Source organism: Schistocerca americana, chromosome 2 (assembly GCF_021461395.2).
Source record: "Schistocerca americana isolate TAMUIC-IGC-003095 chromosome 2, iqSchAmer2.1, whole genome shotgun sequence".
In the NCBI taxonomy this organism is placed as follows: Eukaryota; Metazoa; Arthropoda; class Insecta; order Orthoptera; family Acrididae; genus Schistocerca; species Schistocerca americana.
This window is the reverse complement of record NC_060120.1, coordinates 522,582,998-522,655,086: the sequence shown is the minus strand read 5'-3', so window position 1 is coordinate 522,655,086 and position 72,089 is coordinate 522,582,998. Positions and strand designations below refer to the sequence as shown.

Genomic DNA, 72,089 nt, shown 5'->3' with positions numbered 1-72,089 from the left:
TACTCAGCAATCTAAATTCGTGCAGACGACATTGGCATACCCAGTTACGGCTAACTAAAGCAAAACTTTATTTATTCCCATTCTTTTAATTTATATCGTTGTTGCACTCAGTAATCACTCGAGTGTTAACGATCAGGTAGTAACTCACTACGATCTATCACCAAACATTGATATTCGAATTAGGTGCCTTGTTTCCATTTACTATGGAACAGTAGGTACACCTGTCACAAAAAATATTTTTCTAGTTCAGGGACAATATGAATAGTACATGCTGCTACAAAACAACAAAATAACGCCATCTCATTTGATTACTCATTACTTTATTACATTCTGTGGATGATTCGAAATAGCAAACATCTTATGTAGACATGATGTGTTTCAAAGTAGTCAAGATGGACAAGTGCTCATGCCCATTAAGGTGTGCATTTCATAGTCCATGTGCAAAGGAATTTTTTCTTGTTTCCTTCCATACAAGCATCTCTCAAAATTGTGGCAGTGACCAATTCTTCTCCGAGTGTGTAAATAGATTTTCAAGCGAATTGCTGTCTCAGAAATCATGTAAAAAGAAGGTAGAAAAAAAATGTGTATCGTGAAAGAAAATTTATATATTCTGCCAATACTTACCAGCTACAAAGAACAGAGCAGCCTTCATTGCACTCGATAAGAAATACTACTGCTGCCGGTCTTAGATTTTCGTTTATATATGTTTAAACACCCAATCGCATCATCGAATGTTATCGTACCGTTCCTTTCTGATTTTCCGTTCCGGGAACTGTGGTGCAGCAACAAGCAGCAGATTGACTTTCCTTGTTTTTGGCAAGCTGCATTATCGTTCGCTCTGCCTTATTTATTACCGACGCCATTTCAACAACCGGGATAAAAAAGACGGGTTATCATACTGCACCGTTCACTTCCTTCTCATTCGACGTAGCCGCGCGGGGTAACCGCGCTGTCTGAGTCTCCTTGTCACGGTCCCTGCGGATCCCCCCGTCGGAGGTACGAGTTCTCCCTCGGGCATGGGTGTATGTGTTGTCCATAGCGTAAGTTAGTTTAAGTACCGTGTAGGCTTAAAGACAGATGACCTCAGTAGTTTGGTCCCATAAGACGTTACCACAAATTTCCTAGTTTCATTCGATGTCATTGGAAGAAGGCGGGTATTTGTAACTTCTCTCTCAATTCGGTGTCATTGTAGTAAAACCGAGAAAACAAAAAGACGTGTTTCCACGTAAGTTAAGTGCCACAGAGCATCAACACAGCTGAGTTGATATGTCACACACGTCTTGTGGGCAGTCCCCGTTAAATGTGGATTGAGAAGAGAAAGCTCTAGTAAAAAAGTTAATTCCTAAATCAGCTCATAACGCTTTTTTTAAAATTAGTACAAGACAGTTTACGCACAGGCTCTAAATGAAGATTCTTTTTCTATCAACGAAGCCTCTGATAATGCAGCAAGGCTCAAATCCTGAAGAAATGAAATGTATAGATGCCACCGATCGTTCATGCTACGTACTTTGCGATCCAAACAGCTTTCCATTTTGAAGATGAGAGCCCTGTGCCTAGAGGATAGTACACCTACGAAATAAGTGCGGTGCGGTTATAAATATATGCACTGAAGCGCCAAAGAAACTGACGTAGGCATGCGTGTTAAAACACTGAGATATCTTAGGAGGGAGAATGCTGCGTTGCGGACAGCAACGCCTGTATAAGACAACAAGTGTCTAATGCAGTTGTTAGATCGGTTACTACTGTTGAAATGGCAGGTTATCAAGATGTAAATGAATTTTAAAGCGGTGTTATATAGCCGGCGCTTATGCGGTGGGCCACTGCATCTCCGAGGTAGCGATGAAGTGAGTATTATCCCGTGCAACCATTTCACGATCGTACAGTGAATTTCAGGAATCCGATAAAACATCAAATCACCAACATCGCGACGGCTGGGGAACTGGGACAACAATGACTGAAGAGAATGGTTTCAGGGTGACAGAACTGCAACACCTCAGCAAATTGATGCAGATTTCAGTGTAGGGCCATGAACAAGAGTCAGTGTGAGAGTGATTCAATGAAACTTCATCGACTTGGGCTTTCGAAGCCAAAGACCCATTCGCGTACACTTATGACTAAACGGCTCAAAGCTTTGCGCTTCGCCTGGGACCGTCACCACCGACAGTGGAAGGCTTATGAGTGGAAATATGTTGCCTGGTCGGACGAGTCTCGTTTTACATTTTATGGAGTGGATGGACGTGTACGGGTACGGAGAAAATCTCATGAATCAATGGAACCAGTATGACAGCAGCGGACGTTCAAATTGATGGAGGCTCTGTAATGGTGTGGGACGCGGGCAGTTGGAGTGATATGGGAGGCGTGATACGTCTAGAAACGACTCTGACGGGTACCACGTACGTAAGCATACTGTCAGATCACCTGCATCCATTCATTGTGCATTCCGATGGACTTCGGCAATTCTTTGGCTCTCCACTGTAATATATATATGACTAGATGAAATCTGTGAGCGCTCTGTCAGAGGGGCATGTTAGATTCTTTTACACACTCATTTTGCCTGTAACGGGTATGAAACAGACGCTTTCTGGCGACACTAAGGGTCGCTTGAAAGTAGAGACGAGTAATACTTTTTTCGGCTGATTCCAAGTAAACAATCAAAAGCGTAATTGCAAATATCAGCATAAAAGTCGGAGCAAATGCTCCTCACGACTCTTCGGAGATCAGTTGTATACACATTTTAAGTGGTGAATCGATAGAGCGTTCCCATATTTAATCAAGTGCGACATTCGTTTTAACGAAATGTGTTAACAGGTCAGTGAAACCCGAGCTCCGAGGTAAACGCCCTCTCACCCCAAACCACTGACATTTCGATTTCAGTGGTATGAATCGAGAGCTAATAGGAGGTCAGGAAGTATGTCTTTTATGTTTTCTGATGAAAGTTGGTTGTGCATCACTGACAATGATGGCCGCTGAGGGCCTGCAACCAATTTGTGTGAATGCTATACACCCTGGACCTATACCGGGAGTCATGGTCATGGGTGCGATTTCGTATGTTGGCAGGAGCACTCTCGCGGTTATTCCAAGCAGCCTGAATCAAAATTTGTATGCCGATCTGTTGATTCGCCCTGTTGTCTTGCTATTACTGAATAGCATCCCATGGGTGATTTCCAACAGAATAACGCTAGCCTACACAGCACTATTGCAATATAACATGCTCTACAGAGTGTCGACATGTTGCCTTGGCCTGGTCCACCACCAGATCCGTCTCCAGTCGAGCACCATGAGACGACAACTCCGGATTCATTCACAGCCAGTATTAACCGTCTCTGTACAAACGAACCAAGAGCATAATGCATACACGCTTGCGTATTCACATTCAACATTCTGGCTGTTACACCGGTTTCTAACGTATCAGCAATGGCTTATTTCGCGCTTACGTTAACCTGTGATCGTACGAAGACAGTCACTTGCGTACGTTGTCTAGTCAAATGTATTCCAGAATTTTTAATACTCTACGTCAATAATTTCTGGTGTCGCGACTTTTTTCGTCAGTGTATATTAGATGCTACTCAAATAGTAGATCAGTACTTTGTATATAGTTTGGATAAGCACGGATTTTGTTGATTGCTTATATAGAGGTCTTTCCCATTTCATTCATCTATGGAGTGTAGGTGGATTATTGGTCGTATGTATCTCAGCCAGCAGGCATGACCTTCATTTTATGCTCAAAGTATCTACGCCGATATATAAAGGGATGACAGACATTCACAGACTATATTGTATCCGTGCATAGGAATGACTAGGTTTACACGGAAGATCTGGCGTCATTGACAGAACATTTGCCAGTGGAGACTCGTGGATGAGGTTTTTGGAATTCACTGACTATTTACACCACCTTTCATTTATGTAGTCTATGGATTAGACGTCGTCTGGTAGGACGACCTGATATGAATTCTGCTGGCTTGTGCGGTATTTTAGTACACATTGTACAAGATTTCTGTGAGCAATCAAAAGCATACACAACAATGGACCAATAATTAAAACTCCAGAAATGAGCCAACGAGACAGACCCGCTTCAAATTCGTACAGGTTCTACTATTGACATATTTATAGCACATCAGAGACTCATATTATAGCCCATCAAGTGTGTAGTCTAGAATTGCGTTTTGTGAACTGCATTCCCAAGAGGGATCACAACCCTTTCGTGAAAAAATGATATGCAAACATCGCGACCTGAGCCCTTGCAATACTACCGTTACCTCTGGCAAGCTTCCGTTTGCTCGACAGCCGGGTGTTGTTGTAAGGTTGTTACTTTGATTTGCTATGACAGGGGTACAGATATTCAATAATAGCGGGTTAAAAGCTGTGAGCTGTCTGGGGAAGTTAATCTTGCATTACTAAGCAACTGTTTCACCAGGTATCTAGTCTAGGTTTACCAAATTCCCAAACAGACTAACATTAATTATAATCTTTTAATAGTCATACAACAACCGGTAATATATATGTATATATATAAAAGAGAATTTAAATAAAAAGAAAGAAATCAGTTTATATTTGGAAATTTATTTTAAGATTGATCATTGAAATTTCAGCATATTAAACGTGAGTTATAACTGAGCTGGTGCCTTGTTTAGGACTGTGAAAATGTGAGTTTGTTATCTTATGGAACACATCAAATATAGAGCCAAGATTGGGAGTCTGCATACAACACTGCATTCATAAAACAACACACAAAGAACATTGAAACATATGCAACAGAAAATTAACCACTACCAACAGATTCAAATTTTCACCCAAAGAAATTGCGTTTGTAGCACAATCCTGTCCGTCATGTAATTACCACACGCTGGTATACTAAATTCATATTAACTCTTTGTGAAATCTTCGCGAAAAGAATAGCTGAGGGGTACTTTGACGATTACACCACATGCTTCACGTGGTCAACTTGGTTTACACAAAGAGTGTAACTCCACAATAATTTTGATAATTAAAATAAATTAGATCGAAAAGCAATTTACAAAAGAAAAACCTCGAACTGGTTACTAACGTCTTACTATCAACCTGATGGGTCAAACAGTTATATAAGCACGTGGTACTGGTCTCGCAAAGTACACCCCACGTGGGTTGAACATAAAGAAAAGTTGCTATATTGAAAAATATTGTCGAGACGAGACGTTATAATCACACAAGCATTCGCATTTAAGATTGATCTTAGTTAGAGTTACTGATCAACACGTGGTTCCACTTTACGCACAAAGTAGTGACAAAGCAACTACCGGAAAATAATCTGAACTTCACACGAGAATTACACTGCGCAGCAATTTAAGATAACATTAGATATTTTAGAGCTAAACCTGAAATAAAGGTGATTAAATTTTCAGTTAGGCTGAACTTAAGAAATCCATTGTCCTACGGACTTAGCAGACACGCGCTTAGCCGGAGATCTTACCACTTCAGACGCACGCCACGGACGGACTGCTTGGTCTCTTCCTGAGGGGTGGCTCACAAATACAAACGGAAGTGGCCAGAGGGGCAGCTTCCTATACCAACATGACAACGGACGGACAGGACCATACTAAGAATAGACACCTCTCTGCTTTAAGAAAGCGTAGCTACCTGTTTCGACGTTGGTCCTACTGTTCTCTAGCAGACAGGCTTGTCTGCTACCCTCAAGCATGCAACTAGAAATACATTTGCTCATTCATCCTCTCACACAGAAGGAAAGGGGGATGACAGTATCTTATCATGTACAGTATATAAAAGAAAGCGGATGTAGGTTCCGTGTGAGACTGTGTGACATGAATTACATATGAACTCTGTTTTAAAGTGTAGTAGTGTGACAGATCGTTCTTGTTTATGCGTAAATGTAACACGTTTCACTACTCAGTCTCCTCCCAGATAGTCAGAAACGCCACAGTAAATTTAGAAGAGGTATTTATGCCGTAAATGGCAACAGATTTAAGAAATTAAACATGAAAGAAATCCAACAGAGACCTTTCATTGTATGCCACACATTTAGCAGACATCTATTTAACCGAATGGATAGCAAAGTAAATACAAACCTATACAAAAAGTCGATTTAAATATGTCGATGAGGTAGGTGAATGTTGAAGCGAAACATTCGTTGGTGAGCAACTGTGTGGAACTTGTCCATTTCAGTTGCATAACACACACCCAGGTAATTGGGCTCTGCCTATGTGTACTCCGTGTTTTCATATGTATTCTTGGAAACAATGTGGGTCTCGATTTCTCAATCAGCAACACTCCCAGCAGAATGTGAACACCTCAGTGAGTAGAAACATTCAACACAATCGTAAAGTTACACTATACAGTTCTCCTTACCAAGCTTCTCTTAGAGATGGCAACAGGACATGTCCTATAATTCATATAATGTTAACAGCAATAACACGCGAAAATTATCTTTTCTTGCACCGTTCTATAGAAGCAAAGATTTTGAAGGTCTTCTTATCGTTTATTACACCGTTCTATACAAACAAAGATTTTGAGGATCTTCCTAGTGTACTTAATTAAATTTGTTAACTGACCAAGAGCTGGTCTCTAGCTTAGCGGGAGCAAATCAACTGGCAATGAACTTTGAAAGTATTCTGTTAATCGCTACTGGCATTAAAACGTATTTCAAAAAAATGTTTTGTGACGTTTTACATCTTCAGGCAAACTTCATTTGACAGATAGAAACGTGTTTGTTTCCAAACTCCTCTAGAAAGTTTTAATTAGCGTACTGTTTCACAACACAAAGCTGTTAGAAATGCGGAACATCTAGTATCTCTGTCCATGAACAACCAGGAATGCCTAAGAGAAGAAAATCCAAAAATTTAAAGTAAATTATTCTGTAACGTAGAATATGCGTAACATAACAACTCGCCTCCAACACGTCATAAGCATCGACCTTCATTAGATCTGCAATGGCCACAAATGCTTCAAATCAAGCAAAGAGGGTTACCTTGCCACGAACACATATCTGTACAAATACAAACGTCAGGTTGCATCTGTTAAAAATCCGGGTAAAACTCTACACTAAGGCAGGGAACTGCGAGATTCGTGAGTCCACGGCTACAGCTCTACCAATCCCCTTCCTATCCCACCAACTATTCCCCTCAACCCTCCCCAACACCATCGTCACAATACCTGATGATGGTCGAAGTAGAGAGGATATAAAATGTAGACTGGCAATGGCAAGGAAAGCGTTTCTTAAGAAGAGAAATTTGTTAACACCGAGTATAGATTTAAGTGTCAGGAAGTCGTTTCTGAAAGTATTTTATGGAGTGCAGCCATGTACGGAAGTGAAACATTTCGATAAATAGTTTGCACAGTAAGAGAATAGAAGCTTTCGAAATGTGGTGCTACAGAAGAACGCTGAAGATTAGATGGGTACATCACATAACTAATGAGGAGGTATTGAACAGAATTGGGGAGAAGAGGAGTTTGTGGCACAAATTGACAAGAAGAAGGGACTGATTGGTAGGACATGTCCTGTGGCATCAAGGGATCACCAATTTAGCATTGGGGACAGCGTAGAGGGTAAAAATCGTAGAGGGAGACTAAGAGATGAATACACTAAGCAGATTCAGAAGGATGTAGGTTGCAGTAAGTACTGGGAGATGAAGGAGCTTGCACAGGATAGAGTAGCATTGAGAGCTGCATCAAACCAGTTTCAGAGCTGAAGACCACAACAACAACGTTGGGTTGGACGTCGTCTGGTAGGACGACCTGATATGAACAAGTGCTCATGCCTATTAAGGCGTGCATTTCATAATCCATGTGCAAAGGAATTTTATTATTGTTTCCTTCCATATAACCATCTCTCAAATATGTGGCAATGACCAATTCTTTTCCCCATTTCCTCCACTTGGGAAATTCCGCAGACTTCCTGTACACCCCTTCACATACCCCTCTTGTCTCCAATCAGGATATTAGTGGGAAAAATACTCACTTTGTACTGAGAGAGGGATGTAAGATAGCGTGTTTATTTGTTTGCTTTATTTTGGGGGTGTTGGGTTGTCCTCCACAATCCTCAGCCCCTCAACCCCATCCTCACATATTCCAATCATTTGTGTATCCGGAACCTCAGATATGAATGCAACACCCCCTTCCACCACCACATGTGAATAGGCGGTATATTGGATGGAGTGGAGGGTACTGTCTTTACTTTTGGTGGGAAATGTGTTCAGTTAAGATGTTGGTGATGGACAGAGTGGATTTTAATACGTGTATTACCAGTAAGCATACAACTGAGGACTGCATTCTTAAGTCTTCTACGGAACGGATGGAAGGAACTGATAATGAATGAATATAGTGGGAATACCTTTCAAGAGGATATAGGATGATAGACTGAGAATGTATTTCGCAACTCATAAAGAATACTGACTGTGCTGGAACTGCTCGTGTTTTTTAAAATGGCCGGTCAGTTCACAGTGTTTAAGACAGATTTGTCCTTTTCCACTACCACAGACTGAATGAAGCTCGGGTGCTCACCTTGGAGTATGGGCTCAACTGGGGACGCTTGAAACGGATTTTCTCTCAATTTCGTGTGAATATACGTTCACTTTGCTGTGGACTCTAATCCACAAAACTAGTCGAAATTGGCGGAGAAGTCAGAATAATTATCTCCAAACGATCTAAAAATGTATATCGCCTAGGGAAGTTGTATACAGACCCATACATACGTGGTAAGATCGGACAGGACATCAAAAAGCCACTAAAGTGTAGGAGAGTAGCTTCCTACCGATCTACAATTGTATAGCTACTCAGAAACTTGTACACAGACACATGCTAAGAAGGGATAGAATAGCTGACTATCATTGAAGTGTAAGAACGCCAATACATACTACCACTACTCTTAAAAATAGTTCATTTCTCAAATTACTTACAGAAATTGTAAGAAAAAAACCGTCACTTGTGAACAATATGTCATAGTGCAACATATACGCTAATTGTTTAGTAAAATCGTTGCAATAACACAGCTACTATAATAACTGAGCGTAAAATATGTCGCCAGGACAGAGACGGTTTAGCTGCACATGTGTTCACCCGGAAGTGTTCATACAATCCAACCACCTTAGAAAAAAATTTTATCTCCTTCCTTACCTCCCCTCTCCCATCAACTACTCCTCCGATAGCTAGATGTAATGGTTTTCAAGCCTGTGCTACAATTTCCCTGTTGCTGAAGGTACACGAAGATGTTGCAGTGAGACTCTTTATAAATACGTAATGTGTGAATACCCAAGCACAATCCAACACTCTCATTTCGCACGTCAATCGACCGCAAAGCACCAAGTGCTAAATATATTCATGATGTTGTAAGGATTGACATTTGAGAATTGAAGCGCAGTACACACACCACACATACGAGCTTCTGTCGCTGCACAATCAGCATACTTGCTAGATCGCTATTCAGCTATCCAGAGGTCTCTGTGAGCACAGCCGAGAGGATTTGACACCAAAATTGCACCCAACAGCCGACTAGCTGGATTCTCTCCTTGTACCCGTCTGTTGCACGACATTAAGCACAACTTCCGATCGCATAATACGTGAAGACGACTTTGGTCCTCTGGCCATGGCACACTGCATGACAAGCAGGTGTGTCATGCAGTTACACCCTGGGACAGACCCTCCAGGAGATGCTCTTTTCAAGGAACACTATGGAGAACTGATATTTGAAGATGACTACTAAATGATTCTACTTGTACCAACACATATTTCACGTAACGACCACAAGGACCAGCTACAAGATACTAACGCTCCCATAGAGGTTTATAGCAGTCTTTTTCTCTCTCGCTGTTTTTGCAAGTGGGATCGGAAAGGAAATGCCTAGTAGTGATACAAGCACATCATCTGCCAAGGCTTGCGAAGTATACCGATATAGATGTAAATTTAGCCTACTTATAAAGATGTCGGTCCCACCATTTATAGACAGACAAACCTCATGTTGCCCGTTATTTGTCAAGGAAGCAAAAGAACTTCTCCTGCTGATTGTCTCTCTATAAAAACCTTTGGGTTATAATATTCATAACAATACAGAAACATAGCACCTTAATTTCTTTGCTATCTAATGATTGTCTATACATATTCCCTGCACTTGTCCTACACTGCTTTTTCACAGTTCTACGATTACTGTGCTAGAGATACGAAAGTATAAGGGTGTCAGAATCATTTATGACAGCATAGTGTTCCGTGAGAGAAATGTCACTTTTCTTCAATTTGTGCATAACTCCATAATACGAATCTATCAGTAACACAGAGCTTCCATTAAACTGTTGCACGAAAACTACAGTATCACACATCATACACTGATCAGCCAGAACATTATGACCACCTAGTTAATAGCCGACTTTATCATGGATAACAATTGTTACGTTTCATGGCATGAAAGCAGTAAGGCGTTTGTAGGTAAATGGATAGAGTTGGCACAACTTCTGCCCATACAAGTCACCTAATTCCTGCAAATTCGGGTGATGGGGGCAATGAGCTCTGACGCCTTGTTCAGTCACGTCCAAGACTTGTAAGATTGGTTTCAGACCTGGCACGTCGGTGGGCCGGCACTTCAACTTGATCTCGCCACAGCGTTCCTGAAACCACTCCATCACACTCCTAGCATTGTGACATGGCGTTTTATCTTGTTGAAGTGTGCCAATGCAGTTGTAAAACATGATCGTCATGAAGGACTGTACACGGTCAGCAACCCGTGTGGTTACTCCTAGGCCATCATGGTGCCTTGCACGAGCTCCACTGAACCCATGGATGCCCACGTGAATGTTTCCCAGCATAATGGAGCCGACACGGCTGGGCTCCAGCCCACAGTACAAATGTCAACGAGTTGGTACTCTCGAAGACGACTGATTCGTGTACTTCCATCAACATGATGAAGGTTATCGGGATTCATCAGACCAAGCAACCCTCTGCCACTGCACCAGCGTCAAGTGCCGATGGTCACATGCCCATTTCAGTCGTAGACGCTGATGTAGTGGTGTTAACTCTGGAACATGCATGAGTTGTTGGCTGCAGAGGTCCACAGTTAGGAGCTTGTGTACAAGATCGCCAATCTAGGAGATCTCGTGTTCCTTTAACTTTAGCATGCTTTTTTCGTTGTTTCTGCAACACGGTTCTAATTCGTTTTATGTACCAAGCGTTATCAGCACCGTCCTTTGTTAAATTAATTGGCACGAATTTTTAAATTTCTCTCGAACTATTTCTTTGAATTCAAGACACATCTGGTCTACACTTACAATGTTAATTTGGAACAAGTGAAGATCGACTCTGAGGAAGGCATTGAAAAAAGGTGACATATTTGTCACGAGACACTGTGCTGTCAATGAAAACTCTGTCACCATTACACTGTCATATTTCTGGCGTAGTAACCATAGAAACATAATAAAGGAGATTAGGCCACGTACAGGGTGACATTTGTAGGTACTCATTCGATATCGATGAATTGTAGGTGCTATGTGTCTGAATTCCTTTGTGCAGTCCACATATAATTTACATGGCTGTGACTATCATCCTATAAGACAGTGCAGTAGTTTTCTAGTTGTGGTAGCTTTCTACATAGTCAGTGATGGGCAGAGGACTAGACAGTCTGCTGAAATGGTTCAAATGGCTCTGAGCAATATGGGACTTAACTTCTGAGGTCTTCAGTCTCCTAGAACTTGGAATAACTCTTACTCGTTTACTCGTTGAAATCAGGTGGATTCAAACGTTATATATCAAAGACAAGAAGAAACTTGAGCTCTATACCGCGAGAAAACTGGAGGTTCACATAACGTTTTCATTGAGAGACGATCTGCAGCAGGTGTTCTGTCTTTTGTATTCTTGATAAATAGGAGACAATATATTTCCATTGGTTTCTATTGATCTGACGAAGACTTAGGCAATACTTCCTTAATAGGTTTTACAAACACAGCAGGATGATTTTTTCATGGGTTGTGATAACCTCGAACTGTCGCTGCTTCAATAGACATTCTTCTAACAAAACGGCAACTCCCACAATGTATGGAACACAGTTATGTGACACATTTATTTCACCACTTTGCATTCTTTCAGACAGCGCCAGACTAATATAGTCACCACTCTCCCTACTAACTGATGGCGGCATGTCATGAACCATTTCTTTGACAATACTAGCTTATATCACTAATTTGAGAAGTGGTATTGAAAAGCCATTCAGGCAACTCTTTACTTAAAATACCTTTGATTTCATTTAACTTTGACGTGAGTGGTTCATCTGAAGTTCCTCTCTCAGACAACAGATCAGAAGAGGACCTTTGCCCAACAAGCTGTAATTCTTAATATAGTTTTTCATTCATCTGAGTGCCTATATGCAAAATCAACTTTTAAAAGTACTGTGAATAATTTTTCCCTCTGCATGTGAAACTGTTTCTTTAACTTATAACTTTCCCTCTACTGTTCTAACTGTTTCTTTAACATAACGTCTTTTCCAGAAGTGAACTTATCGGATTTTCCATTTACCTCCTGAACATATCCTTTTATATAACTTATTCCACCTATTAATTTTCGTATGGCCTTGGTATTGCCATGGTATTCAAAAATCGTTTTCACCAGTGCCTTTAAACTTCGACATATTGCCGTAAATGGGTACTGAGTATGGCTAGCCAATTTGTTCTCTCTCAGCCTTTGACTCCAATTCACGCCCCTGACGAGACAATATTTTTGCCGGTCGCATCAACGAATTCACTACCTTCAGGGTATGATTCTACGTGATTATGTTTTTCAGATTAAATTTTTATTTTTTTTTCTATTTTTACCATAATACGGACATGGCTATAATTACATGGGCAAATTACATATATTAGTGTAATAACAGCACACAAGCGATGTTAATTAAAAATGGGCACCTTTCACTAAGAATTTCAAACAATGTAACAGCACTGTACCATGTTGCACATTCGCTACACATAGTCAGCTAACTTGCACAACATAACTATGTAACAGTGGCAATTAATTCACAAATAACTCAAATAATGCAAGATTGATTGAAAATGGGCTGTCAATGATTAATTATATAATTAATTATATGCATAAATTAAGTAAATAAGTAATGTTGTCCTTACCTCGAACGTTTTGACGTAAAGAAAAACACATAATTTCAAAAAATTATAACATCTTTTTCTTCGACTTCAGTCCGTTTCCGCCAATATTTTAGAGTTTTCGTTCAGTACAAGAAACAGAGAAAAACTAGTTTTAATAACGTAATGGCAATAAAAATTCGTAAGACGGTCGACAGTGTAATATATCACCTCTCTTCCCCCCCCCCCCCCGCCCCCCCTGGGTTTTGTTATTTTAAGATTGTTCGTTAGACCTAAATGTTTTTAAGAATAGCATACATCACACTGCGAAGAAGAAAAGAGAAAATGCAATTATAAAATTTAGGAAGATGAGTTGATTCTTTCACTTTTTTCTTACTGTCTAATAGATCCTGTAAGATATTGCGAGTTTGATTTCATTTTCATGAACAATTAGCAGCAGACCAAGAAGTAGTCGTTGGAATGAAAAGAGTTTGATGACAACATATCGTCTTGGTGTTAACTAACAAAGTAAACTGATAGTTTTTGTAATAATAACGAAACTTCGTTTACAAACATTGATTGCAGTTTCAACTTACTATGTTGAGTTCAGAATACGATAGAGCGCTTACTGGGTCCGATCGTCATGTTACTAAACAGGCTGCTTCAATCTGAACAGAATGCAGGACTATGCACTATACTGCAAAGTAAATAGGAAATAAATCAAGTAGAATTACTGTGTCACAGTATAACTCAAGTTACAGGAATGACACAACCCTCTGGCAGCAAGGAAGAAAGAAACCACTATAAACTATTACTTTAGCAAAACAAAATATCAGAATGTTTTTCTCAGGCAAAGTGTGTACAAAGATGACGTTTATCATCACCGATTTCCCTGTTAGGTTAAATAATTTGCTGCAGATGCTAACAGAAAAAAAATCAAGGGACAAACCCTCACAAGAGCTTACTACCGAAATTAACTGACGACATTGGAGGACATTCTCAAGACAAAACTTCGCAGGGTGGATTTACATAGGTACCTTCTTTTAGTTAATACTCCTCTGGTAAAATCCTGATATGGTAAGCAGTGTCATGTTTCTCTTCGTTCGGATGAAGAAACCGTTTTGCTGCAGGCATTTCCAGAGACACGAAGAGAGGATTTTCGAGGTGTTATCGTTTCATGAACAGCCAAAATGCAGACTTCTGCAACCATACATCCTAGGGCACACTGTGTCGCAGATGTAGAAGACGAACACAAAGTTCGAAATCGCAGCATAACTTGTGCTCTTCTTGTAGCGAAGGATTGTCGCGCTGTCTTGGGAGCCTTGTCACGGTCCATGCGGCTCCACCCGTCGGAGGTTCGAGTCCTCCATCAGACATGGGTGTGTGTGTTGCCCATAGCGTAATTTAGTTTAAGTTAGTAGTGTGTGGGCTTAGGGACCGATGACCTCAGCAGTTTGGTCCAATAAGACCTTACAACAAATTGCCAATTTTCGACTTTGTAACTGATAACTGTACTATCGTAGTTGCTGTATCCTGCGTGGAAACCAATAAATATCAGGACAGTTCAATTGCTGTAATATAGGCTATATGCTATTTGTAAGAGTATATGTGGATGCTTTGTTACAGTAAGAAAATATTCCTGTCTCTGTGCCAATACAAACAGAAAGAAGCATGCTAGAAAATGAATGGACAACAGAAGTAGCGTTATATAGTAAGAAATGATATCAAGTGTCAGTTTACATTTCACACATTTTAGATACAGTACATATTCATTCCAAAGACGAATTACAAGTTCTGTTAGCATCCTGTCACAAATCCCACTATAATATTCGATGTTGCACACAACGACACATGTATTTTCACCGTTCCCAACTGGTGGACTGCGTGTCTGAGTGAGACAGTGTTGTCTCCTGGATAGTTAGCCTTGCGGGTCTTTTCGTAAAGTAGGTCAGTGACTTTGTGTTGTGTTAAGATGCCAAATGGTTGTACAAACATCAAGTACAATTGATATCAGGGTCTCCTCAACATTCGGAAACGGTGTAAGGATCACGAGAGTCTATTTTAATGTTTTGAGCTGCAAGGCTTTGTAGCCGTGAATTTCAAAACAGTTTGAGAACTTTACAACGAATTTTTCTTTCTCAAATGTTACGCTCGTGGCTTTGTGAATTCAGTGGTCTACAGTGCACGGTACAGAATCAGTCTTTTACCCATTGGAATATTTCTGCGTTTGTGTACATCACATGCCCATTCAATGAGCACAATTACGTTTTCGGTGCGGCTGTAAGGTTATATAATAAAATATTTTCAAATCAATGGAATTTCCTTGCTTTTATGTTCCAGTGTTAACCATTTTACACCGAGCTGTTCTTTGTTACTGGTAGCAATTCATTCCACTTTGATTCAGAAATGATGTTCATGTCGCTGAGTTCTTTCTACGATCCACAAGACGCTAATTGTACTGTAAGCAATCATCTCTGTTCTTCTCAGCACACCAGGGCACAATATAAGTCAGTTGTTGTTAATGTAGGTGAGGCACCGCTTTATGTTTTCATATAAAGTCTTGTGTTGTAAACTACGATAACAATCTGAATAAAACCTGCCTCGTGCACAAAGCTGAGCTATAGCCGCAGTTATATACATGTACTTCAAGTAAATTCAGGTGTTTATTGCAACTTGTCGGTTCTGTGCATATCAATTAATTCGTTACCGTGTCCATTATAAACGCGTTGCGCAAAGTGAGTCCCTCTCGTATCAGGTCATGTTTAATTGATGATTAATTGAGGCCACGCTAGCACATAAATTCGTGGGTCTAAACTTTCTATAAGTGTTTTAGAAGACGAAACTTATACTGTTTAGCAAGTCATCGACTTATCTCTCATATGAGATAATCAAACAAGCCCTAGGCAATGAACATTTTGCCCAGACTGTATTTTCCATAAATGAGAATGAAAATAACTCCAATACTTTGCTTCTGACCGACCGGGTGTTCAGAGGGTTTGCATTTTTCACTACTGGACAACGCTTTGGTACACTTTGTCGTCTCGTGATATTTGTTCTAAGTCAACTCTGCTCCACTGTGTGTTGGATGTCTTACAAACTGCCCACACTACATTGCAGAGAATAAAAACCAAAGGAAAAAAACTACCCTTCCTGGGAGTGAATGAGGCTTTCTTTTTAAAATATGTCTTCCGTCGTTTTAGATCACTAAGGCCTAGGGGTAGAGATTTTCGCTAGAAATCAAAGTATCTTTGGTTCTGGTTTCGAACCCAGTCAGCGAGTAAAATTTTGATGAAAATCATTAGCAGAGATGGCCACAGATTTCCAGTGTAAAAGTCAGCCTAGTTCTGCCAACAGCATTATAAAAAGTGGGCGGAGAAGAAAAGTGAGATCTGGGCAACCTCTTGTGTTTTGGGTGGAAGCTGTCCCTAAAAGGCTGAAGAATCAGCGATGAACAACGGCATAAGAATGGAGAAGCCAATAGAAACCACTACGTTATGTACGTCCACAAACACGTCGCCTGTAATTCAAAGAGTGTCATGATAATCTCTCCATCGGCAAGATATTCTAGAGCACTCGCTTATGAGTCGGAGCGTGGAATATCAGAAGTTTGAACATTGTGAATAGGAAGCCTAATTCTAGTTACAGTGAGGATAAGTGAAGAGAATTGCAAACACAAGAACAGTGTCATTTCAGCGGCAGCAGAAAATGTTATCAAGGTAATAGGTTTCATCATGAACAGAAAGGACTATTCTCATCAGAGTCAGTAGTAATTCACTGTCAACAAAAATATTTCAAGTATATAAGACGACATCGCAAGAAGAAGAAGGAGAGACAGTAAAAGTATATGAGGGCTTTGAACAGGTAATCCAGTATGTAAAGGGAAATTAAAATGTAATAGTCATGGAGGGCAGCACCGCTGTAGTAGGTAAGGAAAGACAAGAAAGAGTTAAAGGAGAAACTGGGTGTGGTAGTAGGAACGTGTCAAGTGAAAGCCCGTCTGACTTCTGTAATCAATATCAGTTTGTAATAGCTAATACCCCGCTCAAGAATCACAAGTGGATTGACTCTAGTTGAATTACTCATGGTACGTTGAGAAGCTCCAGAAATCAGGTATTAGATTCGAAGTGTACACAGGAGCAGATATACATTCAGGCCGTAATTTAATAATGGTGGATAGCGCATTGTACTTTGAGTGTATTGGTCGCAGAAATCGAGGTTGAAACAAGTGGGCTACTGAAGTACCGGTAGTGAGGAATGGTGTGGGTTTGGAGTCAGTGAGCAATGTATAGTTCTAAAATTGGCAAACGCGGAAGTAGCACCAACATAGATACAGACAAGGGAACTGTAAAGAGACCGTAGGTAAGACAAAAAAAACTTCTTCTGATCAACGGAACAACAAAGTACATAAATGATCTGGGAATGGCCACACTGTAGCAAAATTACTGATTTAGCAATTAAAGAAATGGCAAGTGCGGGGGAACTGCGGAGAAATGTCTGCAAGAAATATGTGGAGAAATTGGAAAAGAAAATGTCGTCAGAAGGACAGCTGTCACATTCAAAAAAGTCATAACACCCCTTGTTGTAATTAAATACAATACCAGTAACAATAACATGAAATGGAAATTCTAACTTAAACACAGAGAGAAGTGCAGGTAGGTCGAAAGACTACATTTATCCCTCGAGCAGGTGCGCCAGTGTATAAAGTGTGCCAAGAACAAATAATATTGTTTTGTATGACCCATTGTTGTTTTATAATTGAGAGCCAATACTTCTTCCTTCATTATTGCTTCACGTAACACAGTGATAAACTATGTTGTCCTACAACCAAGTGAGGAGTATTAATATAAAATAACAGCGAGCTAGGCGCGAAAAAAATTACGGTCCGTGCAAGGAAATGTGCCAGATACACAGCTAACATCACAATACAATAATGAGACAATTTTCTATTAGATAGTAACTGATTAGGCGTTTGGCTGAGATCTGATGCAATAGCATTGTTTAATGCTCAGATTGGTTTATTAATGTGGGGTAATACATGTACACAGCAACACAATTATAAAATGATAGTTCCTTTTAGTATCGTTATGCTTAACAGCGATTTATCTCATATGTTTGTTTTATCTTTGTTCAGTGAACTAAAATTAAAAAGTGTTTCTGTTCATACTTGTTAACCTGAATAACATAAAACAGATATTCTACACATGTGTACAAAGTTAGCCAAGCACCCCTTTGTCTAATGAAATACAGCATGCCAGCATGAGGGTTAAGGCCAGTAATTCGAGGCAGGATTGTCTGGTGTCATAAAAGAAGAGAGGGTAGTCGAAATGGGAGACGAAAACAAAGTTACTTGCTAGACTAATGAACTAAAGAACGGAGATAAAAATTGAGGAACTGTTAGACGACAACCAGTTTGGGTGTAGGGAAGGTAATGGCACCATTAGAAACGATATAAGGAAAGGGTGCGTTCTTTCTCTCCTACTGTTCAGTCTATACATCAAAGATACAATGACAGAAATAGAAGCAAAGTTCAATAGGAGGATTGAAATTTAAGACGAAAGGAAATCAATGCCAATACTCACTAATTTTATTGCTATCATGAGTGAAAGAGCAGGAAATTCACAAGATCAGTTGAATGGAATGCACAGTCTACTGCGTGTAGAATATGGATTGAGAGTAAACCGACGAAAGACTAAAGTAATAAGGAGTGGTAGAAATGAGATTTGCGACAATCTTCACATCAAAATTGCAGACTACAATGGAAACAACCTGAATTAAGTCTGCTATGTGGAAGGATATAACAAACGACAGATAAAGCAAGGAGGACACAAAATTGAATAGTACAGGTAAGGAGGGCATTCCTGTCCAAAAGAAGTCTACCAGTACGATACAGTGGCATTACTTGGAGAAAAAATTTTTAAAAAATGTATGTCTGGATAACAGCAGTTTATGGAAGTGAATCATGGAAGTTGAGGGAACCGAAAAAGAATCATTTGAGACCTGGTGCTGTAGAAGCATATAGAAAATTAGGTGGGCTGGTAAGATAACGAATGAGGATGTTCTACCCAGAATCAGCAAGGAAAGGAATGTGTGGAGGACGCTGACATGATGGACGATACGAGGTCTGCTATTACATCAGGAAATAAATTCCACAGATCTAAATACAGAGGGTAAAACCTTTAGGGGAAGACAGAAATTGTAAAATACACAAAATCTAATTGAGAACTTTGTGTGCAAGTAGTACTCCTCAATAAAGATTTTGGCATGGGCTATAGAAGGTGTGCATCAAACCGGTTCTAGGGTTGATGACCACAAAAATATGTGTTTCGGTAACCGCTGTACAATACATGAAAAGGGGTAGTTCCAACTGTTATCGTGTCTGTGGTTTCCTATTACAAGCTAGGGAGAAATGAGAATATTCCCTTATAGGCATCGCCTGTTTTATTTTGCCGTTATGGATTCTACACAGCTTATATGATGGGGGCCAGACGTACTTCATTGTCTACGTTAGATATTAGAACAAAAAATTATAAATCAGTTACGTGGAGTAGTTAGAAACCATATTATGACATTGGCCTGCCTACTGCCAAGTACACCATGTTGTGCTTAAGACAATTTTATGGAGCAGGATCAGGACATCGCTATGAGTTAACCAACAGCAGTTTATGAGTATACCACTGAGATCCTCAAGCGTCCTGGGTATCTGCATATCCTCGGTATAGACTGCCAGGAAATCAAAGACATCCGTTCGTATTTTATACGACAGGCTTCACATGCGCATTCCATTTCATATATAGAAATTATGGTACAAAAACAAGACTAAGATGCCTGAGCCTAGACTTTATAATATGATAGGGCATATTTTTTACCATTACGTTTCCCTTCAGGTATTTGTAATTAAGCCGAGATGCCACCAATTGCACAATGTCAGTTGTTGTTTATATCGATCTGAAGTTAGTTGTTGTTTATATCGATCTGAAGTTGTTTATACTATTGGTCGGCACAGACAACTGAACACTCAACAGACGCTATGAGAGGGTTCTCCACATTGTCTAAAACATGGTTTATTAATTTTGCATTCAGACCTCAGTCTTTCAAGTGTTTTGAAGTTTTCCATAGCTTCATCGCCTCTGACGCTTGTCGCTCGAATCTACCAGACTTTATTAACATTCTACATCATTATTCTTCATATATACACGTTTACTACTCAACATAGTCGCCCTAAAGACGAACACAGTTCTCGCAACGAGAAACCAGTATGCTAATACTATCACTGTAGAATGTCTGACATTGTCGACGTTAGTACTACCTTGCCTGCACCACTTCATTGCTATCAAAGTGAAGTCCTCAAAGGTGTTCCTTCGCCTATGGAAGCAGATGATAGCAGGCTGGGACAAAGTCGGAATTGAATGTATGATGATGGATGACGATGAACCCGAGGCGTCTGCTTGTTGCGGACGCCGCTACGTTCGTTTCTGGTCTGGCTCTGTCACGCTGAAGGGGAGGGTGCTCTGCGTGTGGACGAACACTTCGAATTCGTGATTTTAGTTTTCTGAGTTTTTTCTCAGGCACCGACGAGGTTACGTCAGACAACGCCATGTTACACTTCACAATTCGATGTCTTTTACCGGCAGTTTGAGTGATCGATCCGGAAAAGTCGACTAAATGCGTGATATGTATTTCTTCAGCCGATGTAGACAATAGAATAAAGAATTGTGAAGAATTTCTTTTCAGCAAGCCCTCGTAGCAGAAAATTATTCTGCATCTAGGGAACGGTTACCATTCTGAAATGTTCCGCACTACTCGCGATGAATTTCGTAAATTCATTTTTTTTATCATTTACATCGCCATATTCAATAAAGTCTTAGCATTTTGTCTACTTTGCATGGGTTTCTTGTCTGCTTGATATACCGACTATATCACAACCACCAATAGTCTGCGTTATATTTTTTTCGGTTTTTATTTCCAATAACATTACTGCCCACGTGGTTCAGAACTACCTGAGCATGCGTTTAAGCAGTCTATATCTCCTGATATTCATGGGCTATCAGATGTGTATTTCTATATTCTAAGCCTGTAATTAAGGTCTACTTCATTTTTGTCAGCTTTCAGTTAAGTGTCACTGAAATTACTTACAATTTGTTCATATACAGTTACAGTTGTCATAAAATGCCTTCCAAGAGACAGCCAACTGAAGATTGTGATGCAGCTGTGATTGCTTCCGTATTTGTCCAATGGCATTTATTTATATAACAGCTGAAGAGTTCACATAAATCCCTTATAAATACAACAGCATTAAGTTTTCGTTAATTTCATAAACAGTCATTTAAGTATAGTACTTACATATATGTGAAACCTAAAGAGAGAAATGTAAACTGGACCGCGGTCCCTGCCAAGGAGGGGGGATGTGGACAACAGCAGGGGAGGGTCCTGGTGAAGATACAACGACTCTTTGTTAGATTTTTACTAATTCATAGAGCGCAGACGTTCTTATATATATACCCTCCATTTTCTGGCACGATACAGCGTCCCCTACAAATATTACGGCATCGTAACTGCAGGTGTATACGTCTTTAGTTTGCGAGGCGACTTCAGATGGCAGGATGTGGCCGCGTTGCTACCACGGGTGGCAACCAGGGATTCTGTGACGCTGCAGATGGCGTCGTTCCAGTGGCACGGCGATGGCGTTGCCCAGAGTGCAGGTCTGGCCATCGGTGAGGAGCAGGAGCAGTCGGATGGCCGGCCAGAGAAGACGCCATTTTTTCTGGCTTTTAACTATTTCATGTGTTATCCAGGAAAGGCAAGGACAAGCCACTGTGTCAGTCATAAGTCTCCGCAGTGTCCATCGCTGTCATCGTTCCAGTTAAAGTGTTAAGGCAGGAACAGGGTATTTGGATGGTCCATGGTTAGCATGAATGGATGTTGTGTATTTTGTATAATTAATACGCAGTTATACTTTGCCACTATTTATGTAAAGCTACAGACTAGGAAATGTGTTCTACAATTGATATATAACAGTTGAGGACATGAAAGAACAGTTTTATTGTGTCAGAATAAAACTATTAAAAGTCCAACAGAAAGATACAACGGGCTAAACCATGTTAAAAAAATAATTCTTCCACTCAGTTTGTAGCCTGGTTGTAAAGCTGATTTATTGCATATCTTGAAGCAATCAGAAAGTATCACAAAACAAGATATGTTGATTCCACCGGTTTTTCTTGCTAGTGAAAGAGGTAAGTTCTACACTCTTGGAATTTACTTCTTTCTGTGAAAATTGTTGATGTCTTCAGTCAACAGCTCAGCCATCTCGTCTTCACTCAATCCTAGATGAGTCAGCTCCTCCAGGATGAGCCGACACACTTGCAATACTCCTAGTTCTTGGGACAGTCGGACAGGACTGGTTTACACAGACTCTTTGGTTTCACCACGTAAACTACAATAAATAGAAGAAATATATTTTAATAGAGTTAGAAACTATGAATAGAAATATATACCATTATACATTTACTACTGATAACACAATGATAAGTCATCAACTATTTACATGGCATGAATTTCATTTTTCGCTCTCTTATGGTGCCATAACAGTGAGATTGTGGAAGACCTCTAGGTACCAAACAGGCAACACAGTACTGTCAAAATAAACCCCACAGCACGAATATCTATTGCCTATTAAAATATCTCTTCGCTAAATGTTGAGACCAAAGCCCATGGAGAACTTCATGTAGCTTTATATAATATAATTCGGATGGTAGAACTCAGATTCTACATCGTGGAAAGATAAAAAATGCATCACATTTAAGAGTCTAACAAATAACTGGAAAAAAGGATTAAATATGTGCTGGAAATTGCTCTGAATAGTTTTGGTGAAGAATGTTAATGAGTTGCACTTTCGTAAAGTGCCGTATCTTTCATTGTTCACGGAGAGGTAACATTTTACCGTTAAAGTGTAACGTAAGGATAAACATTTTCCCTTGATGGTTTGATTTAACACATTCACTTTGGAACCCTTCAAAAATTTTATAGTCAACAGTTTGTGGTTATCTTGTCAACAATGGATACAAAATCGTGCTATGGAAAGTAACTTACCCTTCGGTAGTAGGTTGTAGCAAGAATACAGCTTCAGTGAATTGGCATACAAGTAGAACTTGTTGTCTGCCTGGACACAAATGGTATCGTCGTCTTCTTCCGCGTACGACGCCGCCACCAATGTTCTCACAGACGGGATGGTGGCGGACGGCTGTTCCTCACCCTGGATGGCGGCAGTGGTCGACTCTTCTGGTCGTCCGTATACCGCCGCAACTGCGACCAATGCTATAGAAAACAATGAACATTATTACAGATTGCAGCTTTGTCTACTGGCTGTTGGTGCAACTTTACCATCTAGCGCTCTGATACTATTGTCAGGTAATCTGATTGCCATGTGCTAGCTTGAATATACGGAGATAAGGTGCAACTCAAATGACTAGTGCCACAATTCTGCCACTTGAAAATCTATCTCCTCTGGATGGTAATGGTACTCTGTTGTCTGGTAGACTCTAAGTTGTACATATATCCTAAGTAACTGTTATTAGGAAAGCTGTAGCAGCAGATTACGGCATATTTGTGACACTTGTGTAGAATGCTAAAAGATGTTTTGTACCACAACACGAGACTGTTTTGGTACCTAATTGCTGATATAACTCAACATGTTGCTCTTAACAGAACAAAACGGATACTGGGAAAGATAATGTCAAGGGTACGACGAGGAAGTGTCACATGCCCACTACTGATCACAATACACTCGGTATAAAAGAAGTGCTGCATACTTAGAGAGGTAGTTTGGATCAAGCCATTAGAAATGTCCAGTACAAATGGGCTCAAAACGCTTTCCGTAAGAGCTATGAGCAGTTTGGGAAACTGTAAACCGTATTGATAGTTCTGGGTAGGTGCAGCACATACATTAATTCTAACTGAACCAGTATGTGTTGTGAACAGCTTGTGAAAACCATTTACATTGTGGTTTTTTCTCTACTTTTGCCATAATAATGGTAGCCTCTTATTACAAAGGCCAGTACCAAACACCATATTGAGCATGACCTTTAGCGACGACTCACAAATGCAGGTCATATGTAATACCCGAATTCTCATGTATTTTTCAGCTACTTCCTTTCATGAGTTTATAACCATTTCTCGTAACTACATCTACTTATGAATTTTGTCATTAATTAAATTTCATCGAAATATAATGTATGCTGCATGAATAAATAAGAAATAATTACATAGTTCGTTGTAATAAATAAGCTGCCAGAGACAAAAAAATTATGTTCAACTAACGCAAAGAATATATTTCACGGAAAAATAACATCGTTGTCGCGAACGCACGCAGTCCTAGAACAGAGGGCAGAGATGAGTTGCGAAGCGTCTATGGTGCGGTGGAGACATGTGTGACGGTCCGCAAATGCCAAATGGAGATTGTTATCGAAATGGTGTTACAATATGTATGTGGGCAGGCAAAATATAATTAAGTCAGGACGTGTATGGACACACAACATGATCGCAAGAAGATGTTGGAATTAATGAAGACTGCTGTACGCATAACTTTTATTCAAGCTGCTGACTAATCAAGAGGAGCCTACCGCCAATAATGAATTTCGTAATAAGCATTACATCAGAAGCAACGCATCGCAAAGTAAGATATAGCCAGTATTTTTATAGCTCCATAGCAGGCATGCCAGCGCAATAGTAACTTTTTGGGACATTCTTCAAAGCAAACTTTACAGACCCAGGTCGATCAAACTATCTGACAATAAGATCAAACTGGAAGTGTTTCAAATTCAATTCATATTTTATTGACAAAAGTATGCTGGCTAACTGACAGTCAAAGAAAGTTTACGAGTTTATGTTGTGTTCTGTAAATGACTTTATTGCATATGTGTACGTAGCATTAGCATTAGCAAATAACAGTTGGCATAAATGACGGTTTCTATGGCATCATTTTCGGAGTAACCGGTAAAGAACTGTACTCTGTTTTGGGCACGATTTAACATATTTTAAAACAGACAGCATTATCACGAATTACGTACTACAGCATAGCTTCTATGGACCGTTTCTAGTCATTGCAGAATTATAATTAACATTATTGCATGTTAGATTTCAGTGTTCATGTTACACGTGTCTTCGCATCTAAGCTCACGCGAGGTCACTTCATTTTTTTGCCCCATTACCTTTCTTGCCCGGTACTTTCGTGATTAGCTATTTATCAAATTTAACTTTTTCCCCTTTTTGTTGCTGACGACCTTTCTACTCAGCAATCTAAATTCGTGCAGACGACATTGGCATACCCAGTTACGGCTAACTAAACCAAAACTTTATTTATTCCCATTCTTTTAATTTATATCGTTGTTGCACTCAGTAATCACTCGAGTGTTAACGATCAGGTAGTAACTCACTACGATCTATCACCAAACATTGATATTCGAATTAGGTGCCTTGTTTCCATTTACTATGGAACAGTAGGTACACCTGTCACAAAAAATATTTTTCTAGTTCAGGGACAATATGAATAGTACATGCTGCTACAAAACAACAAAATAACGACATCTCATTTGATTACTCATTACTTTATCACATTCTGTGGATGATTCGAGATAGCAAACAACTTATGTAGACATGATGTGTTTCAAAGTAATCAAGATGGACAAGTGCTCATGCCCATTAAGGTGTGCATTTCATAGTCCATGTGCAAAGGAATTTTTTCTTGTTTCCTTCCATACAAGCATCTCTCAAAATTGTGGCAGAGACCAATTCTTCTCCGAGTGTGTAAATAGATTTTCAAGCGAACTGCTGTCTCAGAAATCATGTAAAAAGAAGGTAGGAAAAAAAATGTGTATCGTGAAAGAAAATTTATATATTCTGCCAATACTTACCAGCAACAAGGAACAGAGCAGCCTTCATTGCACTCGATAAGAAATACTACTGCTGCTGGTCTTAGATTTTCGTTTATATATGTTTAAACACCCAATCGCATCATCGAATGTTATCGTACCGTTCCTTTCTGATTTTCCGTTCCGGGAACTGTGGTGCAGCAACAAGCAGCAGATTGACTTTCCTTGTTTTTGGCAAGCTGCATTATCGTTCGTTCTGCCTTATTTATTACCAACGCTATTTCAACAACCGGAATAAAAAAGACGGGTTATCATACTGCACCGTTCACTTCCTTCTCATTCGACGTAGCCGCGCGGGGTAACCGCGCTGTCTGAGTCTCCTTGTCACGGTCCGTGGGGATCCCCCCGTCGGAGATACGAGTTCTCCCTCGGGCATGGGTGTATGTGTTGTCCATAGCGTAAGTTAGTTTAAGTACCGTGTAGGCTTAGGGACAGATGACCTCAGTAGTTTGGTCCCATAAGACGTTACCACAAATTTCCTAGTTTCATTCGATGTCATTGGAAGAAGACGGGTATCTGTCACTTCTCTCTCAATTCGGTGTCATTGTAGTGAAACCGAGAAAACAAAAAGACGTGTTTCCACGTAAGTTAGGTGCCACAGAGCATCAACACAGCTGAGTTGATATGTCACACACGTCTTGTGGGCAGTCCCCGTTAAATGTGGATTGAGAAGAGAAAGCTCTAGTAAAAACGTTAATTCCTAAATCAGCTCATAACGCTTTTTTTAAAATTTATACAAGACAGTTTACGCACAGGCTCTAAATGAAGATTCTTTTTCTATCAACGAAGCCTCTGATAATGCAGCAAGGCTCAAATCCTGAAGAAATGAAATGTATAGATGCCACCGATCGTTCATGCTATGTACTTTGCGATCCAAACAGCTTTCCATTTTGAAGATGAGAGCCCTGTGCCTAGAGGATAGTACACCTACGAAATAAGTGCGGTGCGGTTATAAATATATGCACTGAAGCGCCAAAGAAACTGACGTAGGCATGCGTGTTAAAACACAGAGATATCTTAGGAGGGAGAGTGCGACGTTGCGGACAGCAACGCCTGTAAAAGACAACAAGTGTCTAATGCAGTTGTTAGATCGGTTACTACTGTTGAAATGGCAGGTTATCAAGATTTAAAAAAATTTTAAAGCGGTGTTATATAGTCGGCGCTTATGCGGTGGGCCACTGCATCTCTGAGGTAGCGATGAAGTGAGGATTTTCCCGTGCGACCATTTCACGTTCGTACAGTGAATTTCAGGAATCCGATAAAACATCAAATCACCAACTTCGCGACGGCTGGGGAACTGGGACAACAATGACTGAAGAGAATGTTTCAGCGTGACAGAAGTGCAACACCTTCGCAAATTGCTGCAGATTTCAGTGTAGGGCCATGAACAAGAGTCAGTGTGAGAGTGATTCAACGAAACTTCATCGACTTGGGCTTTCGGAGCCAAAGACCCATTCGCGTACTCTCATGACTAAACGGCTCAAAGCTTTGCGCTTCGCCTGGGACCGTCACCACCGACAGTGGAAGGCTTATGAGTGGAAATATGTTGCCTGGTCGGACGAGTCTCGTTTTACATTTTATGGAGTGGATGGACGTGTACGGGTACGGAGAAAATCTCATGAATCAATGGAACCAGTATGACAGCATCGGACGTTCAAATTGATGGAGGCTCTGTAATGGTGTGGGACGTGGGCAGGTGGAGTGATATGGGAGGCGTGATACGTCTAGAAACGACTCTGACGGGTACCACGTACGTAAGCATCCTGTCAGATCACCTGCATCCATTCATGTCCATTGCGCATTCCGATGGACTTCGGCAATTTTTTGGCTCTACACTGTAATATATATATGACTAGATGAAATCTGTGAGCGCTCTGTCAGAGGGGCATGTTAGATTCTTTTACACACTCATTTTGCCTGTAACGGGTATGAAACAGACGCTTTCTGGCGACACTAAGGGTCGCTTGAAAGTAGAGACGAGTAATACTTTTTTCGGCTGATTCCAAGTAAACAATCAAAAGCGTAATTGCAAATATCAGCATAAAAGTCGGAGCAAATGCTCCTCACGACTCTTCGGAGATCAGTTGTATACACATTTTAAGTGGTGAATCGATAGAGCGTTCCCATATTTAATCAAGTGCGACATTCGTTTTAACGAAATGTGTTAACAGGTCAGTGAAACCCGAGCTCCGAGCTAAACGCCCTCTCACCCCAAACCACTGACATTTCGATTTCAGTGGTATGAATCGAGAGCTAATAGGAGGTCAGGAAGTATGTCTTTTGTGTTTTCTGATGAAAGTTGGTTGTGCATCACTGACAATGATGGCCGCTGAGGGCCTGCAACCAATTTGTGTGAATGCTATACACCCTGGACCTATACCGGGAGTCATGGTCATGGGTGCGATTTCGTATGTTGGCAGGAGCACTCTCGCGGTTATCCCAAGCAGCCTGAATCAAAATTTGTATGCCGATCTGTTGATTCGCCCTGTTGTCTTGCTATTACTGAATAGCATTCCATGGGTGATTTCCAACAGAATAACGCTAGCCTACACAGCACTATTGCAATATAACATGCTCTACAGAGTGTCGACATGTTGCCTTGGCCTGGTCCACCACCAGATCCGTCTCCAGTCAAGCACCATGAGACGACAACTCCGGATTCATTCACAGCCAGTATTAACCGTCTCTGTACAAACGAACCAAGAGCATAATGCATACACGCTTGCGTATTCACATTCAACATTCTGGCTGTTACACCGGTTTCTAACGTATCAGCAATGGCTTACTTCGCGCTTCCGTTAACCTGTGATCGTACGAAGACAGTCACTTGCGTACGTTGTCTAGTCAAATGTATTCCAGAATTGTCAATCCTCTACGTCAATAATTTCTGGTGTCGCGACTTTTTTCCTCAGTGTATATTAGATGCTACTCAAATAGTAGATTAGTACTTTGTATACAGTTTGGATAAGCACGCACATTGTTGATTGCTTATATAGAGGTCTTTCCCATTTCATTCATCTATGGAGTGTAGGTGGATTATTGGTCGTATGTATCTCAGCCAGCAGGCATGACCTTCATTTTATGCTCAAAGTATCTACGCCGATATATTAAGGGATGACAGACATTCACAGATTATATTGTATCCGTGCAAAGGAATGACTAGGTTTCCACGGAAGATCTGGCGTCATTGACAGATCATTTGCCAGTGGAGACTCGTGGATGAGGTTTTTGGAATTCACTGACTATTTACACCACCTTTCATTTATGTAGTCTATGGATTAGACGTCGTCTGGTAGGACGACCTGATATGAATTCTGCTGGCTTGTGCGGTATTTTAGTACACATTGTCCAAGATTTCTGTGAGCAATCAAAAGCATACACAATAATGGACCAATAATTAAAACTCCAGAAATGAGCCAACGAGACAGACCCGCTTCAAATTTGTACAGGTTCTACTATTGACATATTTATAGCACATCAGAGACTCATTTTATAGCCCATTAAGTGTGTAGTCTAGAATTGCGTTTTGTGAACTGCATTCCCAAGAGGGCTCACAACCCTTTTGTGAAAAAATGGTATGCAAACATCGCGACCTGAGCCCTTGCAGTACTACCGTTACCTCTGGCAAGCTTCCGTTGGCTCGACAGCCGAGTGTTGTTGTAAGGTTGTTACTTTGATTTGCTATGACAGGGGTACAGATATTCAATAATAGCGGGTTAAAAGCTGTGAGCTGTCTGGGGAAGTTAATCTGGCATTACTAAGCAACTGTTTCACCAGGTATCTAGTCTAGATTTACCAAATTCCCAAACAGACTAACATTAATTATAATCTTTTAATAGTCATACAACAACCGGTAATATATATATATATATATATATATATATATATATATATATATATATATATATATATATAAAAAAGAGAATTTAAATAAAAAGAAAGAACTCAGTTTATATTTGGAAATTTATTTTAAGATTGATCATTGAAATTTCAGCATATTAAACGTGAGTTATAACTGAGCTGGTGCCTTGTTTAGGACTGTGAAAATGTGAGTTTGTAATCTTACGGAAAACATCAAATATAGAGCCAAGATTGGGATTCTGCATACAACACTGCATTCATAAAACAACACACAAAGAACATTGAACCATATGCAACAGAAAATTAACCACTACCAACAGATTCAAATTTTCACCCAAAGAAATTACGTTCGTAGCACAATCCTGTCCGTCATGTAATTACCACACACTGGTATACTTAATTCATATTAACTCTTTGTGAAATCTTCGCGAAAAGAATAGCTGAGGGGTACTTTGATGATTACACCACATGCTTCACGTGGTCAACTTGGTTTACACAAAGAGTGTAACTCCACAATAACTTTGATAATTATAATAAATTAGATCGAAAAGCAATTTACAAAAGAAAATCCTCGAACTGGTTACTAACGTCTTACTATTAACCTGATGGGTCAAACAGTTGTATAAGCACGTGGTACTGGTCTCGCAAAGTACACCCCACGTGGGTTGAACATAAAGAAAAGTTGCTATATTGAAAAATATTGTCAAGACGAGACGTTCTAATCACACAAGCATTCGCATTTAAGATTGATCTTAGTTAGAGTTACTGATCAACACGTGGTTCCACTTTACGCACAAAGTAGTGACAAATACCGGAAAATAATCTGAACTTCACACGAGAATTACACTGCGCAGCAATTTAAGATAACATTAGATATTTTAGAGCTAAACCTGAAATAAAGGTGATTAAATTTTCAGTTAGGCTGAACTTAAGAAATCCATTGTCCTACGGACTTAGCAGACACGCGCTTAGCCGGAGATCTTACCACTTCAGACGCTCGCCACGGACGGACTGCTTGGTCCCTTCCTGAGGGGTGGCTCACAAATACAAACGGAAGTGGCCAGAGGGGCAGCTTCCTATACCAACATGACAACGGACGGACAGGACCACACTAAGAATAGAAACCTCTCTGCTTTAAGAAAGCGTAGCTACCTGTTCCGACGTTGGTCCTACTGTTCTCTAGCAGACAGGCTTGTCTGCTACCCTCAAGCATGCAACTAGAAATACATTAGCTCATTCATCCTCTCACACAGAAGGAAAGGGGGATGACAGTATCTTATCATATACAGTATATAAAAGAAAGCGGATGTAGGTTCCGTATGAGACTGTGTGACATGAATTACATATAAGCTCTGTTTTAAAGTGTAGTAGTGTGACAGATCGTTCTTGTTTATGCGTAAAAGTAACACGTTCCACTACTCAGTCTCCTCCCAGATAGTCAGAAACGCCACAGTAAATTTAGAAGAGGTATTTATGCCGTAAATGGCAACAGATTTAAGAAATTAAACATGAAAGGAATCCAACAGAGACCTTTCATTGTATGCCACACACTAAGCAGACAGCTATTTAACCGCATGGATAGCAAAGTAAATACAAACCTATACAAAAAGTCGATTTAAATATGTCGATGAGGTAGGTGAATGTTGAAGCGAAACATTCGTTGGTGAGCAACAGTGTGGAACTTGTCCATTTCAGTTGCATAACACACACCCAGGTACATTGGGCTCCGCCTATGTGTACTCCGTGTTTTCATATGTATTCTTGGAAACAATGTGGGTCTCGATTTCTCAATCAGCAACACTCCCAGCAGAATGTGAACACCTCAGTGAGTAGAAACATTCAACACAATCGTAAAGTTACACTATACAGTTCTCCTTACCAAGCTTCTCTTAGTGATGGCAATAGGACACGTCCTATAATTCATATAATGTTAACAGCAATAACACGTGAAAATTATCTTTTCTTACACCGTTCTATAGAAGCAAAGATTTTGAAGGTCTTCTTATCGTTTATTACACCGTTCTATACAAACAAAGATTTTGAGGATCTTCCTAGTGTACTTAATTGAATTTGTTAACTGACCAAGAGCTAGTCTCTAGCTTAGCGGGAACAAATCAACTGGCAATGAACTTTGAAAGTATTCTGTTAATCGCTACTGGCATTAAAACGTATTTCAAAAAAATGTTTTGTGACGTTTTACATCTTGAGGCAAACTTTATTTGACAGATAGAAACGTGTTTGTCTCCAAACTCCTCTAGAAAGTTTTAATTAGCGTACTGTTTCACAACACAAAGCTGTTAGAAATGCGGAACATCTAGTCTCTCTGTCCATGAACAACCAGGAATGCCTAAGAGAAGAAAATCCAAAAATTTAAAGTAAATTATTCTGTAGCGTAGAATATGCGTAACATAACAACTCGCCTCCAACACGTCATAAGCATCGACCTTCATTAGATCTGCAATGGCCACAAATGCTTCAAATCAAGCAAAGAGGGTTACCTTGCCACGAACACATATCTGTACAAATACAAACGTCAGGTTGCATCTGTTAAAAATCCGGGTAAAACTCTACGCTAAGGTAGGAAACTGCGAGATTCGTGAGTCCACGGCTACAGCTCTACCCATCCCCTTCCTATCCCGCCAACTAATCCCCTCAACCCTCCCCAACACCATCGTCACAATAGTGATGGGCTACAGTCAGATTTAAATTGTGGTCTAAATAATGTGGAAGTCGGCTGATCAAAACCATTAACAATCTCCGAATCTTCCCGGAGACTCACTACAATCACGAAGGGGAAAAAGGGTGTCACCCATACTAAACTGGCATTTGGATGACTGAAGGGCTCAGACAGAAAAATTAAAAGTCCTAGTACATACAAAAACTTTCTGTGTATGTGAGACCCGAGTTTCACCTGGCTTATACAACTTTGAAATAACTTCCGGGAATTCAGGCAGGTAACACTTTCAGCGACGCCGATATTTCGGCGGGAGAACACCCCGCCATTTTCAAGGCAAAATGCAACGGACAGACGACGTACATGCAAATTTAAAACACTTGTTCTCGGACTGGTGCAGGAAAGATAACACACACACTGAACACTAGTGCCACCAAAGACGTCCAAAGTCAGAGATATCGATAGTGAGACTACGGTGTAGCCGGCCGTAGTGGCCGTGCGGTTCTAGGCAATACAGTCTGGAACCGAGCGACCGCTACGGTCGCAGGTTCAAATCCTGCCTCGGGCATGGATGTGTGTGATGTCCTTAGGTTAGTTAGGTTTAATTAGTTCTAGGCTCTAGGTGACTGATGACCTCAGAAGTAAGTCGCATAGTGCTCAGAGCCATTTGAACCATTTGAACTACGGTGTATATTTCCACCAGATAGACACTTCAAACCCTTTGCAACCTAATGCTAAGCATAACTCTGAGGTAGAACAGCAAAAAGTGGAGTCGCTGTGCTGCCTTGTAAATTATCAGTCACCACACATCACCCTTATCATTTGACTACAGACTGTATCTGTGTATTCCAGATGATAACATAATGTCAGTGTACTGTATGCAGTTTCCCCATCATAAGAACTCAAAAATAAAGAGGACACCTTATTCAAGACCTTGCAGCAACGTTTCTTCGGACTACTTATCAAGTGCATTGTGTCCATTACACATATATGTAACACACTGAATGAAATTCCTTAGTAAATAGTCTGACAAAATGAAATTGTTCATGGCGGCATTTTTAACGTAATACACTTATTTTTAACAACTTTCTAGACAGTAATGAATAACTTTCGGCAGGAGAAACAGGAAGCTGAAAATCTGTGGAGGAGTGCATGATACTAATAGTTCCCAAAACTGGAAGCTGTCAGGACACAAAATTGTAAAACTCGTTGAAATTTTGTGTAGAGAGGCCTCACGAGAAACCATAGCCAAACTATGTTTGATATTTATAGCATTGTCAGGGGGCACCCCAGGATTTCCTTTAGTTTTTCACTTTATTGTGCTTTAAATAATGGTAATCCACAAGAACGACCACTTCAGAAGAGCTCATGATTGCAACTGAAAAAGAAACGTGATTCCTGCTGCCTTGTTGTAGTATGACGAGCTTGGGATAGGTGTCATTGCCGGCTTTAGGTTAGTTTAAGTAGTTCTAAGTTCTAGGGGACTGATGACCTCAGCTGTTAAGTCCCATAGTGCTGAGCCAATTGAACCATTTGATAGGTGACATTCAATGCATTATATTTCTGGTGTGCACTATTTATACTCGTCTGAAACGCTTTTGTTTTACAAAATCTTTATGAATAAAAAGGTCTTTACACACTGTCTTCATTTTTTAAATCGTTTTATAACACAGGTAGAATGGTGTAAGTTAAGTAAAGTAAAAAATTTATAATGATTGCAGTTCATATTTTACGACATGGATATCAAAAGGTAGGAGATGTTGCACTATGATGGTTGATGGGTGGTTCTGCTGACGAAGACCAGGTAACAGTGACCCAAGAACCGAATCTCGAGACGGTTGTCGGATGCTCCAGAGCCTATCGTGAATGACAGCATCTGGACAGTGAGGTTGACGCCCGAAAAACGAGTACGATGCCTCAGCGTAGTTTGGTTGCATCTGAAACAGGCGTCACCTACTTGTCCATCGATATGAGGTTACTTGGAACCGTTGTGCAAAGGAATCAGAAAAATACAACACAACTTACATAGATTGTGCTGAAAGGAATGGCATTGGTAAAGCGCAAATATTCTTTCAAATAAATATAGTAATAATCCTTTAAATAAAAAAAGTGTCCACAGTCATCTGGGGCTGACTCCTTCACTGCACCGCGTAGCGTCCAGTACACCATGAATTGATGTTTTCACTTCGATCAGAATCTTTTTCTGGCAACAGTCAACTGCATCGATGTACGTGGGATAACGCTTTATACACACACTTATGTCTTACATTAGATTTGTTTATTACCCATTTCCAAGATGGAAGACGTTCACATTGGAAAAATACTCACTGTAACAACGTAACTGGTTACATAGCATGCATATCATTTGAAATTGATACAATAGGTATTTTTCCACTGTAAGTATGATCCATTATCAAAATTGGCAATGAATAAATGTGTTACATGGCAACAAAAGTATAACACGCTTTTCTAAAGGTTCATCGCTTTGAATCAGTAGATGACCTCAACAGCAGCATTGTAAATTTAATGTTAGCAACATGCAGTGAGACAATGTCTCTCTGTTTTCTCTGCATTTCCAGTACAGTTAAGTCAATAACCACCACAAACACACAGCAATTCACATTTACATCTACATCCATACTCCGCAAGCCAGCTGACAGTGTGTGGCGGAGGGTACCTTGAGTACCTTTATCGGTTCTCCCTTCTATTCCAGTCTCGTATTGTTCGTGGAAAGGAGGATTGTCGGTATGCCTCTGTGTGGGCTCTAATCTCTCTGATTTTATCCTCATGGTCTCTTCGCGAGATATACGTAGGAGGGAGCAATATACTGCTTGACTCCTCGGTGAAGGTATGTTCTCGAAACTTCAACAAAAGCCCGTACCGAGCTACTGAGCGTCTTTCCTGCAGAGTCTTCCACTGGAGTTTATCTATCATCTCCGTAACGCTTTCGCGATTACGAAACGATCCTGTAACGAAGCGCGCTGCTCAGCGTTGGATCTTCTCTGTCTCTTCTATCAACCCTATCTGGTACGGATCCGACATCGGTGAGCGTTATTCATGCAGTGGGTGAACAAGCGTACTGTAACCTACTTCCTTTTTTTCGGATTGCATTTCTTTAGGATTCTTCCAATGAATCTCAGTCTGGCATCTGCTTCACCGACGATCAACTTTATATGATTATTCCATTTTAAATCACTCCTAATGCCTACTCCCAGATAATTTATGGAATTAACTGCTTCCAGTTGCTGACCTGCTATATTGTAGCTAAATGATAAGGGATCTTTCTTTCTATGTATTCGCAACACATTACACTTGTCTGCATTGAGATTCAATTGCCATTCCCTGCACTATACGTCAATTCGCTGCAGATCCTCCTACATTTCAGTACAATTTTCTAATGTTACAACCTCTCGATATACCACAGCATCATCCGCAAAAAGCCTCAGTGAACTTCCGATGTCCTCCACAAGATCATTTATGTATATTGTGAATAGCAACGGTCCTACGACACTCCCCTGTGGCACACCTGAAATCACTCTCACTTCGGAAGACTTCTCGAACATAATACGTGTTCCAAAATTCTACAACTGATCGACGTTTGAGATATAGGTTCTGCACATCTGTTCGACGTCCCTTCTTGAAAACAGGGATGACCTGTCCCCTTTCCAATCCTTTGGAACGATGAGTTCTTCTAGAGACCTACGGTACATCGCTGCAAGATGGGATTGGTGCTGGCAATTTGATAAGGCAAACCTGGCCGATTTTGTATGTGCATGATGCATACAGTTAGGATCAAGTATACAAACAATGCTAAATTATCAGCCTCCTCTTCCTGTTAACCAATTCTTTGTCTAATTTATTTATGGACCCCTGGAGTTGAATTGTGATCTCGTGGGATTATCCACCCTACTGAGAAAGTCCCACCCATGCCTCTCGCACTCCTCCTCTCCCAACCTCTGGAGGAGACACATTTCTCTTGTCATTCCTCCAAAGTCCAGTTTACAGTCACTCTTCCACGTTTCCTCCACTTGGGAAATCCCCCAGGCTTACTGTACACACTTTCACACGCGCCTCGTGTCTCCAATCAGTATATTGGCTGGAAAAACTCACTTTTCGCTGAGAGAGGTATGTAAGATAGATTGTTTATTTGTTTACTTTATTTTGGGGGGGGGGGGGGGGGTGTCCTCCACAATCCCCAGCCCCTCAACCCCACCCTCACATTTTCCATCATGTGTGTAGCCATTGCCTCAAATATGAACACAAAACCCCCTTCCACCTTCACTTGTGAATGGGCGGTAAACTGGCTGGAGTGGAAGGTACTGTCTTTACTTTTGGTGGGAAATGTGTTCGGTTAACAAGGTGTTGGTGATGGATACAGAAGATTTTAATAAGTGTATTACCTGTAAGCATACAACTGGGGACTGCATTCTACAGCCTTCTATAGAACAGATGGAAGGAACTGATAATGAATAATTATAGGGGGAATACCTTTCAAGAGGATATAGGACGATAGACTGAGCATGTATTACTTTACTCATAAAGAATACTGCCTGTAATAGAACTGCTAATGTTTTTCTATTTTTTTCTTTTTTTTTAAATGGCCAGTCAGTCTAGGGTATTTAAGACAGATTTGTCCTTTTCAACTACCACAAACTGAATGAAGCTGAGATATTCACCTTGGAGTATGGTCTCAACTGAGGAAGCTTGAAACGAATTTTCTCTCATTTCAAATTGAGTGCACGTATATGGTCACTTTGCTGTGAGCTCTAGTCCACAATACTACTCGAAATTGGCGGGGAAGTCACAGAATAATTGCCTCCAAACGATCTACAAATGTATATCGCCTGGGGAAGATGTATACAGGCCCATACATACGTGGTAAGATCGACAGGACATCAAAAAACCACTGAAGTGCTGAAGAGTAGCCTCCTACCGATCTACAAATGTAGAGCTACTCAGAAAAGTGTACAAAAATACGTGGTAAGAAAGCAAACTATCATTGAAGTGTAAGAAGGCCAATACACACTACCACAACTCTTGGAAAATACGTCACTACTCCAATTACTTATCTAAATTGTAATAAAAAAACCATCACTTTTGAACAAAATGTCATAATGCCACATATGCGCTAATATTTATGAAAAATCATTGTAATAACACAACTACTACGATAACTAAGAGTAAAATATATCTCCAGGACAGAGACGATTTAGCTGCACATGTGATCACCCAAAAGTGTGCATACAATCCAACCATGTTAGAAACAATTTTATCTCCTTCCTTACTTCCCCTTTTCCAATAACTCCTCCTCCGATAGCTAGACGTAACGGTGTTCCAGGACTGTACTAGAATTTCCCTGTTGCTGAAGGTACACGAAGAAGTTGCGGTGTGACTCTTTATAAATATGTAACGTGTGAATACACAAGCACCCTCGAATACTGCTTGTTCGCACGCCAATCGGCCACAAAGGAACAAATGCAAAATATTTTCATTGTGTTGTAAGGATTGACATTTGAAAACCCAAGTGCACCCCTACCACAACGTTTCCAGTTAACGTATCCTGAAAAAAAAAAAAAAAAAAAAAAAAAAAAAAAGTGTTTACGCACACTCCTGATAATGACGAATGCAGTGTCACCAGACTGGTGGAGTGTCAGGAGCCACGGCCACACGAGCCGTGCCAGACGTTGCAGCCGTCTCTCCAAGGTATTCACACGTCAGCTGCAGCGGGTGCAATGAGGACAGAGAGGCCGTCACTGTGAAGTCCCAGAAGGCAAGCCATCACTGTACACTGGGGAACAATCGTCTAACGCAAAAACTTATCATACTGAATCTTCTCAACATTTCATGTAAAAATCGGATAGTACACACACCACACATAACGGCTTCCGTCGCTGCACAATCAGAGTAATTGCTAGATCGCTATTCAGCTATCCAGAGGGCGCTGTGAGCCCCGCTACCAGAATTTGACCCCAAAATTGCGCCCAAGAGCCGACTACCTGGATTCTTTCCTTGCACCTGTCTGTTGCACGAGATTAAGCACGACTTCAGATCGCATAATGCGTCATGACGACTCTTGTCCTCTGCCCATGGCACACTGTGTGACAAGCAGGTGTGTCTTGCAATTACACCCTGGAACAGACTCTCCAGGAGGTGCTCTTTTCAGGTAACACGATGGACAACTGATATTCGAAGCTGACTACAAAAGGATTCTACTTCTACCAACATATAGGTCCCTATCTCACGTAACGACCATAGAACATGCTACGAGATATTAACGATCCTATAGAGGTTAAAGCGGTCTTTTTCTCTCTCGCTGTATTTGCAAGTGGAATAGGAAAGGAAATATCTAATAGTGGTGCAGGGATATCCTCTGCCAAGGATTGCAAACTATACCGTTATAGATGTAAATTTAGCCTACCTATTAAGATATCAGTCCAACCACTTATAGGCAGATAAACCTCATGGAAAAATGTTACCCCTTATTTGTCAAGGAAGCAAAAGAACTTCTGCTGCTGATTGCCTCTCTGTAAAAACCTTCGGGTTATAATATTCACAACAGTGCACAAAAAATTTCAGGAACATAGCATCAAAATTTCTTTGGTAATGAATGATTGTCTATAAATATTCCCTGCACATGACCTACACTCCTTTTTCACATTTCTATGATTGCTATGCTAGAGATACGAAAGTGTAAGGGTGTCATAGTCTTTGATGACTGCGTAGTATTCCGTGAGAGAAATGTCACCTTTTTTCCAAATGGTGCGTAACTCCATAATACGAATCTAACAGTATCACACTGCTTCCATTAAACTTTTTCATGAAAACTATAGTATCGCACACCATACACTGATCAGCCGGAATATTATGACCATCTACCTAATAGCCGGTAAGTCCAACTTTGCCATGGATAACAATTGTTATGTTTCATGGTATGGAAGCAGTAAGGCGTTTGTAGGTAACTGGACGGGGTTGGAACTACATCTGCGCATACAAGTCACCTAATTCTTGTAAATTCTGTCGATAGGGGCAGTGAGCTATGACGCAATGTTCAATCGCATCCTAGACGTGTTCGATTGGGTTCAGACCTTACGAGTAGGTAGGAAAGCACTTCAGCTTGAACTCGCGACAGCGTTCCTGAAACCACTCCATCAATCTTGCTAGCCTTGTGACTTGGCGTGTTATCTTGTTGAAATGTGCCACCGCTGTTGTAAAACATTATTGTCATGAAGGACTGTACATGGTCTGCAACCAGTGTCGTTTCTTCTTGACCATCATGGTGCCTTGCACGAGCTCTACTGAACTCATGGATGCCATGTGAATATTCCCCAGCATAATGTAGTCGCCACAGCTGCTCTCCAGCCCACAGTACAAATGTCAAGAAGCTGGTCCTCTCGAAGAATACAGATCCGTGTACTTCCATCATGATGAAGGGTATAGCAGTTCATCAGATCATGCAAAACCTCTGCCACTGCACCAGTGCCGATGGTCACATGCCCATTTCAGTCGAAGACGATGATGTAGGGGTGTTAACTCTGGAACATGCACGAGTTGTTGGCTGCAGAGCCCGATAGTTAGGAGCTTCTGTGAAAGATAGCCAATCTTGGAATCTTGTGTTCGTTTAAATTTGGCATGCTGTTTTCGTTGTTTCTGCAACAGGGTTCTAATTCGTTTTATATACCAAGTGGGATCAGCACCGTCGTTTGTAAATTTATTTGGTACGAATTTTTCAATTGCTCTCGAAACTATTTCTTTAAATTCAAGCCACATCTGGTCTCCACTTACATTGTTAATTTGGAAGGAGTTAAGATTGACTCTGAGGAAGGCACTGAAAAAATGTGCTTTCTCAACATGTCTGTACCCTCTCCGTCGCTATCTCGAAGCATCTGGTGTTGAGGGAGCTGGCAACTGATGTTGGTGGCGATGTCCCTCTGATGCGTAGAGGTATTTACAATTTTTGTTTTCATGTATTTGTTATTGTAATTTACAAAAAAACTGATTTTGTATAATGCAATTTTATTTTATATAATATATTTTAAATAATTTATCTATATTTATAATTATTTTAAATAATATATTTTATATAATTTTATTTTATATAATGCAATTTTATATAATGCAAAAAATTTCTGATAGTGGCAAAAATTATTAATTGATACATATCATATTACTCTAATTACGTCCTACCACTTCTTCGTCCTTTTATTTTAAAGCATTTGTGATAATTTTCGAATAGTACGTTTTTTAGATAATGGATTATTCGTTCTTCATCTTCAATGTTGATTTTCTGGTCCTCTACCACTCTCTGCGGTGAATGAGACAATGCATTGGCCAGAATATTTTCATATCCTGGTATGTATGTGATTGAAAAGTCATACTCCTGCAATACTTGCGTCCATCTTGCCAAATGTCCGTGGGTTAATTTGGAAGAGATTAAAGACTCTAATGCTTTCAGCCAAACAGAAAATGTCGAAATTTTTGAAATGCCCATACTGTGGCTAGAGCTTCTAACTCCGTTATAGAATAATTTTTTTCAGCTTCCGATAGTACTCTACTTGCAAAGGCTATTGTTTTAGGTATTTTCTTACCGTTTTCTTCAATTTGTTGAAATAATACCGTCGCCAGCCCGATCTTTGCACTATCAGTAACTAGACAGAACTCCTGACTTTAATCTGGGTGTGATAAAATCGGAGCATTAGTCAGTGCCTCCTTCAGCTTACGAATTTCTTCTTCTGCCTGTTTATCTCATATCCAGGGTATATTTTTTCCCGTCAGCGTATATTGTCTAGGTGCTGCAAGAGTGTCTATCCATATAAATGTTTTGCAAAAATTTATCAACCCCAAGAATTCCCTTAAACTTTTCTTGTTGTAGGTAGTAGGAGTATTACGAATAGCGTTCATCTTCTACTCGTCTGGCGTTATACCTTCTGCAGATATGTTATGTCCTAAAAATTTAATTTTTGACTTTCCAAAATGCGATTTGGTAATGTTAACGGTGACCCCATGTTTTTTCACAATTTGTAGGAAATTATCCAGTATATAATTATGTTCTGCCCAAGATGCCTCCTCCACAAGAACGTCGTCCACATAGCAAGTAATTTCCTGAAGTATGTCGAGATTCAGTGTAGAGTTCATACCGCGAATAAAGGCAGCTGACGAAATTTTCAGATCAAATGGTAAACGTTTGAATTGGTAACAACGACCAAAGACAATAAAGGCCGTGTATTTTCGACATAAAGTTTCCAATTCTATTTGCCAAAAACTTGAACGCAAATCGATGGCTGAAAAGATCTGTACTCCATAAAACTTCTGAATCAACTCCTCCAATTTCTCCGGTCTATCTTTTTCCGAAATTATGATTGTATTTGTTTTTCTCGAATCAAGTACCAAACGTATGCTCCCGTCCTTCTTACTATGTGTAAGGGTGAATTATATGGTGACTTGGCTGGTTCGATTATGTCATCATCCAACATGTTTATGATCTCAAGAAATACTTGCTCTCGATAACTATATGGTATGGAATAAGGTGGAACACAAAAGGGATCATGATCTTTGACCTCAAATTTGTATTGAAAATCTTTAATGCTATCCGTCTTTGGTGCAAATACCTCTGCATGTGAGCTCAATATGCCTTCCAAATTTTTCCTATCCTGGAGCGAAATATCATCTATTTCCTCTATCTTATTACTAATCTCTTGATGAATTTCTTCTATTATTCCTGGTGGGAGTGGGTCAGGGTTTTCCTCAAACTTATATCTAGGGTGTTTCTCCTCCTCTATTTCATCCCCATCTTGACTTAAATGCAATTGCGTTACTTTTCCCTGTTCTTTATCGTCATTCCAAGCCATTTTCATTTTTTCCTACTGTCGCCTGTTGATATTTTACCGGTAACTTCATTCTACATAGACGTATCAACTCTCCGTTACTGTATCGTTTGTCTAAGCATTGATTCTTTTTGTCCATTGTCTCAAAGAACTTTACCATACTTTTCTCCCATGAGTTTTCATATGGTGTCATCTGAAGTAACTCGTATTTAATTTTGTTTTGCGCCAACTTAGACCAATATCTGCCGTTCTGAACTGTAGGTAAGGCGTACAGGTAGCAGCGGTCTTTTGCATCACCTCCGCTATTGTTCCTGACATGTGCGCACAAATTAAGTCAAGTTTGTGAGCCACGCTCCAATGGTTTGTCAAGCGTACTTGGAACTGATCGATGAATGTGCGTGCATGCAAGCTACAACCTTCTTCCTTGAAATGTTGAAATTTTCTAACTGTTAGGAAGTGGTCTGTATCATATCTACTCATAAATCCGGTTTTTGGCTAATTCCAGGACTCAAATAATCTGCCACTTCTTGTGTCATCTTGCCTATTCTCTGGTAATCTACTACCTGTCTGCATATCCTCAGTTTCCTGCCTCATAATTGCATCATATCGTAACTTTGGTGAACAAAAGTGTTGTTCGTTTGTCTCTACTCTCGTTATTCGCGGTACTGTACCTATGATACTGTTAAATTGTGTCAATGGTGTTACTGGTTCAGTCGCCTGTCTTTCTATTGGTATCAGGTGACTGTATGTGTCCTGTTTTTTTAGATACTGTGCCTGGTTCTGTGGTATGTCATGTATTACTTTAATTAGGGTTTTCTGTTTCGATTTCTGTGTGAGTATTACGTCTGGCCTCGGTTCTACTTGAACTTTCTTAGACGGCGCGTGTTCGTGTACTGAATTAATGCTTGACGTATCAGTTGTTTCGCTACACGTGTAATCGGTCTCGATCGTTTCTTCGAAAGTTTGTAACAACTCTGTTCGCAGCTTTTCAAACTAATCTTTGTTTTTAAGATCTGCCTTATTGATCCGCTGATCATATTTTTTCAGTGCAACTTTTGCGACCTTGCTTTGAATTGCTTGTTCTTCCGAAATTTTTATTGTTGTTTGAGTCGTTTTTTTTTTTCGTAAAACGTTCCACCTTTTTGTCAACATTTACGATGTCCAATTGGACCTTGTCCACGTCAGTGCGTAATTGCTGCTGACTTTGTGTTAGTACCTGAATTCTTTCTCTAGAGCTTTCGCGAGTTTGTTTATCTGTGCGATCTGACTATCAATTCTAGCGATCCCTTCTTCCATCTGGATTTTAACATGTTGAATCTGTATGTTTATCTCTTGTCTCAAGTTCTGATTATCCTGTTTCAATTGCTGATTCTGTTTCGTCATCTGTGTATTAATACCCTGATTCTGTTTCGTCATCTGTATATTCTGTTTCGTTATACTATCGTTCATTTTTTGTAACATCTCCATGATCGCGTCCTGTCCTGTAACACTGCCTTCAGCTGAACTGCTGCACTGTGCGTTCTCGTCTGTTGTTTTCTACTCGGTCATTTACGTCGTTTACTGAGCTATGCTGTGGCGTTTCTAAGTTTGATAACTGCAACAATCCGTGCTGTCCTCGCTTCTCCCTGTGTTGTTCTTCGTGTTGAGGACTAGTTGCGTATGTCACTGAACCATTAGGTGGCGCAAACAACTCCGCCCACTGCCCTCTCTATTGTGTATGTCTTGTGCTTGCAGGTACAATTGTGTCTGTTACGGTGCCCTTTCGCGGCGCTCGCAATTCCACAAAATTCTGTGCCTGTTGCTGAGGCATAATTAGAATGTGTACAAGAGGTTCGACGTATTCTAAATGTTCCCCCTCTTCCTCACTGTCTACTTCTCTTTGGACGTCAGCTAACTGCCGATTTATTGACTGTATTGACGCGTGTTCTGTCTCTGAATATGCGCCGAACAAACGCGTTTCTTTAGCTCGTTTCGCTGTTAATCTTTGCCATTTCTTGCGTGGGCTATCTATTTCTGGCTCAGAATGTGCCCTACGCGGAATTTCGTACTCTGTAAATTCGATGTTCTCATCCCTTAGATTCCCATCTGTCTTATCTGTCTCAATTCTATCCCAATCTAACTGAGCCTGCTGATTCTGATACTCACCGGCTGTTCTATTCTCTGATTCACCGTCTGTCCTATTCTCAGGTTCACCGCCTGTCCTATTCTCAACAATCTCGTTTATTTGCTGTTTATCTGACTGATTCTTCCCCATCTTGTCTACTTGCTGTCTATCCCGTAACCTTTTCCCTTGTGCTCTTGTTAACATGGAAGTTCTTTCAACACACCACAACCTTATCTACAAAACTGTACGAGCACTTACCAGTTGGTTGAAACAACAACAACAACGTCATGACTTATCGGCTGTTCTGTCTGCTCTGCTACAGTCTCCAATCTCCACCTGTGAGCTTGCAAAGGGAGAAAAATGTTATTTCTTAATTCTAACTCATTTGATACTGCGTCTCTCTATGTTTCTGCATCTCCCTGCATCTGTGTCTATCACCTGAAATTCCTATGCCCTAACAGCTACTCAAAAATCGTAAAAATCCAAAATTTTCCAACACAATAGCACAAGATCTTATCCCTACAATTCTACTTGTATCTGTTCTAATCCATAATCTTTGCAAACAACTCTTTAATACATTAAAGAAAATTTTTTCAAAGTGATAATGCTGCTACCTGATGTACCTAACTACCATATATCACGTGTTATGACACTTTTCTATCTTGGTAACGTACCTATTTTACCTATACTGTCAGTTTTACCTATTCTGGCAATTTTGCCTATCCTGGCAGTTTTACCTATCCTGGCAGTTTTACCCACCCTGGCAGTTTTATCTATCCTGGCAGGATCGTCGTTTCCTGTGAGTGTGTGCGTTTTATTTTGTCAAGTTACACAATGGATTGATCCAAAAAGTACCCTTGGCTTCTGCAAGAAACAATTTCCACCTCACACTACTACAGAAGTCAGACACACGCTCCTAATGTACGAACAAGAACTGCTTGAAAAACATTCACCAACAAGTATCTTCTGGAGTTGTCCACTGCAAGGAAAAGACACAAATATATTCTATATTCTTATGTAACTAGTGGAATACTTGGGCACTGGAGTATTGCTAGTTAGTGTAAGAAAAACATTAAATGAAAGAAAAATATTATTTATTCCAAAAAAGTTCTGAGAAATCAAATGAAACTTTTTCTTATAAAACAATAAATTTCCGGGTTCTTTTTGGAACAGTAGATTGCCTCTTATGGGCAGGAATGCTATTATTTTACAAAGTATGGAAAGGTTCTTTCTCCCTTATCTTTAAGAGTGTTATTTACTTGGCAGAGTGGCTGAGAGCTGCGCCTACACAACTTCAATAACTTTTCTAGGTATAGTCAAGGCTGTTGCGTGACAAATGTAATGAAGTGCACTGTTATGGAGAACATATGGAGCTCACATACGCTCTAGCGCACAATACCGTGAGCTGCGACGACTGCTGCCTGGGTCACTCGCTGCTGACAAATAACACAACTATCTCTTTCTATCTAGATTGACCTTCGCAAATCAAACTGTCCCTATGCCTTGATGAAGTCAAGGACTCCTATCCACCCCTAGTCTAACCGTTGGCATGGTACACCAGTCAGATAACCAGTCCACCGCAATGCCACTCAGTATTCACTCAAAGGTGTTTAACTAGTGCTCTGTCCATGTTCACACCGCACAATAAGTGTGGTGGCCAAACACAGTGAACAATGCTTAATAGCGAGCGACTCAATATAGAGTATCACTCCGATTTGCTAACGACAGAGGTGCTCTCCCAGTGAAGTATTGAGGAAAGACTTTGTTTCCTGCTCTTTGCGTACATGTACGAGCGCACTCGCTATCATTACGTGTTCCCGCTCCAAGAGCGACAACGGAATGGCTCCCCTTTTTCTGGAAAAGTTGCAAGGGTATATCATTTGCTGTCTCCCCTCACTCCTCTGGCTCTTTGCGTCAGAAGATGCAAAAATTGTTATGCGGATTGTTCTTCATCCTGTATCGTATCAATGATTTTGATCATTAAGTACCTGTTCTTTTCCTGCTAGACAGACGTACCAATAGTTCCATTTATCTGCGTCAGACATATTCCGCCAATCAGCATTGCTCTTTTAAACAGGAGGATGATGTTTCGTTTAAGTATACCAATGCAGAAATATGTAGCACCTCCGTTAGGCATATACTGTCCTCCTGTGAGAACTCCATAATTACGCAGTCGGTCCATAAAAAAATGCATCTTCTGGGCACTCCCACACAATGTAGCGTAACTTGTTTTTAAGTCAAACGCGGGGGTCGTTATCCCTTCACTCTGGCAAAAGCTGTCCTTTCTGTGGGTGGTCGTTCCAGCCGAAGTAGGTGTGCGCTGACCCACCCTTATGAAGGGGCAGGCCTCCCAGTGAGCTGGTTGCCTCCCTAGAACGAAAATTCCTGTGGCCGTCATGTTGTGTATGCAAGCCTCGACTTATTCAACTTCAGTGCGCACTTGCGATTTACTTATTAGATTTGCATATCGCTTACATGAATTCATACAAAATTGACTCTACCCTATCGCGTTTGGGTTCGAATGAAGCGTCTTGATGTGCAGAATACGATTGTGAGGACGGAATATATACGAAATGAAGGTCAGGAGACCACGCCACCTTACAGCTTTCACAAAGGAAATTACTATGGAACGGGTAAAAAAAGCTTTCAGTGGCCCCACAGATATTTCAAACGCAGTTATAACCAACTAGGGCCTTCGTTGTGGACATACAAGGAGGGAACGTCACATCAATGGTTTGCTTATTAGAAACTGAGCATCACTTCAATCTATGTTATATAGAAAAGGAACTAAACGTAGCGTAGTCAAAACAACCACTGTAGAGAAACTACGAAAAACGTGGATTCACCTGGCTAGACGAGCATTTCAGCATCGTCCCTGCTTTAGTTACTGAACCAGTTTGCATGTCTTCCACTAGCTGTCAAATGCAAAAATTGTTATGCGGATTGTTCTTCATCCTGTATCGTATTAATGATTTTGATCATTAAGTACCTGTTCTTTTCCTGCTAGACAGACGTACGAATAGTTCCATTTATCTGTACTGGAATCCTCTACAGTATAGACGTTTTCGATGCAAGAGAGTTTGTTTGAATAAATTATTTGCATTTAAAATAAGTTATTAAAGAGCTTTGCCTTTCAGGTTCATTAAACCATTTTCCACAGCTCGTCGATGCTACTGACCACTGGAGTTTACGTTCAGCCCTTGTTGCTTCTGACGAACGTTAATGACAAGGAGAAATAAGCATGAACATCGTAATTCTTGTGAATTTTTCATGTCTGAGCATCATTTATGGCACAGTCTGTATCGTCTAAACCTTGCCATCACTATAGTTAATTACCCAGCAGCAGTAACAGTAGTGATATGGAACTCGTTTTTCTTTTCTCACAAAATGACATTATTATCAGTTCGATAAAAAAAAGTTGATGAATATCGTTAGTTAGGCAGAAAGACAACACAATAACTTTACTTACATGTCTTTTCATTATAGTAATCAGTTCAAGTGTTAGTATGAGGGCTTGTTGCAAAATAATGGCTCCGAATTTTTCATGTGAAATCTGTTAAACTTTATCATTAAAACAAACTATAGTAACATTCTACATCTTTGTTCTTCATATCTAAATGTTTACTCCTCAACATGGTCGCCCTGATGACGAGCGCATTACACGTAACGAGAAACCGGTATGATGATGCTGTCACTGTAGAATGTCTGACATTGTCGACGTTACTGCAAGCTTGCTGCACCACTTCATTGCTAATAAAGTGAAGTCCACAGAGGTGTTCCTTCGGCTTTCGAAGCAGATGAAGACAGGATGGAACAAAGCCGGAGCTGAATGTACGATGATTGATGTCTAAGAACCCGAGGCGTCGGCTTGTTGCAGACGTCGCTACGCTCGTGTCTGGTCTGGCACTGCCATGGTGAAGGAGAGGATGCTCTGTGTGTGGATCAATACTTCGAATTTGTGATTTCGTCTCTCAGGAATCGTAGAGGTTAAGTCAGACAACGCCCTGACGCACATCAAAATTCGATGTTCTCTACCGGCAGAAGGATGCAGTTTGTGTAAGCGAAGTGGAAAAATCGAGTAAATAATATCTGTGACATGTATTTCTTCAGCCGATGTACACAACAGAATAAAAAATTTTGAGGAAATACTTTCCCACAAGACCTCGTAGCTGAGATTTATTCTCCATCCAAGGAGTAGTTACCAGTCTGAGATGCTCCGCACTAGTAGCGTTTAATTTCGTAAATACATTTTTCCATTTATATCGCCACTTTTAATACAGTCTTTGAATTCTGTCTTCTTTGTATGGGTTTCGTCTCTGTTTTATACATTAAATATATCAAAACCATTAATAATCTGTGTTATAGCTTTTCAAATTTTATCTCTAATGACATTACTGCCGACATGGTTCATAACTACCTGAGAACGTGTTTAGACCATCAGTATCTTCTTATCTTCATGGATTGTGGCACCAATTGTTGGATATGTATTTCTATTTTCTAAGCCTGTAATTAAGGTCTACGTAAGTTTTGTCAGCTTTCAGTGATGTGTCACTAAAAGTACTTACAATTTCTTCATATACAGTTGTCATAAAATGCATTAGACAGCCAATTGAAGATTGTGATGCAGCTGCGATTGGTTACGTATTTGTCCAATGGCATTTATTTATATAACAGATAAAGAGTTCACAGACATCCGTTATAAATACAACTGTATTTAAGTTTTCGTTAATTTCATAAACTGTCATTTAAGTGTAGCATTTAAACATGTGAAGTGTGAAAGAGAGAAATGCAAACTGGACCGTGTTCCCTACCAAGGATGGGGGATGTGGACAACAGCAGGGGCGGGTCCTGGTGAAGAGACAACGACTCTTCGTTAGATTTTTACTAATTCATACAGCGCAGACATCCTTCTGTATACGCTCCATTTTCTGGCACGGTCCGGCGTTCCCTAGAAATACTGCGGCATCGCAACTGCAGGTGTGTACGTGTGGCAGGTGGCATGCACGCGTTGTTCGGGTCACAGAGCGCTTCGCTGGCGTCTGCGGTTTGGGAGGCGACTGCAGATGGCAGGATGTGGCCGCGGTGCTATCACGGGTGGCAACCAGGGGTTCTGTAACGCTGAAGATGGCGTCGTTCCAGTGGCACGGCGATGGCGTTGCCCAGAGTGCAGGTCTGGCCATCGGTGAGGAGCAGGAGCAGTCGGATGGCCGCCCAGAGAAGACGCTATTTGTTCTTGCTTTCAACTATTTCATGTGTTATCCAGGAAAGGCAAGGACAAGCCACTGTGGCAGTCATAAGTCCCTGCTGTGTCCATCGGTGTCATCGTTCCGGTCAACGTGTGAAGGCAGGAACCGGGCATTGGGGTGGTCCAAGGTTAGCATGAGTGGATGTTGTGTATTTTGTACAATTAATTCGCACTTATAATTTGCCAGCATTTATGTAAAGGCAGCTGATTAGGAAATGCATTCTACAATTGAAATATAACAGTTGACGACATGAAAGTACAGTTTTATTGTATCAGAATAAAACTATTACAAGGCCAAAAGAAAGATTAAAAAAACACGTAAAACCATGTTTTAAATAATAATTTTTGCACTCAGTTTCTAGCCTTATTGTGAAGCTGATTTATTGCATATCTTGAACCAATCAGACACTATCATAAAAGAATATAAGTTGATTCCACCGGTTTTTGTTGCTAGTGAAAGAGGTAAGTTCTACACTCTAGGAATTTACTGCTTTCCGTGAAAATTGTTGATGTCTCCAGTCAGAAGCACAGCCATCTCGTCTTCACTCAGTTCCAGACGAGTCCATTCCTCCAGGATGAGCCGACACACTAGTTCTCGGGACAGTCTGACAGGACTGGTTTACATAGACTCTTTGGTTTCACCACGTAAACTACAATAAACAGGAGAAATATATTTTAACAGAGTTAGAAACTATTAATAGAATTATTTACTATTTCACATTTACTATTGACAACACAGTGATAACTCATCAACTTTTTACATGGCATGAAGTTCATCTGTTATGGTCTCAAAACAGTGAGATTTTGGAAGGCCTCTGGTAACAGATGCACTACAGAGAATGTCGTTGCCACATGTACCAATAACAGCTCCTTGGGGTCTCGTATTCGTTTAGACTTCACCATTACGGAAAGTATCTTTTTTCGTTCATGCGTTTTTAGTAGGTTTTCCTTCAATGGACTGGGAATTAGCTTGTCTGATCTGGACCCAAATATTTAGGAAGACATGTTTTAACAGGCGGTGACTGATGTAATGAGTACTGCAATGCTGGAGCAGGCGTCCTAACTGCTGACAAACGCCCTATGCAGCCGCCATCCTATCCTTAGTGACAGATATTTGGTAGGTGGGCCCTGCGTGTAAACCTGAAGTTTGGTGCATTTCAAGAGAGTTTGGATGTCATAGAACCAACTTCTTCAAGGAGGGTTTTGGTCCCCAAGTGCACGGCATTCAATAAGCCACAAGTCTATTCTGCAACGTGCCAAATCATCACCAAACCTGGGCCTCAATTTCGTAACCCTTGGAGAATCCCGAATTTGGGAGTTGGGGAGTGATGACCACCCCGGTCCCTTGTAACCGTATCAACTTTCCCTACGTGAACGACCTGATACGAGATCGGTGAGGCCTGAGGCTGTACAATGGAATGAGCCAACGTGGAGCGGTACAAAGCGGTTATTCTCTTCTACACATGCAGCACAGCCACGGAATTCCCCCGGCCACACACATGCCCACCCAGTACAGATCAGTCATTGTGGATTGACGAAAAATATTTTATATTCAAAATGCGTACAGAAGGAACATGGCAGACGAAAAAGATTCGTAATCAATTATATATACCTGGAAAAATTTATGCCTAGAGCAATCCTTCTTTCAATGAACTACTGATGCGTCAGTCCCTGTTATTCAAGGTGTGAATTTATTTTCACATGGATTCAATTACAGTCCAGCAATCTCAGTTCGATAGTCTCAAACCTCGCCATAAAGTGTTTAACTGGACGCTTCTGGATCTCTGTAGCTCTTCCCCATCTAGTACAAGCGTATTAAGATAGTCAAGAGATTTCAAGCATAATCGTTAGAGCAATTAGACTAAACAATTTTAGCATTCCATTCCCCATGAGGCTGTCGAAGGTGAACGTAATAACTGGCATTACCTTTGACCATGAGTCTCATATTAACAACAAAACTTTCACACAATTTGAAGACAGTCTCTTCAGGCAACATATATCTACACTGACTTTGCTGGAAGCGCATACTGAACACCATGTTAACAGAAGTCTGGCAACAGCAGGGCCAAATGTTAAAGAAGCGGAAATTGTCAAGATACTGGCAGTACTTCCGACCTGTTGTGCACGGGAGCTGTGGGTGACATTCTATGCTGAGCTTGCTTCCAGTGAATGCTGGATTCTCACATAACTGCTGCCATTCTAGTAGATCCAATTGGGCATTTCTAAGTTCCTCACTTCATTAACGACTATAATCTCGTTGTATGGTTCTACTTCCACACTCAGACCTCCTTTTTCTTTTGCCTGGGGGTTGCTTTGTTGTACATGATCATGAACGGCACGTGTCCATGATCCTAAATATGTTGCAAGACTCAGTCTGTAGTAAGAACAGTGTTCGATGTGTGTAATAGTGAGCACTTTATGATGGAGCTAAGTGAGATTTCTATTTATTCATTAATGTATAACGAGTGTTGTTTATGTACACCAAGCTACAGTCAAAAGAGTGCCCCGCCTTTCATTTTATAATGTTTTACTGTGTATAGACCTAGGTGCCAACCAGGCAACAAAATTACTGACAAAATAAACAACACAGCACGAATATCTGTTGCCTATTAAAATATCTCTTCGCTAAATGTTGAAACCAAAGGCAATGGAGAACTTCATGTCGCGCTATCCAACATAACTCATATGATGGAACTCAGATTCTACACTGCAGAAAATTAAAAAATGCAGCATTATTAAGAGTCTAGCAAATAAGTGGAAAAATAGGATTAAATATGTGCAGGAAAATGCTCTGAATAGTTTCGGTGAAGGATCTCGGTGGGTTGCAATTTTGTAAAGTGCATAATCTTGCATTGTTCACGGGGAGGTAACAATTTGCCGTTTAAGTGTGAGGTAAGAGTAGCCACTTTCCTTTTATGGTATAAGTAACTCATATTCTCACATTCACTTTGGAACCCTTCACAACGTATTGTACTTAAGAGCCTGTGATTACCTTGTACAAAGCAAATGGTGCTATTGGATGTAACTTACCCTTCGGTAGCAGGTGGTAGCAAGAATACAGCTTCAGTGAATTGGCATACAAGTAGAACTTGTTGTCTGCCTGGACACAAATGGTATCCTCGTCTTCTTCCGCGTACGACGCCGCCACCAATGTTCTCACAGCTGGGATGGTGGCGGACGGCTGTTCCTCACTGTTGATGGCGGCAGTGGTCGACTCTTCTGGTTGTCCGTGCACCACCGCAACTGCGACCAGTGCTGTAGAAAACAATGAACATTATTACAGATTGAAACTTTTTCTACTGGCTGCTGGTGCAACTTTACCATCTAGCACTCTAATACTGCTGTATGTTAATGTGACTGCTAGCTTGACAACACTGAGATATAGTACAATTCAAATGACTAGTGCCACAACTCTGCCACTTGCTAATGTGTCTCCTCTGGCTAGTAATGGTACTCTGTTGTCTGATACTCTCTAAATTCTACATGAAATCCAATGTACTGATATTAGAAAAGTTATAGCATGAGATTACCGCATATTTGTGGCATTTGTGTAGAAAGTTTTAAGACGTGCTGTACCACAAAACGATACTCTTTTCGGTAGCTAATTGCTGATATAACTAAACATGTCTCTCTTAATGGAACAAAATCGAGACTTGAAAAGATAGTGTCAAGGGTACGATGAGGAAGTGTCACATGGCCACTACTGATCACAATATAATCGGTGTAAAAGAAAAAGTACTGCATATTTTGAGAGGTTATATCTCAGATCAATCCTTGTGAAATGTCCAGTACAAGTGGGCTCAAACCCGTTTGCCGTAAGACCTTTGAGCAGTAGCAGAAACTGTAAACCGTATTCATAGTTCTGGGTAAGTGGAGCACATACATTAACCCTAACTCAACCAGTATGTATTGTGAACAGCTTGTGAAAACCATTCACATTGTAATATTTTCTCTGCATTTGCCAGAATAATGGGAGGCTCTTATTACAAAAGGTGAATAGCGAACACCGTATTGCGCTCATCCTTTAGCGACGACTCACAAATGCAGGTCATATGTAATACCCGATGTCTCATGTATTTTTCAGCTACTTCCTTTCATGAATTTATAACCATTTCTTGTAACTACATCTACTTATGAATTTTGTCATTAATTAAACTTCATCAAAATGTAGATTATGCGGGATAAATAAATAAGAAATAATTATGCACGCAGTTGTAGTAAATACGCTGTCAGAGTCAAGAAAAATTATGTTAAACTAACGTAAAGAATATATTCAAGTAAAAAACATCGTTGTCGCTAACTTATACAGTCCTAGAACAGAGGGCACAGATGAGTTGCGAACATCTGTGGTGTGGTAGAGACATGTGTGTCAGCTCGCAAATGACAAATGGAGATTGTTATCGAAATGGTGTTATAATACGTATGTGTGAAGGCAAAATATATGTAAGTCAAATGGTTCAAATGGCTCTGAGCACTAGGGGACTTAACATCTGAGGTCATCAGTCCCCTAGAACTTAGAGCTACTTTTAGAGACATTCTTCAAAGCAGACTTTCCAGACCCAGGTCGTTAACCATCAAGAGCGTACTACTCTCAAACCATAGCTTCCGTGAAAGTCGTAAGTAAAAGAAATAGTTAAATGAAATTCGATCCAGTTAAAGTTACAATTGATTTTCAATAAAATGTCACTGTTAGAAAAAGCATTAGTATCTATAGTTGTTCATACAATCAGATCAAACTAGAAGTGACTCAAATGCAATTCATATTTTATTGACAAAAGTATGATGGCTAACTGATAGTCAAAGAAAGTTAACGAATTTATGTTGCGTTCTGTAAAGGACTTTATTGCATATGTGTACGTAGCATTAGCATTAGCAAATAACATTTGCCATAAATGACGGTTTCTATGGCATCATTTGCGAAGTAAAGAATTGTACCATGTTCTGGTCACAATTTAACATATTTTCAAAGAGACAGCATTATCATGAATTATATAATACAGCATAGCTTCTATGGAACGTTGCTAGTTATTGCAAAATTATAATTAACATTATTTCAGGCTAGATTAATGTCTTCACTGTTCATGTTACACGTGTTTTCACATCTAAGCTCGCGCGATTGCATTTCATTTATCTGGCCCGTTACCTTTCTTGCCGGCATTTTCGTGATTAGCTATTTATCAAATTTAACTTTTGCCCCTTTTTGTAGATGACGACCTTTCTACTCAGCAATCTAAATTCGTGCAGACGACATTGGCATACGCAGTTACGGTTAACTACAGAAAAACTTTATTTATTCCCTTTCTTTTACATTTATATCATTATTGCACAGAGTAAACACTCTTTTGTTAACGATCAGGTAGTAACTCACTACGATCTATCAGCAAACATTGATATTCGGATTAGATTCCTTGTTTCTATGTACTATGGAACGATAGGTACACGTGTCACAAGAAGCATTTGTCTAGTCCAGTGACAATATGAGGAGTACGCGCTGCTACACAACAACAAAATACCGTGATCCCATTTGATTACTCATTACCTTAGTGCATTCTGTGGGTAATTCGAGATGGCAAACAGCTTACGTAGACTTGATGTGTTTCAAAGTAGTCAAGATGAGCAAGTGCTCATGCCTATTAAGGTGTGCATTTCATAGTCTACGTGCAAAGAAATTTTTTTCTTGTTTCCTTCCATATCACCATCTCTCGAAATTGTGGCAGTGACCCATTTTTCGTAGGGTCTATAAATAGATTTTCAAGCGAATTAATCTCTCAGAAATCGTGTAAAAAGAAGGTAATAAAATATGTGTATCGTGAAAGAAAATTTAAATATTCTCCCAATACTTTCCAGCAACAAAGAACAGAGGAGCCTTCATTGTAGTCGTAAGAAATACTACTGCTCTCGGTATTACATTATCATTGATATCCAATGGCATCACCGAATCTTATCGTGCAGTTCCTTTCTGATTTTCCGTTCCAGGAACTGTGGTTACAGCTACATGCAGGAGATTCACTTTCCTTGTTTTTGAGAAGCTGCGTTATAGCTCGCTCTGTCTTATTTATTACCAACGCTATATCAACAACCGGGATCAAAAAGACGGGTTATCATACCGCACCGTTCACTTCCTTTTCATTCGATGTAGCTGCGCGGAGTAGCTGCGCCGTCTGAGTCTCCTTGTCACGGTCCGTGCGGCTTCCCTTGCCCCGTCGGAGGTTCGAGTCCTCCCTCGGGCATCGGTGTGTGTGTTGTCCATAGAGTAAGTTAGTTTAAGTAGTGTTAGCTGAGTTGACATGTCACACAGGTCTTACGGCAGTCCTTGTTAAATGTGCAGTGAGAAGAGAAAGCTCTAGTAAAAAAGTGAGTTCCTGCAAATAGCTCATAACGCTTTTTTTAAATTCATTTAACACAATTTACGCACAGGCTCGAAATGAAGATTTTTTTTCTATCAACGAAGCCTCTGATAATGCAGTATTTCCCAAATCCTGAGGAAATTAAATGTATAGATGCCACTGATGGTTTATACTATGCACTTTGCGATCTAAACAGCTTTCCATTTTGAAGATGAGAGCCCTGTACCCAGAGGATAGTACACCTAGGATCTAGGTGCGCCGGCCGTTGTTGGCCAGAGGTTCTAGACGCTTCAGTCCGGAACCGCGCGACTGCTACGGTCGCAGGTTCGAATCCTGTGTCGGGCATGGATATGTGTGATGTCCTTAGGTTAGTTAGGTTTAAGTAGTTCTAAGTTCTAGGGGACTAATGACCTCCGCTGTTAAGTCCCATAGTGCTCAGAGCCATTTTGATCTAGGTGCGGTGCGATTTTAAATACATATACTGACGTAGGCATGCGTATTAAAACACAGACATATCTTACCAGGCATAATACGGTGCTGCGGTCAGCAACGCCTGTATAAGACAAAAAGTGTCTGGTGCAGTTATTATATCGGTTACTACTGTTAAAATGGCAGGTTATCAAGATTTTAGTGAATTTGAAAGCGGTGTTATATAGACGGCGCACGAGCGTTGCGACACCGCATCTCCGAGGCAGCGATGAAGTGGGGATTTTCTAGTACAACCATTTCACGAACGTACCATGAATATCAGGAATCCGATAAAACATAAAATCACCAACATCGCGGCGGCCGGACAACGGAAACTGGAACAACAACGACAGAAGAGAATCTTTCATGGTGACTGATGTGCCACACTTCCGCAAATTGCTGCAGATTTCTGTGTAGGCCATGAACGGGTGTCTGCGTGCGAACCATTCAACAAAACTTCGTCGATAAGTGCTTTCGGAGCATAAGACCCATTCGCATACCCTTGTGACTGAACGGCACAAAGTTTTACGCTTCGCCTGGGATCGTCAATGCTGACATTGGAAGGTTTATGAGTAGAAACATGTTGACTGGACGGACGAGTCTCGTTTAAAATTGTATGGAGAAAATCTTATGAATCCATGGAAGCAGCATGACAGCAGGGGACGTTCAAATTGGTGGAGGCTCTGTAATGGTTTGGGACGTGGTCAACTGAAGTGACATGGGATACGTGATTCGTCTAGAAACGAATCTGACGGGTGCCACGTACGTAAGCATCCTCTCTGATCACCTGCATCCATTCATGTCCATTGTGCATTCCGATGGACTGGGGCAATTCTGGCAGGACAATGCGACACCCTGCACGTCCAGAACTGATACAGAGTGACTCCGGAAACACTCCTCTGAGTTCAAACACTTCCGCTGGCCACCAAACTCTCCAGATATGGATTTTATTGAACATATCTGTGATACCTTGCAACAAGCTGATGAGGAAAAATCTCAACCTCCTGGAACTCTTACGGATTTACGGACAGCCCTGAAGGTTTCACGGTGTCACTTCCACGCAGCAGTACTTCAGACATGCCATGTCGAGTTGAGGCACTTTTGCGTGCCCGTGGGGGGCTCTCCATGATATTGGGCAGGTGTACCAGTTCTTTGGCTCTACACTGTAACACATACATGATTAGATTAAATCTGTGAGCGCTCTCTCAGATGGCCATGTTAGATTCTTTTACCTGTAACGGGAATGAAGCAGACGCTTTATGTCGACACTAAGCGTCGCATGAAAGTAGAGACGAGTACTACTTGTTTCGGCTGATTCCAAGTAAACAATCAAAAACGTAATTGCAAATATCAGCATAAAAGCCGGAGAAAATGCTCATGACGACTCTTCGGAGGTCAGTTATATACACATTTTAAGCGGCGAATCGATAGAGCGGCCGGCCGAAGTGGCCGTGCGGTTAAAGGCGCTGCAGTCTGGAACCGCAAGACCGCTACGGTCGCAGGTTCGAATCCTGCCTCGGGCATGGATGTTTGTGATGTCCTTAGGTTAGTTAGGTTTAACTAGTTCTAAGTTCTAGGGGACTAATGACCTCAGCAGTTGAGTCCCATAGTGCTCAGAGCCATTTGAACCATCGATAGAGCGTTCGCCGGCCGTAGTGACCGTGCGGTTCTAGGCGCTGCAGTCTGGAACCGCGAGACCGCTACGGTCGCAGGTTCGAATCCTGCCTCGGCCATGGATGTGTGTGATATCCTTAGTTAGGTTTAAATAGTTCTAAGTTCTAGGGGACTAATGACCTCAGACGTTGAGTCCCATAGTGCTCAGAGCCATTTTTTTGATAGAGCGTTCCCATATTTAATCTAGTGCAACATTCGTTTTAACGATGTGTGTTAACAGGTCAGTGAAATCCGAGCTCCGAGCTAAACGTCCTCTCACCCCAAACCACTGACATTTCGAAATCAGTGGTATGAATGAGGAGCTAAAACGAGGTCAGCAAGTTTGTCTGTTATGTTTCCTGATGAAAGATGGTTGTGCATCACTGACAATGATGGCCGCTGAGGGCCTGCAACCAATCTGTGTGAATGCTTAACACCCTGGACCTATACCGGGAATCACTGTCATGGCCGCGATTTCGTATAATGGCGGGAGCACTCTCGCGGTTATCCCAAGCAGCCTGAATCAAAATTAGTACGTCGATCTGTTGATTCGCCCTGTTGTCTTGCTATTACTGAATAGCATCTCATGGGTGATTTCCAACAGAATAACGCTAGCCTACACAGCACTATTGCAATATAACATGCTCTGCAGAGTGTCGACATGTTGCCTCGGCCTGGTCCATCTACAGATCTGTCTCCAGTCGAGCACCATGAGACGACAACTCCAGATTCATTCACAGCCAGCATTAACCGTCCCTGTACAAACGAACCAATAGCATAATTCATGCACGTTTGCGTATTCACATTCAAAAATCTGGCTGTTACACCGGTTTTTAACGTATCAGCAATGGCTTATTTCGCGCTTACGTTAACCTGTGATCGTACGAAGACAGTCACTTGCGTACGTTGTATAGTCAAATGTATTCCAGAATTTTCAATACTCTACGTCAATACTTTCTGGTGTCGCGACTTTTTTCGTCAGTGTATATTAGATGCTACTCCAATAGTAGATCAGTACTTTGAGTCTGGATAAGCACGGATTTTATTGATTGCTTATATAGAGGTCTTTCCCATTTCATTCATCAATGAAACCTAGGCGGATTATTGGTCGTATGTATCTCAGCCAGCAGGCATGACTCATTTCATGCTCAAAGTATCTACGGCGATACATAAAGGGAAGCCAGACATTCACAGATTTTGTTGTATCCGTGCGTAGGAATGACAAGGTTTCCACGGTAGATCTGGCGTCATTGACAGAACATTTGCCAGTGGAGACTCGTGGATGAGGTTTTTGGAATTCACTGACCATTTACACCACCTTCCGTTTATGTAGTCTGTGGATTAGACGTCGTCTGGTAGGACGACCTGATATGAATTCTACAGGCTTGTGCAGTATTTTAGTACACATTGTACAAGATTTCTGTAAGCAATCAAAAGCATACACAACAATGGACCAATAATTAAAACTCCAGAAATGAGCCTACGAGACCGACCCGCTTCAAATTCATACAGGTTCTACTATTGACATATTTATAGCACATAAGAGTCTCATATTATAGCCCATTAAGTGTGTAGTCTAGAATTACGTTTTGTGAACTGCATTCCCAAGAGGGCCCCCAACCCTTTTGTGAAAAAATGGTATGCAAACATCGCGACCTGAGCCCTTGCAATACTACCGTTACCTCTGGCAAGCTTCCGTTCTTCCGTTTGCTCGACAGCCGAGTGTTGAATGCCACACACTAAGCAGACAGCTATTGAACCGCATGGATTTCAAAGTAAATACAGACCTATTGAAAAAGTCGACTTAAATCGGCCGATGATGTGAATGTTGAAGCGAAACATTCGTTGGTGAGCAACAGTGTGTAACTTGTCGCATTTCAGTTGCATAACACACACCCAGGTATAGTGGGCTCTGCCTATGTGTACTCCGTGTTTTCATATGTATTCGTGGAAACTTGTGGTCCTCGATTTCTCAATCAGCAACACACCCAGCAGAATCAGGACACCTCAGAGAATAGAAACACTCAACATAAACGTAAATTTCACTATACAGTTCTCCTTATCAAGCTTCTCTTAGAGATCGCAACAGAACACGTCCTATAATTCAGATAATATTAACAGCAATAAAACGTGAAAACTATCTTTTCTTACACCGTTCTATACAAACAAAGATTTTGACGGTATCCTAGCGCACTTAATTAAATTTGTTAACTGACCAAGAGCTGGTCTCTTGGTCAGCCCTCCGTAACTTACGAGCAGATGTGGATACCGTAGTCTTAAAATCTGACAAAGGAAACGCTGCTGTCCTCATGCCAAGGGATGACTATATTAATAAGATCAATTATTTATTGTGTGATTCAACGTGTCGCAAAATCGATAAGGATCCCACGAGCCGAGTAGTGCGAAAAACAGCAGAACTTTTATCAAATAGTTCTCTACCGAAGGAGGTTATCAAGAGACTGAAACCAAACAGTTCAGTTCCACCTAGGCTATATGGACTGCCTACGATCCACAAGGAAAACGTGCCATTACGTCCAATTGTGAGTAACATTGGAGCAGCCACCTACGACCTAGCAAAATTCTTGGCATCTTTGCTCAAACCAATGATAGGCAAGTGTGCACATCACATAAAGAATTCTGGTGATTTTATCAGTCGACTTCAGTCACTACAACTGCAAAGTAGTGACTTATTGGTCAGTCTTGATGTGGTTTCACTGTTCACAAAGGTGCCTCTGGTGGACTCACTACACCTCATTGGCAATATGTTTGGTGCAGACATTACAGCGTTGTTTGAACACACTCTCTCCTCTATATATTTTATATTTAACAACGAATTTTATGAACAATCTGATGGTGTCGCCATGGGGAGTCCTTTGTCTCCCCTGGTGGCCAATCTTTTTATGGAGGATTTTGAGGAGAGAGCACTCGACTCTGCCAATTTTAAACCGACAGTATTTTGGCGGTACGTTGACGACACTTTTATAGTGTGGCCTCATGGTCTGGGCCGTCTCCAAGAATTTTTACGTCACATGAACTCCATACATGAAAACATAAAGTTTACCATGGAGATAGAGAAAGATGGTTGTCTGCCATTTTTAGACGTCTTGGTGCGACGGAAGAGTGATGGCACACTTGGTCACTCGGTGTACAGAAAGCCCACTCATACAGACCTATATCTACAAGCTACTAGTTGCCACCATCCAGCACAAACAATGGGCGTTCTCAAAACCTTGGTCCACCATGCCCATACTATCTCTGACGCCGACAGTCTTCAAGCGGAACTGGAACACCTGCAAAAAGTATTTTTGAAGAATGGCTTTTCACCTAGGCAAGTGAACAGAGTGATGAAGACCTACAAACGACGGAACAAGGAAGAGGAAGAGGCCTTCAGGTCGACTGTTTATCTACCATTTTTTGGGAATATTTCTTCACAGATAGGCAGAATATTGAGAAAGTATCAAGTGAGAGTCATCTTTCGTCCTCCTTCTAAAATTTCATCACTGGTGGGATCCGTTAAAGAAGACCTGGGCCTGCGTAAACCAGGTGTTTACAAAATTCCGTGTGAATGCGGCAAATCATATGTAGGGCAAACGACACGAACTGTGCAAACGCATTGTGGAACACCAACGGCATACTCGCCTTCTCCAACCCACCAAGTCCGCAATCGCCGAACATTGTATTTCCACAGACCATTCCATGAATTACAACGACACAAAAATTTTGGCCCAAACATCAAACTTTTCGAGCTCGATTATCAATGACTCTGTGGAAATAAGATTGCCTGACAACGAGACTCTCATCAATCGAGATAGCGGTTATCAGCTAAACTCTGCTTGGAATCCTGTTATAGAGAAACTTCGTAGTCGACGTAGTTATCTGCATAAAGATGGAAATCGACCTGATACCGATACGCCAGGCTTTCACAGTGGAGGGCGCGAGGCGCAGCGCACGGAGCCGTTATGAACGCGCACGTTGAGCAGCGCATGCGCAATGTCACCTCAGAAGGCTTTAAATAGCGGAGCTCAGCGCGTACTCGCCAGTACTACTACAGTGGCATTCACCTGAAGGTGGCTAGAAGACTCTGCGCCGAAACATCGTGGCAGAACGTTACTGATATCCGGCAGTTCTCCCGTGTTTTTATGGAACAAGAGGACATCTTATTTTAAGACCTCGCAGAAACATTTCTTCGGACTACTTCTCAAGCGCATTGTGTCCATTACATATGTATGTAACACACTGAATGAAATTCCATAGTAAATAGTCTGACAAAACGAAATTGTTCATGGCGGCATCTTTAACGTAATACATTTTGGCCAACTTCCTAGACTGTAATGAGTAACTTTCGGCAGGAGTAACAGGAAGTAGAAAATTTGTGTAGGAGTACCTGATACTAACAGTTCCCAAAACTGGAGGCTGTCTGGACTCAAAATTATAGAACTCGCTGAAATTTTGTGTAGAGAGACCTCACGAGAAACCATAGCCAAACTATGTTTGATTTTTATAGCATTGTGAGGGGGCACCCCAAGATATCATTTAGTTGTTCACTTTATTGAGCTTTAAATAATGTTAATCCACAATAACGACCACTTCAGAAGAGCTCATGAATGCAACTGAAAAAGAAACGTGATTCCTGCTGCTTTAATGTAGTATGACTAGCTTGGGATAGGTGTCACTGCCGGTCTTGGGTAAGTTAGATTTAAGTAGTTCTAAGTTCTAGGGGACTGATGACCTCAGCTGTTAAGTCCCATAGTGCTCAGAGCCATTTGAACCATTGATAGGTGACATTCAACGCATGTCATAAAATTTCTGGTGTGCACTATTATACTCGTCTGAAGCGCTTTTGTTTTACAAAATCTTTATGAATAAATGTGTCTTTACATACGTTCTTTATTTTTTAAATCGTTTTATAACACAGGTAGGATGGTGTAAGGAAAGTATAAGTCGCTTCATAAGCACGAAATTTAGCATGCTTACAGTTCATATTATATGACAATGGATATCAAAACTTAGGAGATGTTGCACTATGATGGTCGATAGGTGGTTCTACTGACGAACACCAGATAACAGTGACCCAAGGACCGAAACTCGAGACGGTTGTCGGATGCTCCAGAGCCTATCGTGAATGACAGCATCTGGACAGCGAGGTTGATGCCCGAAACAATAGTACGATGCCTCAGCGTAGTTTGGTTGCATCTGAAACAGGCGCCACCTAGTTGTCCGTCGCAATGAGGTTACTTGCAACCGTTGTGCCAAGGAATCAGAAAAATACAACACAACTTACATAGGTTGTGCTGAAATGGATGGCGTTGGTAAAACGCAAGTTACACGGCAGCAAATGTGTAATACCCTTTTCTCTATGTTCCTCCCTTTGAAACAGCAGACGAGCTCAATAGCAGCATTGTAAAGTTAATGTTAACAAAATGCAGTTACACAATGTTTCTCTGTTTTCTCTGCATTGACAGTACAGTGAAGTCAATAACCACCACACACACAAAGTAATTCACATCGACAGTCAAGTCGCAGATGGGATTGGTGCTGGTAATGTGATAAGGTACACCTGGACGATTTTGTTTGTGCATAATTGTATACACTTAGGATCAAGTATACAAACAATGGTAAATTATCATCCTCCACTTCCTCTTAACCAATTGTTAGTATAATTGATTTGTGGACCCCAGGAATTGGGGATTATCCACCCTACTGAGAAACCCCCACCCATACCTCTCGCACTCCTCCTCTCCTAATCTCTGGAAGAGACACATTTCTCTTGTCATCCCTCCAAAGTCCAGTTTACAGTCACTCTTCCCCGTTTTCTCCATTTGGGAAATCCTCCAGACTTACTGTATACTCTTTTACATGCCCCTATTGTCTCCAATCAGTATATTGGCTGGAAAAATTCACTTTGCGCTGAGAGAGGGTGTACGATAGCCTGTTTATTTGTTTACTTTATTTTAAAGGGGGTTGGGTTGTCCTCCACAATCCCCAGCCCCTCAACCACAGCCTCACATTTTCCATCATGTGTGAATCCGTTGCCTCAAATATGAATACAACACACCCTGCCACCTCCACTTGTGAATGGGCGGTAAACTGGGTGGAGTGGAAGGTACTGTCTTTACTTTTGGTGGGATATGTGCTCAGTTAACAAGATGTGAATGGGCGGTAAACTGGCTGAAGTGGAAGGTACTGTCTTTACTTTTGGTGGTATATGTGTTCAGTTAACAAGATGTTGGTGATGGACACAGAGGATTTTAATAAGTGTATTACCTGTAACCATCCAACTGGGAACTGCATTCTACAGCCTTCTACAGAACAGATGGAAGGAACTGTTGATGAATGATTATAGGAGGAATACCTTTCACGAGGATATAGGACGATAGACTGAGCATGTATTTCGCTACTCATAAAGAATACTGCCTGTAATAGAACTGCTCATGTTTTTCTATTTTTTTCTAAATGGCCAGTCAGTCTACAGTGTTTAAGACAGATTTGTCCTTTTCCACTACCACAGACTGAATGAAGCTGAGATACTCACCTTGGAGTATGGGCTCAACTGAGGACGCTTGAAACGGATTTTCTCTCATTTCAGATTGAGTGCACGTATATGGTCACTTTGCTGTGAGCTCTAGTCAGCAATACTAGTCGAAATTGGCGGGGAAGTCACAGAATAATTGCCTCCAAACGATCCACAAATGTGTATCGCCTGGGGAAGTTGTAGACAGGCCCATACATACGTGGCAAGATCGACAGGACATCAAAAAACCACTGAAGTGCAGAAGAGTAGCCTCCTACCGATCTACAAATGTATAGCTACTCAGAAAAGTGTAGAAAAATACGTGGTAAGAAAGCAAACTATGATTGAAGTGTAAGAAGGCCAATACACACTACCACAACTCTTGGAAAATACGTCACTACTCCAATTACTTATCTAAATTGTAATAAAAAAACCATCACTTGTAAACAACATGTCATAACGCAACATATGCGCTAATATTTATGAAAAATCATTGTAATAACACAACTACTACAATAACTAAGAGTAAAATATATCGCCAGGACAGAGACGATTTAGCTGCATATGTGATCACCCAAAAGTGTGCATACAATCCAACCATGTTAGAAACAATTTTATCTCCTTCCTTACCTCCCCTCTTCCAATAACTCCTCCTCCGATAGCTAGACGTAACGGTGTTCCAAGCCTGTGCTAGAATTTCCCTGTTGCTGAAGGTACACGAAGAAGTTGCGGTGTGACTCTTTATAAATATGTAACGTGTGAATACACAAGCACCCTCGAACACTGCTGGTTCGCACGCCAATCGGCAACAAAGTAACAAATGCAAGATATTTTCATTGTGTTGTAAGGATTGACATTTGAAAACCCAAGTGTACCCCTACCACAACGTCTCCAGTTAACGTATCCTGCAAAAAAAAAAAAAAAAAAAAATTGTGTTTGCACACACTCGTGATAATGACGAATGCAGTGTCACCAGACTGGAGGAGTGTCAGGAGCCATGGCCATACGAGCCGTGCCAGACGTTGCAGCCGCCTCTCCAAGGTATTCAACGTCAGCTGCAGCTGGTGCAACGAGGACAGAGAGGCCGTCACTGTGAGGTCCCAGAAGGCAAACCATCACTGTACACTGGGGAACAATCGTCTAACGCAAAAACTTATAATACTGAATCTTCTCAACATTTGATGTAAAAATCGGACAGTACACACACCATATAACAGCTTCTGTCACTGCACAATCAGAGTAATTGCTAGATCGCTATTCAGCTATCCAGAGGGCGCTGTGAGCCCCGCAGCCAGGATCTGACCCCAAAATTGCGCCCAAGAGCCGACTAGCTGGATTCTTTCCTTGCACTCGTCTGTTGCTCGAGATTAAGCCACAGCTTCCAGTCCAATAATTCGTCATGACGACTCTTGTGCTCTGCCCATGGCACACTGCATGACAAGCAGGTGGGTCTTGCAATTACACCCTGGAACAGACTCTCCAGGAGGTGCTCTTTTCAGGTAACACTATGGAGAATTGATATTCGAAGCTGACTACAAAAGGATTCTACTTCTACCAACATATAGGTCCCTATCTCACGTAACGACCATAAAACATGCTACGAAATATTAACGATCCTATAGAGGTTAAAGCGGTCTTTTTCTCTCTCGCTGTATTTGCAAGTGGAATAGGAAAGGAAATATCTAGTAGTGGTACAGGGATATCCTCTGCCAAGGACTGCAAACTATACCGTTATAGATGTAAATTTAGCCTACCTATTAAGATGTCAGTCCAACCACTTATAGGCAGATAAACCTCATGGAAAAATGCTACCCCTTATTTGTCAAGGAAGCAAAAGAACTTCTGCTGCTGATTGCCTCTCTGTAAAAACCTTCGGGTTATAATATTCACAACAACGCAGTGTATATGAGGATTGCGCAAAGACATAGAAACATAGCACACAACATAGCACATAGCACACAAATTTAATTGGTATAGAATGATTGTCTGTAAATATTCCCTTTTTTCAAATGGTGCATAACACGAATCTAACAGTATCACAGAGCTTCCATTAAACTTTTCCATGAAAACTACAGTATCGCACACCACACACTGATCAACCACAATATTATGACCACCCAACTAATAGCCGGTATGTCCAACTTTTGCATGGATAACAACTGTTACGTTTCATGGCATGCAAGCAGTAAGGCGTTTGTAGGTAACTGGAGGGAGTTGGCACCACATCTGCGCATACAAGTCACCTAATGCCTGTAAATTCTGGCGATGGGAGCATGACTTCTGACGCCATGTTCAACCACATCCCCGACATGTTCCATTATGTTCAGACCTGGCGAGTCAGTGGGCGAGCACTTCAACTTGCCACAGCGTTCCTGAAACCACTCCATCAAACTCCTAGCCTTGTGACATGGCGCGTTATCTTGTTGAAATGTGCCACTGCTGTTGTAAAACATGATCGTCATGAAGGACTGACCATGGTCTGCAACCAGTCTGGCTACTCCTTGGCCATTATGGTGCCGTGCACGATCTCCACTGTACCCATGGATGCCCACGTGAATATTCCCCAGCATAATGGAGCCGCCACACTGTTCTCCAGCCCACAGTACGAATTTCAAGGAGCTGGTCCTCTCGAAGACGACAGACTCGTGTACTTAAAACAACATGATGCACGGTATCGCGATTCATCAGACTATGCAACCCGCTGCCACTGCGCCAGCGTACAGTGCCGATTGTCACATTCCCATTTGACTCGTAGACGCTGATGCTGTTAACTCTGGAACATGCATGAGTTGTTGGCTGCAGAGGCCCATAGTTAGGAGCTTCTGTAAAAGATGGCCAATCTTAGAGATCTTGCGTTCGTTTGAATTTGCCATGCTTTTATCGTTGTTGCAACAGGGCTCTAATTCGTTTTATGTACCAAGCGAGATCAGCACCGTTGTTTGTTAATTTATTTGGTTCGAATTTTTCAATTGCTCTTGAAACTATTTCTTTTAATTCATACCACTTTTGGTCTACACTTACAATGTTAATTTGGAAGGGGTGAAGACCAACTATCAGAAAGGCGTTGGAAAAAGGTGACATATTTTTCACGAATTACTGTCAACGAAGACTGTATACGATCAGAAGAAGACCTCAGGACAGCAGCCTGTAATTCTTAATACAATTTTTCGTTCATTTGGGGTCCAGACACAAAATCAACTATTAAAAGTGCTTTGAATAACTTTCCCTCTGTGGGTCAAACTGTTTCTTTAACTTATACTTTCCCTCCATCGTTCAAACTATTTCTTTAACTTAACGTCTTTTTCAAAAGTGAACTTATCCTCTTTTCCATTTACCTCCCGAACGTATCCTTTTGTATAAACATTTTCGCCTGTTAATTTTCGTATGGCCTCGGGATTGCCATGGTATGCGATTTCAGTTGTTAGGGCATCCTGTTGTAATTTTTGTCTGTTTAGATGACATTTTGTGTTGCTATAATGATAAGAGTTTAAAATTCGTTTTCACCATTGCTTGTAAACTTCGACATAATGCCGTAAATGGGTATTGAGTATGACTAGCCAATTTTATTCACTCTCAGCCTTTGATTCCATTTCACGCCCCTGAAGCGATAATATTTCTGATACCCGCATCAACGAATTCGCTAGCTTCAGCGTATGATTCCACCTGATTATGTTTCTCAGATTACTTTTTTATATATTTTCTACCTTTACCTTAATACAGAGCTGGCTATAATTACCTGGGTAAATTGCGTTTATTAGATTAATAACAGTACACAAATAATATTAAGTGAAAATGTGCACCCTTCAGTAAGAATTTCAAACAATGTAACAACGATGTACCATGTTGCGTACTCGCTACACAATGTCAGTTAACTTGCGCAACGTAACTTCATAACAGTCGCAATTAATTCACAAAAAATTAAAATTATGAAATTTTGAAATTAAATGGGCTGTGAACGACTAATTATATGCACATAATTATTTATATCTACAAATGCGGTAAATAAGTAATGTTGTCCTTACCTCGAACGTCGTGTGGTAAAGAAATACACACAATTTCAAAAAATTATGAGATCTTTTTCTTGACTTCCATCCGTATCCGCCAATATTTTAGAGTTTTCGTTCAGTACAAGAAACAGAGAAAAACAAGTTTTAATAAAATAATGACAATAAAATTTCGTACACATAATATTTATAAATTGTGCTATAAGACGGCGACAGAGTAACGTATCACCTCTCTTCCCCCGCATGGGTTTTCTTATTTTAAGATTGTTCATTAGAGTAAAATATTATTAAGAAAAATATACATCACACTGCCAATAGGAGAAGAGAACATGTAATCATAAAAGTTAGAAAGAAAATGTTGATTCTTTCGCTTTTTTCTTACTGTCTAAGAGATACTGTAATATATTGCGAGTTTGATTTCATTTTCATGAACAATTAGCAGCAGCCCAAGAAATCGTCGTTGTAATGAAGAGAGTTTGATGACAACGTGTCGTCTTGGTGTTAACTGCCAAAGTAAACTCATAGATTTTGTAATAACAACTAGACTTCGTTTAAAAATGTAGATTGCAGTTTCAGTTTCAACTTAATAATGTTGAGTTCAGAAGACGATAGAGCGCTTACAGCGTGCGATCGTTATCTCACCAAACTGGTTGCTTCAATCTGTACGGAATGCAGGATTATGCACTACACTGCAAAGCAAATAGGAAATAAATCAGATAACATTACTGTTTCACAGTATAACTCAAGTTGCATAAATGATACAACCCTCTGGCAGCAAGGAAGAAAGAAATCACTACAATCTATTACTTTAGCAAAGGACGAACACCAAGTTCGAATTCGCAGAATGACTTTTGATGTTTTTGCCGCGAGGGTTTGTCGCGCGGTCTTGGGCGCCTTGTCACGGTGCGTGCGGCTCCACCCGCAGGAGGTTCGAGTCCTCCATCAGGCATGGGCGTGTGTGTTGCCCGTAGCGTAAGTTAGTTTAAGTTAGATTAAGTAGTGTGTAGGCTTAGGGACCGATGACCTCAGCAGTTTGGTCCCATAAGACCTTACCGCAAATTTCCTATTTTCGACATTGTAACTGAGAATTTGGAACTATCCCTCGTATTTGCATTAACTTGCATGGAAACCAATAAATATCGGGACAGTTCTAGTGCTGTAATATAGGCTATGTGCTATTTGTAAGAGTATATGTGGATGCTCTGTTACAGTAAGACAATATTCCTCTCTTTGTGCCAATACAGACTGAACGAAGTACGCTAGCAAATTAATGGGCAAAAGAAGTAGCGTTATATAGTAAGAAATGACATCAAGTGGCAGTTTTGATTTCACGTTTTAGATACAGTACATATTCATTCCAAAGACGTATTACAAATTCTGTTAGCATCTCGTCTCCAGATTGCTACCTATACAGATCATTTATAATATTGGTTGTTGTAAACATAAGATGCCAAATATTTGTACAAACATCGAGTATAATTAATATCGGGATCTCCTCAACATTCGTAAACGTTGTAAGGATTACGAGAGTCTATTTTCGTGTTTTGTACTTTCAGGCTTGTAGTCGTCAATTTCAGGACAGTTTGAGAATATTACAACGAGTATTTCTTCCTGAAATGTTACGCTTTTGGCTTTGTGAATTCAGTCGTTGAGGCACAATTACGTTTTCGGTGGAACTATAAGGTTATGTAATAAAATATTATCACGTAATTAGAATTTCCTTGCTGTTAAGTTCCAGTATTAACGATGTTACACCGAGCTGTTTTTTGTTAGCGGTAGCAATTCATTCCACTTTGGTTCAGAAATTATGTTCATGTCGCTGAGTTCCTTCTAAGATCCACAATACGCTCTTCGTACAGTAAGCAAACATCTCCGTTCTTCTCATAACGCCAGGACACAATATAAGTCAGTTGTTGTTAATGGCGGTGAAGCAGGGGTTCATCTTTTCATACAAAGTGTGAGTACATTACGTCTTTTATTGTGAGCTATGATAACAACCTGAATACAACCTGCCTAGTGCACAAAGCTGAGCTATACCCGCCGTTACATTCATGTACTTCAAGTCAATTCAGAAGTATATAGCAACTTGTCAGTTCTGTGCATACAATATTCGTTACCGTGCCCATTATATATGTGTTCCAAAGTGAGTCCCTTTTGTATCACGTGATGTTTAATTAATAATTCATTGAGGCTGTGCTAGCACATAAATTTGTGGGTCTAAGCTTTCTATAAGAGTTCTACGTGAGGAAACTTACATTGTTTAGCAAGTCATCGACTTATCTCTCATATGAGATACTCAAACAAGCCTTAGGCCATGAACGTTTTGCCCACTCTGTATTTTCCACAATGAATGAAAATAGCTCCAGTACTTTGCTTCTGACCAGGTGTTCAGAAGATTTGCATTTTTCACTACTGGAGAACCCTCTGGCGCACTTTGACGTCGTGTGATATTTGTTCTAAGTCAACTCTGCTCCATAGTGTGTTGAATGTCTTACAAACTGCCCACACTACACAGCAGAGAATGAAAACCAACGGAAGAAAGCTACTCTTCCTGGGAGGGAATGAGACTTTCTTTTTAAAATATGTCTCCCGTTGTTTTAGATCACTGAGGTCTAGGAGGAAAGATTTTCTCTAGAAATCATAGTTTCTTTGGTCCTGGTTTCGAAACCAGTCAATGAGTAAAATTTTGATGAAAATCATCAGCACAGAAGGCCACAGATTTCCAGTATAAAAGTCAGCCTCGTTGTGGCAAAAGCATTATCAAAAGTGGGAGGAGGAGAAAACTATGATATGTCCAACCTCTTGTCTTTTGGGTGGAAACTATTCCTAAAAGGCTGGAAAATCGGCGATGAACAATGGCATGAGGATGAAGAAGCCAATAGAAACCACTATGTTATGTATGTCCACAAAACACATCGCCTTTAATTCAAAAAGTCTCATGATAATCTCTCCATTGGAAAGATATACTAGAGCAGTCGCTTATGAGTCGGAGCGTGGAATGTCAGAAGTTTGAAGAAGGGAAATAGTAAGTTTCATTCTATTTACAGCGAGGATAAGTGAAGTGAATTACAAACATGAGAATAGTGTCATTTCAGCGGCAGCAGAGAATGGAATCAAGGTAATAGGTTTCATCTTGAACAGAAAGGACTATTCTCATCAGAATCAATAGTAATTCAGTGCCAACAAAAATATTTCAGGTGTATATGACGACATCGCAAGATGAGATGAAGGAGAGAGACAGAGAGAAAGTATATGACGACTTTGAGCAGGTAATTCAGTATGTAAAGAAAAATGAAAATGTAATAGTCATTGAGGGCAGGATCGCTGTAGTAGGGAAGGAAAGACCAGAAAGAGTTAAAGGAGCATATCGGTATGGTAGTAGGAAGAAATTTCTGAGGATGTTCGTCTGGAGTACAGCATTGTATGGTAGTGAAACATGGA

General features: G+C 40.7%; 2 protein-coding genes across 2 annotated transcripts; both read right to left on the bottom strand.

Moving 5' to 3' along the window:
- Positions 1–21,987: 21,987 nt before the first annotated feature.
- Positions 21,988–25,977, bottom strand: LOC124596078. Its single transcript, XM_047135062.1, has 3 exons — positions 25,943–25,977; positions 23,124–23,348; positions 21,988–22,467 (listed from the first exon to the last, which is right to left on the bottom strand). Exons 1-3 carry the CDS (start codon positions 25,968–25,970, stop codon positions 22,406–22,408), a joined length of 315 nt encoding a protein of 104 aa, XP_046991018.1. The 5' UTR covers positions 25,971–25,977; the 3' UTR covers positions 21,988–22,405.
- Positions 25,978–50,253: 24,276 nt separating this feature from the next.
- LOC124594146 lies at positions 50,254–55,537 on the bottom strand. The gene is made up of 3 exons (XM_047132501.1): positions 55,510–55,537; positions 52,696–52,920; positions 50,254–50,315 (listed from the first exon to the last, which is right to left on the bottom strand). The coding sequence occupies exons 1-3, from the start codon at positions 55,535–55,537 to the stop codon at positions 50,254–50,256; spliced, it is 315 nt and encodes a 104-aa protein (XP_046988457.1).
- Positions 55,538–72,089: the final 16,552 nt, after the last annotated feature.

Coding starts and splice junctions, on each gene's coding strand:
- LOC124594146 (XM_047132501.1), bottom strand. CDS start 55,537: ATGAAGGCTCCTCTGTTCTTTGTTGCTG. Junction 52,921..55,509: donor TCCTCTGTTCTTTGTTGCTG/GAAAGTATTGGG, acceptor TGTTTTCTACAG/CACTGGTCGCAGTTGCGGTG. Junction 50,316..52,695: donor CTACCACCTGCTACCGAAGG/GTAAGTTACATC, acceptor TGTTTATTGTAG/TTTACGTGGTGAAACCAAAG.
- LOC124596078 (XM_047135062.1), bottom strand. CDS start 25,970: ATGAAGGCTGCTCTGTTCCTTGTTGCTG. Junction 23,349..25,942: donor TGCTCTGTTCCTTGTTGCTG/GTAAGTATTGGC, acceptor TGTTTTCTATAG/CATTGGTCGCAGTTGCGGCG. Junction 22,468..23,123: donor CTACAACCTACTACCGAAGG/GTAAGTTACTTT, acceptor TATTTATTGTAG/TTTACGTGGTGAAACCAAAG.